We start from the raw sequence: 72,089 nt of genomic DNA on the forward strand, positions 1-72,089 counted from the left end.
TCTCCACCACAAACCCGGCATAGCCACACGTTTCGGTTGCTTTCTTAGCCATCTTACTCATTGTGCTAGCAAATTGTTTGTGATTAGGAAACTAATGAGAACAAGTACAAACTTCAGCACAAAACGTCCAGCAGGTGAGCAGGCTATAACACTATGCAACAGTTTAAACAGTCTCATTTTCCAATTGTTTGTGTTAGTAGTGTGAATCGTTCCTGTTCACACCGAGGTGAAGAGAGGAATAATTGAAGGAATTAAACCGAGCCTCATGCTTATCACCTGTGGAAGGCAGGTTCCCAGCGTGGCGTGGATTTTATTGGCCTTGTCAGGCATGATTGTAGAACCAATTCTACTTCTTTTCAATTGTACTTTACTTATATTTTCCATACTTTTTATAATGATTCGTGAAGTCTATTTGATTATTTTGAAAAGGCACATATATGGTTCTTGGATGAATCCACTATTTTTATCTACAGTACAACAAGTACACTGAGTGTACAAAACATTGAGAACACCTGCTCTTTCCATGACATAAACTGACTAGATTAATCCAGATGAAAGCTATAATCCCTTATTGATGTCACTTGAAAAATTCACTTCAATCAGAGTAGATGAAGGGGAGGAGACAGGTTAAATAAGGATTTTTAAGCCTTGAGACAATTGAGACATGGATTGTGTATGTGTGCCATTCAGAGGGTGAACGGGCAAGTCATAAGATTTATATAAGTGCCTTTGAACGAGGTATGGTAGTAGGAGCCAGATGCACCGGTTTGTGTCAAGAACTGCAACGCTGCTGGGTTCTTTACGCTCAACAGTTTCCTGAATGTATCACAAATGGTCCACCACCCAAAGAACATCCAGCCAACTTCACACAACTGTGGAAAGTATTGGAGTCAACATGCCCTGACAAATTGATGCTATTCTGAGGGCAGAAGTTTGTTTCTCGAGGTAAGGGACAAATGGAGCTAGGGTTAGGGTTATGTTTGAGGTTAGCATTAAAGCTGTAATAATAACAGCAAACCCGAACCCTAAAAGGGTATTGCAATGGCCCTACAGCTGTAATGCTAAGCACAAATCCTAACACTAACCCTAACTCTAACCCTAACCCGCCCATATGTCCCCCCAGCTCCCAATTCCACATGTTTTACTTGTTCATACAGTAGATTGACGGGATGGATGCATGTTTTCATGTATATTTGCGCCCTCTTATGGTGTTTAGTGAAACAGATTTTGGTATTGATGGCCAGATTAAACAGGTGGACAATACAGCCCTTTAATATAACGTACAGACAGACAGATAAAACATAGGCTGACACTTTCAATGCATGAGATTTATATTTGATGATCATTGCCTTTCTCATCTGATTATCTTTTCCATTATTTGTGGCATAGGGGCTGGATATACAAAACAGATGGCCTGGGACGTGGACCTTTCTTGACATTTAAATCACTTTTGATGTCTCAAAACATCTGTCAAATTTGGACTTTGAAGTGCAATAATGCCCCTTTTTACGGTCTTGCACTTTAGTCCTTCTTTACCAAGCCTATATAGCCTCCAGTAGATAGACTATTATGCAGAGGGAGATATACAGACACGGCACAGTTCTAACTTTGTCTCTAGGTGGCGATAAAGACTAAAAAAACACAACTAAATGCGGTTTGTGGTCTTTTTCAAGTCAGGCATAACAAATGTGCGATTTCATTCAAAAATCCCCCTAGCGGCGCCAGATGCAAGCATAAAGTGAGGAGGAAGTGTTTGGAATTGGGTTCTGGGTTGCCTACGGAGCCCGCTAGTCTCTGCAGCGATCGGGCTGTCTAGTTCCCTGCATCAGCATCGCTGAGCTTCGATTGCAACTCCGCCTGGTCTGCCTGCATGCATCTGCTCCTTGCATCCTGTCTTTGATATAACAAAACAGCAGACGAAGAAACGAAAAGGACTTATACAAGTGCGCCCATCGTAAGTAGATGTTTTAGTTTGAGCTCTTTTGTTTTTGGACGAAAAGAATGGCGAAGTAGTCTAGGCTAGGCTACTGCAGGTGCATCCCTATGCAGTTAGCCTATGAACGGATATAGGATTTATTTTGACGCCTGCTCTATGGCGCTGGAAAATGGGATTTTCCACCTTTTTTTTTACCACCAATATTTAATTTATCCAATATTTAGAAAATTAAAACGAGCGTTTTATTAGACTGTAAAAAAGTATAATTATAAAGTTAAAGTTCAAATCCGATGTATGTAATTTAATGTTCAAAGAAAAAACATTGATTTGCGTGCTCAGTAGATGTTTATTGTTTGATAAATTAGACATGTACAATTAACTAACCGTGTCTGTCATATTTACAGCATCTGCTTGAGAAGTGCACTATTTTTCTATTGGTAAAGATGGTTAAACTGGGGAGTAATCTACAAGACAAAGGCGCTAAACCGGTCAGTGTGGAGGATGGCTTCCAAAACGTGCCGCTCATCACCCCTCTGGATGTCGGTAATCTCCAGTATGGAGCCCCAGACAAGGTAAAATGGACTGTCTGTCTGCTGACATTTCCTCTGATTCACACACACTCCTTGATTTATGGCCAAAGCCATTACACAATAAAACAGCAAACCCATCTCTTTGTCATCTCAATTGCCCTGTTGCCTCCTTTGTTTAAAGCGCAGATTAAAGAAGCCCTTTTTGTTTATAACTGGGATGCACATCATCCATTCTAGGAAACCAGCAAACATGTCATCCCTAATTTACTTTGACAAGGGGTTTTATTTTTGAACCAGACTGCTGCATCTTATTACACAGGATGATTCATGAATTGACTAAAGCCATATAACAGTTTTGATTATTACATTTCCAGTGCTGCCTCACTGAACTGAATATGTTAATATGATTGATATGAGTGATGATATTTCTAATTGTTTAATAATGCACATAATTTAATCTTACTTTGAAGTGATTTTCAATCAAAACAGCTCCATATGATCAAAGTAGTTGAGAATGATTCTTTTTTCCATAGGTGTGAAGGACAGATCCTTTGTTGTGTTATCACAAGGCCTACAGTACCTGCTGAAGTCATTTCATGCATGTTTGACTTCAGGAGTGAATGCTGATATGCTGAAATGATGCTCCTCTGTGATTTATTTGTCAGCTCCCAGCTTATCATAAGGCTTGTGTTTGGCTTATTTGATCAGCAGCACAGAAGAACCCATGGCCCCATGCAGGCTGAACCCTCTGTAGTAAACATTAGGGGAAGAGCCCTGGCACCTTTGCAGAGTGGTGCTTCAGCCCTCGTCTTGGATTCTGCTGTGTTATTCCATGCCCGCCCGAGGAGGAATTGGAGCACCATTCAGGATTTTCAATGGGTTGATAAATGCCTCTAAATGTTTGTTTTTTTAAAGATTTACCATGCAGAGGGTCAGCTAAGTACATATTTTGTGGTTTGGAGATGGAGTTGTTGAAGTGGACTAGGTGCCATGCCAGTAGATTTCCCCAAGGTGGTTGGAGAAAGAAAAAATGTAAAGACTCTATTGGGCATACAGCCTTGGAAAATACCAAAGTTTTAGTTTTTAATGCGGAATTATTGACATTTGAAACAGTAGAGTTTAGGCTCATTTCATGACGTGTTTACAGTGGTCCTGTGTTTGCTGAACAGGGCAAATTACATGGCTCAAGAAACACAAGGAAATCAGATGGTTTGAATAGGCTACTTGGTTTGTCATCTTTGAATATATGAAGAGTAGAACTCACTAGCTCCTTTTCAACCTGGTTCTAACATGCAACCTTTGTCCTGATCTTGTCCACATTCTGATTGTGCCCACAATTTTAGACAAGTGTAGACAATCAAAAGATACATTGTGATCTGATTGTGATCAGATCATCCTGCCCACCTCGAGGTAGTCAGGCAGGCATTGTGTCTGGATATCTTACAAGTGTAGATGGATCTGGACAGTAAAAACATTTTAATCATCGTTATTCCACCCTCTAAAATCATTGACTTATGGCATCAATATGTGTCAAAATAAATATTACGAAAGAATGTCAAATAACTTGCATATAGGGAGGGATGCGGACACAATCATAATGTGAACTGGATCAGGACACATTAGAAACGGGTCTAAATGAGCCTACAGTCTCCAGATTCCACTCAAAGAACGGTCATTCTTGTATCCAGTTCATCCCTGTCAGAGATTGAGAGGTGGTCCATTGAGGCTCTCAGAGCTCTGGGGGCAGTGGTGTGAGTAGAGTGGGCACAGGGTGGTTTCGTTGGGCTATACAGATAAGCCATAGCAGTGGGAACAGTTCACATTCTGCTTTACGCAAATTCTATTTTCACCCTCATGTAAAAAGCCTCCCAAGCCTGAGGTGATGCTACAGTACCATGTTTTCTCAGAGTTTCTTGGCTGTATGAAAATAATGTCCCTGTATTACCTTTAAACGTTTCTCAGATGGATGTATAAAAAAAGATGTTTGAAATAGACGAAAAGGAAAGTCAACCATTACTCCCCCTCCGAATAATATACACATTGTACCTTCAAAAAGAACACTGTGGGTTTAAGTCCATTCTGTCATCCTGTGTGGGAGGAGTTGTCCGTGAGCTACAGATGTTTTTATCGTTCTAACCACTGCTGGCTGTGGGACCAGGGCTACACAGGGCTACTGGGCAGAAATGAGACAAATGTCTCTGATAAACACAATCCTCAGTAGGCCAGTGCTGAGGGAATGGGGAGGAATTAGCCTTGATCCCATCTGGACGGCCGGGGATGCGCCTAAAGGGGCACCAATATCTTGATTGGATGGACAGTGATTTCAGGGAAACTAGCAGAGCTTGACTAGAAATGGTTGACCTGCGGAGTGTAGTGGAGAGTGGTACATGCAGCACTTTGAATAAATCATTTTCTTAAGAATTGAGGCTCCAGGCCGGGACTTTTTATTGCACTTCTTTCAAGAACAAGCTGCTGTTTGCCAAAGTGAACTGGATGACTTATCACTTGGCCCAGAGATCTGAGAGCCTGTTGGATGAGGGATGCCATGTTGTTACTCTGTACAGTATAAATTAGTCAATATATAACTGCAGTGCTTTTTAGTAAAGTGAACACATCAAAACATCAAAAAGAATATAGCATATGTAAAGAGCATATTTGGGTGCTTTGTATCTTGGTATTCTTCCTTTCCGTTTCACCTCATTACTCCTGGTAGCAGTGATGCAGTGATTCATGTGCATTATTCAGACAGGAAGTCATGGGATATGTCCCAAATGGAAGCCTATTACTTATTTGGTGCACTACTTTTGACCAAGCCCTATCCCTAAAAGTATTGCACCATTGAGAGCATCTTGACTGGCTGCATCACCGCTTGGTATGGCAACTGCTTGGCATCTGACTGCAAGGTGCTACAGAGGGTAGTGCATACGGCCCAGTACATCACTAGGGCCAAGCTCCCTGCCATCCAGAACCTCTATACCAGGCGGTATCAGGGGATGACCCAGCCACCCAAGTCATAGACTATTCTCTCTGCTACCGCATGGCATGTGGTACCGTTGCACCAAGTCTGGAACCAACAGGTCCCTGAACAGCTTCCACCCCCAAGCCATAAGACTGCTAAATAGTTTGTTACATAGTCCGGGCAGCTATTGGTTAACTATCTGCATTGACCTTTTTTGCACTAACTTTTTTGACTCATCATCTCAATCGTTTGATACACGCCTCTAAATGTTTTCTTTAAAGATATACCATGTAGAGGGTCAGATAAGTACATATTTTGTGGTTGTTTGGAGATGGAGTTGTTGAAGTGGACTAGGTGCCATGCCAGTAGATTTCCCCAAGGTGGTTGGATAAATAGAAAAAATCGAATCAAAAATCTAATTTATTTGTCACATACACATGGTTAGCAGATGTTAATGCGAGTGTAGCGAAATGCTTGTGCTTCTAGTTCCGACCATGCATTAATATCTAACAAGTAATATAACCTAACAATTTCACAATAACTAACATACACACAAGTGTAAAGGAATGAATACGAATATGTACAGTGGGGAGAACAAGTATTTGATACACTGCCAATTTTGCAGGTTTTCCTACTTACAAAGCATTTAGAGGTCTGTAATTTTTATCATAGGTACACTTCAACGGTGAGAGACGGAATCTAAAACAAAAATCCAGAAAATCAGATTGTATGATTTTTAAGTAATTAATTAGCATTTTATTGCATGACATAAGTATTTGATACATCAGAAAAACAGAACTTAATATTTGGTACAGAAACCTTTGTTTTCATTTACAGAGATCATACATTTCCTGTAGTTCTTGACCAGGTTTGCACACACTGCAGCAGGGATTTTGGCCCACTCCTCCATACAGGCCTTCTCCAGATCCTTCAGGTTTCGGGGCTGTCACTGGGCAATACGGACTTTCAGCACACTCCAAAGATTTTCTATTGGGTTCAGGTCTGGAGACTGGCTAGGCCCCTCCAGGACCTTGAGATGCTTCTTACGGAGCCACTCCTTAGTTGCCCTGGCTGTGTGTTTCGGGTCGTTGTCATGCTGGAAGACCCAGCCACGACCCATCTTCAATGCTCTTACTGAGGGAAGGAGGTTGTTTGCCAAGATCTCGCGATACATGGCCCCATCCATCCTCCCCTCAATACGGTGCAGTCGTCCTGTCCTCTTTGCAGAAAAGCATCCCCAAAGAATGATGTTTCCACCTCCATGCTTCACGGTTGGGATGGTATTCTTGGGGTTGTACTCATCCTTCTTCTTCCTCCAAACATGGCAAGTGGAGTTTAGACCAAAAAGCTCTATTTTTGTCTTATCAGACCACATGACCTTCTCTCATTCCTCCTCTGGATCATCCAGATGGTCATTGGCAAACTTCAGACGGGCCTGGACATGCGCTGGCTTGAGCAGGGGGACCTTGCGTGCGCTGCAGAATTTTAATCCTTGACGGCATAGTGTGTTACTAATGGTTTTCTTTGAGACTGTGGTCCCAGCTCTCTTCAGGTCATTGACCAGGTCCTGCCGTGTAGTTCTGGGCTGATCCCTCACCTTCCTCATGATCATTGATGCCTCACGAGGTGAGATCTTGCATGGAGCCCCAGACTGAGGGTGATTGACCGTCATCTTGAATATTTCCATTTTCTAATAATTGCGCAAACATTTGTTGCCTTCTCACCAAGCTGCTTGCCTATTGTCCTGAAGCCCATCCCAGCCTTGTGCAGGTCTACAATTTTATCCCTGATGTTCTTACACAGCTCTTTGGTCTTGGCCATTGTGAGGGGTTGGAGACTGTTTGATTGAGTGTGTGGACAGGTGTCTTTTATACAGGTAACAAGTTCAAACAGGTGCAGTTAATACAGGTAATGAGTGGAGAACAGGAGGAATTGAGAGCCGGAATTCTTACTGGTTGGTAGGTGATCACATATTTATGTCATGCAATAAAATGCAAATTAATTACTTAAAAATCATACAATGTGATTTTCTGGATTTTTGTTTTAAATTCTGTCTCTCACAGTTGAAGTGTACCTATGATAAAAATCACAGACCTCTACATGCTTTGTAAGTAGGAAAACCTGCAAAATCGGCAGTGTATCAAATACTTGTTCTCCCCACTGTACATACAAATATATGAATGAGTGATGCCCGAACGGCATAGGCAAGATGCAGTAGATGGTACAGAGTACAGTATATACATATGAGAGGAGTAATGTAGGGTATGATAAAGACTATTGGGCATACAGCCTTGGAAAATACCAAAGATTTTGTTTTTAATGCGGAATTATTGACATTTGAAACAGTAGAGTTAAGGCTCATTTCATGACGTGTTTACAGTGGTACTGTGTTTGCTGAGCATGGCAAATTACATGGCTCAAGAAACACAAGGAAATCAGATGGTTTGAATAGGCTACTTGGTTTGTCGTCTTTGAGTATCTGAAGAGTAGAACTCACTAGCTCCTTTTCAACCTGGTTCTAACATGCAACCTTTGTCCTGATCTTGTCCACATTCTGATTGTGCCAACATTTTTAGACAAGTGTAGACAATCAAAAGATTCATTGTGATCTGATTGTGATCAGATCTTCCTGCCCACCTCCGGAGGTAGTCAGGGAGGCATTGTGTCTGGATATCACTGGGGCCAAGCTCCTTGCCATCCAGGACCTCTATACCATGGGGTATCAGAGGATGACCCAGCCACCCAAGTCATAGACTATTGTCTCTGCTACCGCATGGCAAGCGGTACCGTTGCACCAAGTCTGGAACCAACAGGACCCTGAACAGCTCCCACCCCCAAGCCATAAGACTGCTAAATAGTTTGTTTCATAGTCCGGGCAGCTATTGGTTAACTATCTGCATTGACCTTTTTTGCACTAACTTTTTTGACACGTCACATACGCATCTGCTACTGTTTATTATCTATCCCGTTGCTTAGTCACTTTATCCCTACCTACAGTGTCTTCTGGAAGTAATCAGATCCCTTGACGTTTTCCACATGTTGCTAGGTTACAGCCTTATTCTAAAATTGATTAAGTTGTTTTTCCCCCCTCATCAATCTACACACAATACCCCATTATGACTAAGCAAAAATAGTTTTTTAAGACATTTTTGCTAATGTATTAAAAATAAAAAACATAAAATAAATGTACTTAAGTATTCAGACCCTTTATTCAGTTCTTTGTTGAAGCACTTTTGGCATTGATTACAGCCTCGAGTCTTCTTGGGTATGACACCACTGTACAAGCTTGGCACACCTGCATTTCTAATGTGTCCTGAACTTGTCCACATTATGATTGTGGCCACATTTTCAGACATGCGTCTTCTCTACAGAATCTCTCAAGCTCTGTCAGGTTGGATGGGGAACATTGCTGCAAAGTTATTTTCAGGTGTCTCCAGAGATGTTCGATCGGGGTCAAGTCCGGGCTCTGGCTGGGCCACTCAAGGACATTCAGAGACTTGTCCCGAGGCCACTCCTGTGTTGTCTTGGCTGTGTGCTTAGGGTCGTTGTCCTGTTGGAAAGTGAACCTTCACCCCAGTCTGAGGTCCTGAGCGCTCTGAAGCAGGTTTTCATCAAGGATCTCTCTGTTCTTCACTCTGTTAGTCTTTGCCTCGATCCTGACTAATATACCAGTCCCTCCCTCTGAAAAACATCCACACAGCATGATGCTGCCATCACCATGCTTCACCGTAGGGATGGTGCCAGGTTTCCCCCAAACGTGAAGCTTGGCATTCAGGCCAAAGAGTTCAATCATGGTTTCTCATGGTCTGAGTCTTTAGGTGCCTTTTGGCAAACTCCAAGCGGGCTGTCATGTGCCTTTTACTGAGGAGTGGCTTCTGTCTGGCCACTCTACCATAAAGGCCTGCTTGTTGGAGTGCTGCAGAGATGGTTGTCCTTCTGGAAGGTTATCCCATCTCCACAGAGGAACTCTGAATTTCTGTCAGAGTGATCTCCCCCGATTGCTCAGTTTGTCTGGGCAGCCAGTTCTAGGAAGAGTCTTGGTGGTTTCAAAATTCTTCCATTTAAGAATGATAAAGCCACTGTGTTCTTGGGAACCTTCAATGCTGCAGACATTTTTTGATACCCTTCCCAAGATCTGTGCCTCAATACAATCTTGTCTCTGAGCTCTACGGACAATTCTTTCGACCTCATGGCTTGGTTTTTGTTCTGACATGCACTGTCAACTGTGGGACCGTATATAGACAGGTGTGTGCCTTTCCACATGATGTCCAATCATTTGTTGTAGAAACATCTCAAGGATGATCAATGGAAACAGGAGGCACCTGAGCTCAATTTGGAGTATCATAGCAAAGGGTCTGAATACTTATGTAAATAAGCTATTTTTTAATTAGTAAAACAATGGGGGGAAAAAAGGTCTGAACCTGTTTTTTGCTTTGTCATTATGGGCTGTTGTGTGTAGATTGTAGATTGTAGATTTAGAATAAGGCATCACCAGTGGTGATTTTAAAATGTAAATATTGGTGGGGCAAATTTAAGTATAAGTGGGATGCATGCCAGCAAAGCTACTACACTACACAACACAACACTAAACAATGCATTAATTGCAATATAACGGTGACAAACGGTGCCCACAAACTGTTAGGGCCTACATAAAACCGTCCCAAAAGCAGTCCAAACCTCTTACCACTGCTACATCTGGCTATCAGCGGTGCCTTGTCTGGCAGCAAAACAGTACATTCAGCCTCATATACTGCCTTAAAAAAACATAGCTGATATGGCTGACTTGCTTAAGCAAATGTGGTGTCTAATGACAATTGAGATGTACAAACTATGGCATAAGGGGACAACAAGCGGATAAGAGGCAATCTGTAATTTCAATTAAGACCTTAATGAGCGAGCTAGGACGGACGTAGTCAATATAACTATTTGTTGAGCACTTTTGAAATGTACAGCGACAGAATTCAGAACATGGGCCGTTCTTACAGTGCTCTCCCTGTACACCAAATGTACACCAAGTCAGAACCGTAGGATAACTAAAGGGGGCGTATAAGCAGACAATGAAAGCTCTTAAAATCTTTGATGATTAAATTTCTCTAAAACAGGTTATAGGCTACATGTACCACCAAGTCAGAATAGTAGGCTAAATTAAGAGGGGTAAATTGACTAAATTATTAGGGTGAGGCACATGGGCTACTAACATCTTACTACACAACATACACTTAGTATTACTTTCATAGCTAAAGTATACATATCCCCCTGGCATATTATATAATTTATGCAGCAGCATACAATACATTTTTGGACGCCTTGTTGTGCTGTGCTCACTTGAACAGGAAGGTGGTGCAGCGGTCCTTCGTGGGCAAATTTTGTCATCAAAGTCTGGCATTCTCTGGATTTATGGTGCTTTCAAAACAACTGGGAACTCTGAAAAAAACAAGGTTGAATAATGATGTCATTGATCTTTAGGTTTGGGTTGTTAGGAGTTGGGTGATCATTCAAAACATATTTTCTGGGTCGGAGCTTGTTTATTTCTGACTTTCCAGTTGTCTTGAACTCACTGAAGTGAAGTTTTCGCAGTTCCGAGTTAAAAGTTGTTTTGAGTGCGACACAAATCATGCTTCATTGACAGCATGGCCAATGTTGAACGTTTATCATTTTAAAATTGAAAAAGAGCCCCTTAATACCAAATTTGGGTCCATCACTCATTGTTGAATTTATGTCCAATGGCCGTTGAGCACCGATACGTTTTATCTATAATTTCTCTTCATATGACAAGGATAAAAAAGGATTTTCTAGTAGATTGTCGACTTGATTCATGATGATGACTGCTAGCTAAGGTTTTGAAAGTATGATGTTGACATGATCAGCCCACTCAAAGCTACTGTAGATATAATGTGATTTGACGTAATTTTATCTGTGGCCAATGACCCTGAGCCTTCTTGGATTGGCTCTTCTAATGTAACTCTATGGCAGCACCCAAGGGGCTCGAATTTTCGATGTCTCCCCTTAGACTTGGCGGTGACGTAGTATCCCTATGAGTGACAGAACACTGAGCCAATCACGGCGCAACACTCTGTATTTTCTGCTGGTTTGCCCCACCACCACAGAAAGCACTGATCTAGTCTGAAACACTTGCATTTTGGAACTGCCTTACTCAAGAAAACAAAAAAGAGACCATGCTTGAATGCGACTTTATAAACTCAATGATACAGTTGAAGTCGGAAGTTTACATCCACTTAGGTTGGAGTCATTAAAACTAGTTATTCAACCACTCCACAAATTTATTGTTAACAAATTATAGTTTTGGCAATCTACTTTGTGCATGACACAAGTAATTTTTTCAACAATTGTTTACAGACAGATTATTTCACTTATTTATAATTCACTGTAATTCACAATTCACAATTCCAGTGGGTCAGAAGTTTACATACGTTAAGTTGACTGCGCCTTTAAACAGCTTGGAAAATTCCAGAAAATAATGTCATGGCTTTAGAAGCTTCTGATAGGCTAATTGACATCATTTGAGTCAATTGGAGGTGTATTTGTGGATCTTTTTTAAGGCCTACCTTCAAACTCAGTGCCTCTTTGCTTGACATCATGGGAAATTCAAAATAAATCAGCCAAGACCTCAGAAAAAAAATTGTAGACCTCCACAAGTCTGGTTCATCCTTGGAAGCAATTTCCAATTTCTAAACACCATGGGACCTTGCAACCGTCATACCGCTCAGGAAGGAGTTGTGTTCTGTCTCCTAGAGATGAACGTACTTTAGTGCGAAAAGTGAAAATCAATCCCAGAACAGCAGCAAATGACGTTGTGAAGATGCTGGAGGAAACAGGCACAAAAGTATCAATATCCACAGTAAAACGAGTCCTACATCGACATAACCTGAAAGGCCGCTCAGCACATGGGGCACATGCTCCAAAACCGCCATAAAAAAATCAGACTACGGCAGCTGCACATGGGGACAAAGATTGTGCTTTTTGGAGAAATGTCCTCTGGTCTGATGAAACAAAAATAGAACTGTTTGGCCATAATGACCATCGTTATGTTTGGAGGAAAAACGGGGAGGTTTGCAAGCTGAAGAACACCATCCCAACCGTGAAGCACAGGGGTGGTGGTGTCATGTTGTGGCAGTGCTTTGTTGCAGGAGGGACTGGTGCACTTCACAAAATAGATGGCACCATAGATAAAGGAAAATTATGTGGATATATTGAAGCAACATCTCAAGACATCAGTCAGGAAGTTAAAGCTTGGTCGCAAATGGGTCTTCCAAATGGACAATGACCCCAAGCATACTTCCAAAGTTGTGGCAAAATTGGCTTAAGGACAACAAAGTCAAGGTATTGGAGTTGCCATCACAAACCCTGACCTCAATCCTATAGACAATTTGTGGGCAGAATTGAAAAAGCGTGTGTGAGCAAGGAGGCCTGAAAGAAATGAAAGAAATAAAAGCTGAAATAAATCATTCTCTCTACTATTATTCTGACATTTTACATTCTTAAAATAAAGTGGTGATCCTAACTGATCTAAGACAGGGAATTTTTACCAGGATTAAATGTCAGGAATTGTGAAAAAACTGAGTTTAAATGAGGTGTATGTAAACTTCTGACTTCAACTGTATATACTTGTTTTACATTGTTTGCAAACTGATATGTGACATACATTAATGCCAAAATAACATGCAAAACAGGCTCCCCCCCAAAAATATTTATACACTACTGGTCAAAAGTTTTAGGACACCTACTCACACAAGGGTTTTTCTTTATTTTTACTATTTTATACATTGTACAATAGCATCAGCATTAACTTCCGGTAGACAGGCAAAGTGCTAGTACGCTCAACTGAAAGGGATACCGTTCGTTTACAGTATGCTAAAATGAACTAATAGTATATAGAAGGTAGTATATATTCATTATGTACCGTATGTAGTATACAATTTGTTAGTATGGGTATTCGAACACAGCTCTTGTCTTTTTATGGGGCCCACGTCATAAGAACTATATTCAAAAGTTTGTTGTTTTATTGTGTGTAGCAATGTTACATAACATTATATTTAATTGAGACAATAAAGCCTTTTCATTGTTAAAATAGGTCTATGATTTTTTTCTCTTAAAAGAATGAATACTCTTGCAAGTATTCAAATACTAACGTCCGTTTGGATATTTGAATAACCGTGCCCATCCTTTATTATTAGCCATTTTGATCCATGTAAATTATAATGCAAATACAGACGCTTTTGGATTATATGACTCAGGAGAAGCTCCTAGTACTTCCATTGACTAGAATTCCCTACCTGGGAAACTGCAGGTCCTCACCCAAGGGTAGCCTAACCATTGCTTTTATCTATGAATGAGAAATGAAATGACAGTGGTAATGATAACAGGGTCTCTCAAATAATAAAGGGGAGCATGGAGAGAAAAATGGGTGCAGACAGCCTGGTAATTCGGGAGGAAAATTAAATGTCAAAGTGATCGGGAGGGAGTCGGAGAGGCTGTAATTGCAGTAGCCGAGTCTCCTCTTGGAGACTTCAGGATAATATAATGCCATTCATTCCAGATTGTGAGTTGGAGAGTGGAGGTACCAGGGGTTTGTGGAAGGCGTAATTATTTTGGAAATATATTCCTTGATCCATCATTACTGGAAGTGCTTAGCGTCACTCAGTTCCTGTGCTTTTGTCAAGTTAGAGAGGTTCAGGTGAATAGTGTCTAACAGCTGGGAGAAGCAGTCTAGTGGCCTGTAGATGTGATATGGAACCAGCAGTACAAACTGCTGAATTCATCAGTCATTTCCTGCATAGTACTTTCTGCTGACACCTTAGGTGTAACATTCATACAAGCAGCCAAATGAGGCTCACACTTGCACATTTGTATCTCTCTCTCTCCCCCACTGTATTTTGACTGCAATTCTGAGCCAATTTCAGTGAAGAATAGCAGAGTGACATTACTAGGACAGACCCCTGCTTACCCAGCTCTCTGTTCTTCTACATCATGTTAAAAGAGCGTTGATTGGTTCTGATTGGCGGGCATCATACGGGACAGTGCCTAAAATAGCCACCCCCTGACAGTTGCTTGGCAGAGGTTTTAGTTTTCCTCTCTGCCTTTGCCCTTTTGTATATGTAACACAGTGATGACGTAACAGTAAGACTTTGTGGTATGATGGCTTATGGCTTGTGTCTAACTGAAGTCCAGCCAACCCATTAGTGATAATGTGCTGTGTCACTGTAACCGACTGACTGTGTATTGTTTTCCTCTCCCTGCAGGTGGTGGTGAAGACACGGACTGAGTACCAAACGGACCAGAAGAAAACCAAGCTGAAGGTGCCCAAGGTGGAGGAGTTCACCATCAGCTTCACTGATGGAGTATCAGAGAGAATCAAGGTACTAGGAAAGTTTATTTCTTCATTCACTGAGACGTACCAACTATTCCCTCAGTGCTAAGATGTGCTAAACAGCTACGTTGCTGCCGGAGGAAGCTGATGGGAGGAGCTATAGGAGGATGGGCTCACTGTAATGTCTGGGATGGAATTCATGGAACGGCAGCCAACACATCAACCATATGGAAACCACATGTTTGACTCAATTCCATGAATTCCATTCCAGCCATTACAATGAGCCCATCCTCCTATAGCTCCTCCCACCAGCCCCCCCTGGCTGCGGCTGGCGTTTTCAGTATTATAATTCTGGTCCCTAAGCACATAACTCCTCATCAGGAACAATGGTTATCTTTGGGAAAGCATCAACTTCATTGGATCCGGATGGTAGTTTAATTTCTTAGGTGCTCTATGGGAAACAAAATGGTAATTTGGTTGTCATGGTAGCCAGAAGTCATGCATAAACTCATGAGAGTCTCTAATACTTGAGCTAGCAAGCTTGTACTGAATGCCTGTATGAATATTACAGTGTGCGATCCACAGTACCTGAGTAAATTCTGTCTGTATCATCTGAATTTATCACATTATTTACATACAAATTCGATTTCCAGGATGATATTCAAACCAAGATGCACTACTATCTTACCCAGAGCAGCTCTGTCTCGAACAGTCAGTGGAGACCCAGAGCATAGAGTGAAATGGATTGACCTCATCCATAATTAACACACCCTCTGCTTGATGAATGTCAATAGCAGTGGTCATTGTCCCCTCCACACCTCAAATCAAAGAGCTACAATTCCTTATACAGTCGATGAGAGTGAGGCTATAACCATTTGGTACTGTTACATTTTGATGGAAGAGAGAGTTCTGCAGAGTGTTTGACTATAATTAATGTGAGATGGAGAAAGGAGAGCAGAGAGAGGGGAAGTTTGGCTTTTGCCGTTAAGGTCATTTGAGGAGCCAGCAGAGAAGAAAGAGAATTAGATATTCAACACAAACAGAGGCTGTGAAGCTTGTCTGAGTGGGGTTGTGACTGAGCGAGAGGCGGATATCTTCTGCCTTGCTCCCTCCGTGGCAGAGTGGAGAGGCTTGATCGACCATGCCTGGCCTTCCCTCCCACACCGGAGGATGAGACGGAGACATATGACCCGGAAACAAGGAGGGCCCTCCCTTGCAGACTGCAAGGCGCAGTGAGCTATCAACTTCTGTTGGGTGGAAGGGAATTCAAATGAGACTTTTTTTACTCAGCCTGATTTGTGTGCTGTAGGGACTTTTGGGGTGGGCTGCCTGCCTTGCGTGACTGATGAACCTGGCCCAGCGCTGACTGAGGAGAGAGAGACGGATCTGTGTCGAAAGCTCGCACATCCCCTCTCCAAAGCTGTGCAGATTGTGTTGATGGATGAAGTTCTCTGTGCGATTGCTCCCTGATGAGCGCAGCCAAATTCCCCCGAGTTACTTTATCCGGGAAACAGGGGAGGAACGTTCTCCCTCATTAAACACACAAAACAAAAGAAGACGGAGGTCTCTTGGTATCTGATGCAGCAAAGTGGAACATATTAACATATCATGTCGAAATAAAAGGGGGAATTAGAAGGACTCAATTAAAGTGGGGAGGCGGATTGAGGGATGGATGGATGAGTGGGTGGATGGATGGATAGGTGGACGGGGTTTAAGCAGGCGGCTGGGGCTCGGAGTGCAGGTTATTGCTCTCTCTTTTCTTTCCAGGCAGGGAGGCAGGATGTTTGACACACACAACCTGCCAAGTAGAGCACACAGCAGCAGCCACGTCCAGAGTCCTGCCCACACCACACAACCAGAGAGACTCATCCAAAGCAATTATCCTATAATTATCTTCTGAGGAAATCTAAATCTGAAGATAAAAAGGCCTGTCGCAAGTAATGCTCCACTCCACCGAAGTGTTCGTGTTCTAACAGGTTGGAGGTCACGGATGTTCTGCAAACAGCATGTGACCTACACAGTCGTTTCAGTTGGATGAGTAATGCTGCCATACAGAATGTTCCGTGTGTGATTATTTTGTCATTTTTTGTTAGGCACGCACACATGTGCGCACACAGGAAAATTGGTTCATCTGCAACACTAGCTAGGCTCTCCCAATGTGCACATGAGGAGAGAGAAAATGATGTGAAAGTGCAGAGATCTGAGCTGAGATGCCTCTCTCTCTGTCAAGGGACTCGTCCTCTAGAGAAGCCGGCAGACTGCAGAATGAGAATGAAGGACAGGCGCTGGCTGGGTGTCTCGGCTTGCAGAGAAATCTCCACATATTCAACAATACTGCTAGTTTAGACCCCGATGCTGTTTTGTCTGCCATTTTATCAGTGGACACCGAGAGAGATGGAGTAGAGAGTCGGGATACAATGCGAAGCAGCGCAATTTATAAAAACTGTTTGTGCAGGTGTGGGTGTTCTCTTTATTAAGAGACAACGTACACTCACCGGTCAGTTTATTAGGTACACTCATCTAGTACTGGGTCGTACACTCCTTTGCCTCCAGAACAGCCTGAATTCTTTGGCATGTGTTCTACAAGGGGTTGGTTAACATTCGTTGCTCAATTGGTGTCAAGGGACCTAATGTGTGCCAGGAAAACATTCCCCACACTATTACACCACCAGCCTGTACCGTTGACACCAGGCAGGATGGGGCCATGGACTCATGATGCTCATGCCAAATCCTGACTCTGCCATCAGCATGACGCAACAGGAACCGGGATACGTCGGACTAGGCAATGTTTTTCCACTCCTCAATTGCCCTAGTGTTGGTGATCGCATGTCCACTGGAGCTGCTTCTTCTTGTTTTTAGTTGATAGGAGTGGAACCCGGTGTGGTCGTCTGCTGCAATATCCCATCCATGAAAAGGATTGGTGAGTTGTGCGTTCCCGAGATGCCGTTCTGCACACCACTGTTGTACTGCTCTGTTATTTGTCTGTTTGTGGCCCGCCTGTTAGCTTGCACAATTCTTGCCATTCTCCTTCGACCTCTCTCATCAACAAGCTGTTTCCGCCCACAGGACTGCTGCTGACTGGATATTTCTTGTTCATCGCACCATTCTTGGTAAACCCTAGACACTGTCGTGTGTGAAAAACCCTGAGTCACTGGATCCGGCACGCCTGACACTGACGATCATACCACGCTCAAGGTCGCTTAGGTCACTTGTTTTGCTAATTCTAACCTTCAATCGAACAGTAACTGAATGCCTTGATGCTTGTCTGCCTGCTTTATATAGCAAGTCACGGCCACCGTAACTCAACGTGGTGGTGGACCTAATTAACTGACCAGTGAGTGTATGTTTTGGATTGCGAGGCATCACATTGATTTACATGGATTCTCTGTGGAACTCTAAATATGTTACAAAGAAACGTATCATTTCCATGTAGATACGTTCCCCCCTCCAAGAGGCGTACGTAACACCCTGCTACAACTCAACTCCCTAGGGAGTGAAAAAAAGTATGTAATTGTAGGTGTGGGTAAGGATGTCAGAGAATATTACAGTTTACAGGGAATTTATTCTTCCTTCACACGGTAAGGTGGGGAAAAGGGGCTGGATGGAACCAAAGCAAAGGAAGTAAAAAATAAAGTTCCTCTCCTACCTACCCACTGGTTACCTATTCTTAGCACAACCTGGCGCGCTAACCAAAATACAGGGGGTGGTCCGCCCAGGTCTTACCTAGTGTGCATAGACATAGTAAATACTACGGGTATATGTATGCTAGCAGTCCTCTTGCCTAAACACTCCCAAGGTGCCTTCCCCGGGAATAAATTCAACAAAATAATTCACCAAACTTAGTGAACAATTTGAATAAACCAAAAACACTAGGTACTATGGTATACCTCTACAGGAGCGGCTACAAAACACAGGACATACAAAGAAGCTCTCTCTCGAAACAAAGGAACACTCGCTTTTCAAGCTGCAGAAGGAGTCGGTAATTGCAGACAGCTGTATCCCCTGACGAGAGGGTGGGGTCAGAGCTCCAATTAGTGATGGGCTGACCAATCAGCTGCTTTGGAATCCAGGAAGCCATTTCCTGAAATACGCACATACACATACACAAACTCACAACAACACAGACACTGGGGAACGTAACAGAGGCTATTCTCCCTGTATTCAGACAGCCCTTCAGACTGACAATAAGTAATGCACTAGCTCACAGCGTCCTCAACGTGCATATTTGACTAACATGCTTTCCTCAGCTCTGCCACACAACTGAGGCATGTCAATGGCCAGTATGAATCAGCCTTTGATACAGTCAGTCCTCCAGTCAGTAGCTATGTTAGGGCCTCTGGCCAGCAGCAACCACCAGTCCTCAACAATTTTGTCAGTATGTCACTTGCGCCGTAGGAGTGCTGCAGACCAGCGAGTAAATACAAACACTCACCCTCTGACCCACTCACCCTGGAGCCATGGAAACACTGCCAGGTCCTAGTGGTAGCCAATTAGAGACACCTTCATGGTGAATGCTGGCCATTGATTGGATCAACATGGCATTGCATGGGGAGGTTAAACTTTTAATGGTTATGGCATGAGTAGATAGGAGGCATTGTTTGATAGCTAAGATTGAGCATGTGGAGAACGTGTTACAATGAATTGCTTTCCCCATTATTGCCACTCACACATATACAAACAGGCTACAGATGGGAAATACGATATGCTAATTTATGACTCCTATTCACTGTTCCATTGGACCAAAAATAACAACAAAAGACGGTTAGTAGTGTGTGCGCCAAAGGGGCAATTTCTTTTTGTGATTTGTCATTTCAAAAAGGACAGCGTATTTGAGGTGCCATGGGGGACAAGGGCTTTTGTGTGAACAATGCCTGAGATGATTTATAGAGCCAGATGGCTTTTTCTCTGTTCTAACGCTGATTAATCCCACCTCTCAGCTGCCTCCAATACCTCACAATCATTACATCTGAATATAGAGCTAATATTAAATCCAATGAACTTTGTCCCTAATGATTACACATTCTGTATAAAGTTTCAGGACGAGTTCAATTTTCCGTCAACTCTACCAGGTTTACATTCTGTCATCTGTTTTTCACTCCCTGCAGAAGTGATTGGAACATTTGATCTACCATGATGTGGGAATAGAACGATGCTCACATTGAGGAGGTAGCATATAGGTATCTTATTTGTGATCCAAGCAGTCCATGTCAGGGATGCTGTGGTTTGTTTCTGGTTAGTGTGACTGACACTTTCCATAAGCACTGTGCATGTTGTGAGACCATGACGAAAACAGTGGGACTCTCATTGACTGCTGTGCTCTGTCAGAGCTCTCTCCTCCATCAGACTACGGCATTTGGGGCCCCGGGGCACCTACCTTCAGGGGGCCTCCATTCCTGGCCTGGCAAGGTGAGCTTGGGGATCAATTAGTGGCTCCAGATACAGAACAGGTTTTGTTTTTCTCTCTCTCTCGCCTCCCCAATTCTCTCTGTGTGTTATTACAGTATGACACTCGCTGGGCTCTCTATCTCTCTAGATTTATATCTGTTCGTCTTTCTCCTCTACTCTCTATCTCTTCTCTTTCTCTCTGTACTGTACATCATTACATTTCGTCCAACTGGCCTGAGGATCCCTTGGAACCGTGGCGGGGGAGCCACTGCCCAGGAGCACCAGCCTTGTTGTTGTGCCGCCGATGATGCTCTCAGACAGTAGCTCAGTGGAGTAGGCATTAGGTACAATTAACTAAGCACTTGGTAGCACACAGCCAGGCAGGCAGGGTCTACATTGGGCCATGTGGAACTCTCTTCATCAAGATGCTCCTCCTCTCCCTACATCTAGCACATACGACGTGTGTGTGTGTGTGAGACGCTGGAGACTGAGGGACCCGAAGATATTAATGTCTAAGGGATGTTAAAAGAGGAGGTTTGAGGACTGTTTAGTTGTTCTTTACCAAGCCTATGGGGTGTTGTCGGGTAGATTTCCCGAGCCCCGGACACATCAGCAACAATATCTCCTCTTTCTCCTCAGCAACGTTATGTCTCTGACATGCTTGCTTATTAGCAAATCAAATTTGTTTTGATTGCATACCCTCTGAACCTCGTTAGTGGTGTGTCTACTCAGAACAGGTAGATGGCCAGGATTCCACTCATTTAATCGCCAAAAAAAAAATAAGAAAAAATGCCATCATTCTCTTTGAATGAGTGCCATGCTGCCAGGAATAAGATGAGGCTCAGCTCCGGTCTCTGATGTTTACTCCACGTCCTCTTCTCTGTGCATGCGTATATTCATAGACCGCCACTACAGTAAGTCTTCCGAGTGTTATCCCTAATAAAAATCGAGATTGTGTCCCTAAGTTCATCATCTTGAGCCAGGGACTGTCCTTATTAGACATGGCAGTGTGTTCTTTCACACCCTTGAAGTTCTATCTCCTGAGAGACCTGTCCTAATTGGGAAACATTAACATAATGAGAAATTAACTCATACTGAACATGACACTGCTTCCCTTCTCTAATGGATAAGTGGCATTCTATTGGCATTTGTGTGTATGTGTAATTGTGTGTTGATCATCATACACGTACAGTGAGGTCCATAATTATTGGCACCCTTGATAAAGATAACCAAAAAAGACTATAATATAAATAACACAAAATACTGAGCTATATTGTATGCTCGGAAAATTGGGAAATTATATTATTTTATACTCTTAGAATAGAGAACGAGATTTAGTTTAACAAGTAATACAAAAAAATTAAAAAAAGATTGGGGCAATGTTATTGTCACCCGTTTTCAATACTCTAGCATCCTCCCCTAGCGAGGATAACGACACTGAGCCTTTTTCTAAGAATGTTTTATGACATTGGAGAACAGGACCTGTAGATGCAAGTTATGAGGTACTTTTCTGCATATTCTTCTATTTTTCAATACCAAAACACCACTGGTGTGCATTTTCATCTGATCATAGCACTGCCTTTGGATTGGAAGCGGTGCTGTGGTCAGATGACATGAAATTAGAGCTCTTTGGCCACGCACACCAGTGGTGGGTTTGCTATTGAAAAACAGAAGCGCATGCAGAAAAGTAACTCATACCTACGGTAAAATATTATGGTGGACCTTTAATGTTATGGGGCTATTTTGCTTTCCACTCATCCTGGGGCCCTTGTTTTGGTCAATGGCATCATGAACTTTACCAAGTACTCGAGCATTTTAGCCCAAAACCTGGTTGCCTCTGCCAGGAGGCTGACACTTGGACGCAAGTGGATCTTCCAGCAAGACAATAACCGCAAGCACTAATCCAATCTACAAAATTATTATTTTGCAATGACCATCTCAGTCTCCGGAGTTGAACCCCATAGAAAACCTCTGGTTTGAATTGAAGAGGGCAATCCATAAGAGCAGATGAAGTATATCGAGGATCTGGAAAGTTTCTGTATAGAGCAATGGTCTAAGATCCCTCCCAATGTGTTCTCCAACTCATAAAACAATTTAGAAAAGGCTCAGTGTCGTTATCCTCGCAAGGGGTGCGACAGTATTTAGATGTGTTTACTTGTTAAACAAAATCTTTTCTCTGAGCAATTAGTATGAAATAATAATTTCCACATTTCTTGGAGCATACATTATAGCTCAGTGTTTGTATATTTTTTTGTATACAGCCTTTTTTGCTCATCTTTATCAAGGGTGCCAATAATTATGGACCTGACTGTCGGTATCATAATTGTCATACAGATTGTACTGTACAGAAATCTGATTTTGTTGCATTGAGCTGACCCGAGAGGCAGATGACATCTCAACAAGAGAGAATATGTTTGTACTTTGTGGTTGTTCTAGACATTGTTACCTCCACCCGCATGGGACATCCATTCTCCCCTGGCACGTCTCCTGTGCGACACTCCTCCTCTTCCCTTCCTCAGCTACTACAGTACCATGCCCTAGTGGGCATTCCCCTGCAGGTTGCCATGTTGCTCACTCCTCTGAAACCATTTCATAAGAGCATTGGCAGGAAATCTAAGATGATTACATCCAAGAAAAAAGAAAAAAAAAGACAGTTGTAGTTCCCTCAGTCTTACAAAGCTCCCTCCATTTTACGAAGTCTTAGACTCGGAGATGCAGTTATCTGGTCATTGCCGTGAAAATGGCAGACGAAGATGATTTTCTTCGTGTTATTTATCTTACAATAGAAGAAAATTGTTTATTTTCTGTGCCTGGCTCATAATAAGAACATGACGCACAGACAATGGGCCTTTATTCCTCAATCAGGGAGCTACTGATTTACTTAGGACTTATCTTCCCATTGTTCTGTCAGCACCAACCTGGTGCTAGAGGAAGAAGAACAGATTCTCTCTAGCTTTCTCTCTGCCTCTCACTATCTCCCCCCCCCCCTGGAGCGACTGTAAGAGTTTTCGCTCTAACATATGGCTGGAAAAGTGGTCTTGCTGTGAGGGTGGCATTCTAACAGCATACGGGATGGAGACTGGAATTACAAGGCTGGGCGAGCGTTAGGAAGGAAAGGGTAGATAAAACTGACACTTGTATAGAAAAACCATATGTCTGATGGTGACAGAAATGGTGTTGAAGAAACATAGCAGACATATGCTGACATTTTCCCCCTGCATTCGGAACCTACAATAAATCAAGATTTGAACAGCAACCTATTACACAAAAAGCCACAGATGATTCAGTGAACTGCTGAACAACATGTGGGGGAGAGGAGATTAGGGGTGATAGACAGAAGGGAGTGAGAAAATTAAAACAAGCAGTTGTTGTGGGCGTTTAACCGAGTCATTGAGATGTCCAGCCATCCACAGTATGGACATCTGCAGTGGGGCTCAGCTCAGGGAGAGCGACACAATCACGTCTGACTCTTTAATCTGTTTGGATTGTCTTTTGTTTCCTCAACGTGTCCAGCTGAAGAACACACCCTCTCTATACTGTACCACTCTGACTGTATTGTTACTGTAGCACCATAACACATCCACCCTGCTGCACTCCAGGGATGTTTAGCCAGTGAATAAATCCCACTGCTGCTGGGGGATTATGAGCCTCCGTCTATATGGATTATACTGACGTCAGATTATGACGCCGACAACAACAACAGCAGTAGAAACACCAACCTCGAGCCTCAGCAGCAGGGCAGAGTAATAAACTAACATCCAGGCAGAGAAACAGTGCTGGCAGAGGAGAGGCGAGCAGATGGTCTAATGTCTCGCCTATGTCTGTCTGCACTAACTAGACTAGAGCTGCAATGTTCGGGGCAAATTTGACCTCATTTGATGACGTCCCTCCCTGACCTCATGGAAAAGTTAAGTGCTAAGGGAATGTTCATGTAGGCCCACAATTGGCACAAGGACAAATACACTTTGGCATTGCCACTATCCGGAAAAAGCTTTTGAAAATGAAACCGTGTGTATTTAATCAAAATACAGATCAAAACAAACGGTGTCATGGCGGTACAGATACCAGACCCCTGACTATCCCAGTGAAATAATACCAGCACTTCAAATGGGCCAATTTGATGGCACAGGGTCATCTGTCACTGCACACCAATGTAATCCCCATTACAGTCCAAGCAAGTCCAGGCAAAATAGAGGTCATCCTATTCTCAACTAACCCAGTGTCAGCGTGGAGCACACATAGGCCAATAACCACACGAAAAAATACTACAGTTTACTGAAGAATACTACAGTACTTCCTACTGAATTCTGTAGAATAATTAAGTGATGATGCCCGAGAAGCCGGTGTTTGGAGGATATATTGGCACGGGTGTTGTTAGGCCCGAGACAAAATCAACCTTTTATACAACAGGTTACCAACATATTCAAATAATGATTGACATATTTTCGTATTTCATATTCATTTATTCATACTTTTTCGTCCTTCCACAAGATATAGTCCTGACACAAATCTAGGGTTGCTACCCGTCTGGTCGTTCGTTATACCGATTCAGTTGCCAGAGAAGTGACCCAGTCGTTCAGTATTGTTCTGTATCTAGGAATGCGGCCCAGTCTTTCGTTCTAAATGTTCCATTGCCATACTGGCTGGCAACGTTCTTATCCCTTGCTTGCTAGCTAGCCAACTATGGCTAATTTACAGTCACATCAAACATTGCAGCCAGATTAACAGCAAAGTAGCTGCATTTGCGTTTGTTTAAGCTGCTTTCTAGTGACATTTATTTGAATACATCCATAACAATGAGCTAATGATGTGTGATTTTGCCTGGCGCAGAAAATGTGCTCATTCGTCAGGACACTGTTGTTCAGAGGAGCTAGCCAACAACACAGCTAACACAATCACTTCAAACTGAAGCTGGAAAGACTGCAAACTAGCTGCACTTTGTTTCGTTTACATGTTTTCTATTGATAGTTATTTGTATATATCCATAAAAATGATGCTGATTCATAATTTTGACTGGCTGAGAAAAGCTGCTTGCTTATCGGTCTCATACCGACTCCTGACTCCTGACACATTCGTTACTATGGGACAGCTGGTAATCGAATTTGAATATTGAAACATTGTTGCAAATTTCGGAGAGGTTTATAAATTTCAGCAAGGTTTATACAAATCTCCACTGTTGAAAACTAAATGTTAGTCTAAAAGAAATGTGAGATAATGTAAAGATATATATTTTTTAAGGTTCATAAATTGCCTGGCTGGGCTGATGAGACAGTGGATTGCGCAGTCAGATGGAATAGAGTAAATAAGCATTTCAACGTCATAGATTTAGCCGGTGGTAATTTCTGGAATACAAACTGACTGGAATGCGGTTTTAACAGCATTCAGGATTAGACCCTCCCCTTGTATAGTATACTACACACTGTAGTATCCCTTGATCATGTGTAGTACTTACTATAGAATGTTGTAGTGTACTCCAGAACAGTGATTCTCAACTGGGGGGTCAGTGATTTGAAGGGGTCGCAAGACTTGTGCAAGAATATATATATATATATTTTAAAAATAGATTTTATTTTGAATGGTAACTGCCGCACCTCAACATTTATTTTGAAAGGATACCGCCGTACCGCTTATTGTTGTTGACTTTGCATGTGCAGAATGTCCACAGTGATGAAATGGCTAACAACGTTCGGACTCAGAGGGTTTTCGCGCTGCACATACTCACTGACCAAAACAATAACGTTCTCGCCCCACACATACCTACTTCAAGCGGAGATTGTTATGTTTCTTTCGGAAAACATGTCACCTCGGGCTGAACATTTCGATTGAGAGGAGTAGTTCACGAAGGTTGACTACCTGGCAGATTTTTTAAATAATCTGAATTCGCTCAATGTGTCAAAGCAAGGGACGGGGGCACAATCAATTTGAACAGAGGGACAACGTGGATGCCTTCAAGATGAAGCTTACCGTTTGGGCAAATCATATTTCTAACGGGAGGATTGACATGTTTCCCCAATGCTGATTTCGAGATTGAGAATATGATCAACAAAGCGCACAGCGACACACTGAAAACAACTCTTAAACAGCATCTTGTCAAGCTGAAGGGAAAGTTTTGTGAATACTTCCTGGATGAGAACAGGAGACGACTGTATACAGGACCCCTTACGAGTGGAGATGGTAATCATCACGTTGCCAAGCAAGACGATCAGCTGGTGGAGCTGTCATTTGAACGTGGACTGAGCATGCGCTTCCCGGAAATGACACTGCAATCAGAATCATGTTACCGTTTAGCACTACCTATCTCTGAAAGTGGCTTCTCTGCTATGGCCGTGCTGAAAACGAAAAGCAGAAACAAACTGGACAGCCAGCATGACCTCCGAGTTGCCCTGTCAACCATCACCCCAGACAACAATAAACTTATCAAACTGAAGAAACACACCCAGGATTCCCACTGATAGGCCACACACATACGCAATAACTGGCCAAGATAAAAAAAAAAGCAGTTTGACACATACAACAACACAGAGTTACATGGAATAAACAAACATACAGTCAATAATACAGTAGGAAAAAAAGTCTATAGACAGTGTGTGCAAATGAGGTAAGATAAGGGAGGTAAGGCATTAAATAGGGCATGGTAGCGAAGTAATTACAATATAGCAATTAAACACTGGAATGGTAGATGTGCAGAAGATGAATGTGCAAGTAGAGATACTGGGGTGCAATGGAGCAAGATAAATAAATACAGTATGGGGATGAGGTAGTTGGATGGGCTATTTATAGATGGGCTATGTACAGGTGCAGTGATCTGTGAGCTGCTCTGACAGCTGGTGCTTAAAGCTAGTGAGGGAGACATGAGTCTCCACCTTCAGTGATTATTAAAGTTCGTTCCAATCATTGGCAGCAGAGAACTGGAAGGAAGGGCGGTCAAAGGAGGAATTGGCTTTGGGGGTGACCAGTGAGATATACCTGCTGGATCGAGTACTACGGGTGGGTGCTGCTATGGTGACCAGTGAGCTAAGATAAGGTGGGGCTTTACCTAGCAGAGACTTGTAGATGACCTGGAGCCAGTGGATTTGGCAACGAGTATGAAGCAAGGGCCAGCCAACGAGAGCGGTACAGGTGGGTAGTATATGGGGCTTTGGTGACAAAACGGATGGCACTGTGATAGACTGCATCCAATTTGTTGAGTAGAGTGTTGGAGGCTATTTTGTAAATTATATTGCCGAAGTCGAGGATCGGTAGGATGGTCAGTTATATGAGGGTATGTTTGGCAGCATGAGTGAAGGATGCTTTGTTGCGAAATAGGAAGCCAATTCTAGATTTAAGTGTGGATTAGAGATGCTTAATGTGAGTCTGGAAAGAGAGTTTACAGTCTAGCCAGACACCTAGGTATCTGTAGTTGTCCACATATTCTAAGTCAGAACCGTCCAGAATAGTAATGCTGGATGGGTGGTATGTGCGGGCAGCAATCGGTTGAAGAGCATGCATTTAGTTTTACTTGCATTTAAAAGCAGTTGGAGGCCACAGAAGGAGAGTTGTGTGGCATTGAAGCTTGTCTGGAGGTTAGTTAGCCTGTTTGGGATAGGGGGCAGCATTTTCACGTTTGGATGAAAAGCGTGCCCAGAGTAAACTGCCTGCTACTCTGTCCCAGATGCTATATATGCATATTATTTGTGGTATTTGATAGAAAACACTCTGAAGTTTCTAAAACTGTTTGAATGATGTCTGTGAGTATAACATACTCATATGGCAGGCGAAAAACTGAGACAAATCCAACCAGGAAGTGGGAAATCTGAGGTTTGTAGTTTCATTTAGGTGATTGCCTATCCTATATGCTGTGTCTATGGGGCCAGATTGCACTTCCCAAGGCTTCCAGCAGATGTCAACAGTCTTTAGAAAGTTGTTTGATGCTTCTATTATGGAAGGGGCTCAAATAACAGCTGTTTCAACAAGTGGACGAGGCTGTGTCCAATCAGTTGTTTACTGCACGGTCACGCGGGCAGTCACGCGTTCCTTCTTTTTCCTCTGTAATGAATATGCTATTGTCCGGTTGGAATATTATTGAAGATTTATTTTAAAAAGACCCTAAGGATTGATTGTAAACATTGTTTGACATGTTTCTACAAACTGTAATGCAACTCTTTTGACTTTTTGTCTGGATTTTGCGCTCGCGCATTGTGCCTTTGGAATAGAGAACTAAACGAGCGAACAAAACGGAGGTATTTGGACAGAAATATGGACGTAATCGAACAAAACAAACATTTCTTGTGGGAGTCCTGGGAGTGCATTCCGACGAAGATCAGCAAAGGTAAGTGAAGATTTATAATGCTATTTATGACTTTTGTTGACTCCACATCTTGGCGGGTAACTGTATGGTTTGCTTTTGTGGCTGAACGCTGTTCTCAGATTATTGAATATTGTGCTTTTGCCGTAAAGCTTTTTTTAAATCTGACACAGCGGTTGCATTAAGAACAAGTTTATTTTTAATTCTATGTAAAACATGTATCTTTCATCAAACTTTATGATGAGTATTTATGTTATTTGATGTGGCTCTCTGCAATTTCTCCAGATGTTTTTGGAGGCATTTCTGAACATGGCACCAATGCAAACTGAGGTTTTTGGATATAAATATGAACTTGATCGAACAAAACATACATTTATTGTGTAACATTGAGTCCTGGGAGTGTCATCTGATGAAGATCGTCAAAGGTTAGTGATTAATTGGCAGAACCGTCCAGAATAGTGGGTGGTGTTGTATTACTGTAGGACTGTAACGGTTCTTGTCTGTCGAAGGAGAAGCGGACCAAAATGCAGCGTGGTATTTTTGAGACATGTTTAAAGACGAAGAAAACGAACAATACAAAAACAACAAACGGAAGGTGAAAACTATACAGCCTATCTGGTGACAACAAACACAGTATATTTCGACCAGGTCGTGACAGAACCCCCCCTAAGGTGCGGACTCCCGGACGCACATCAAAACAATAGGGGAGGGTCCGGGTGGGTGTCTGTCTATGGTGGCGGCTCCGGCGCAGGACGTGGACCCCACTCTATCAATGTCTTAGTCCCTCCTCCTCGCGTCCTTGGATAGTCCACCCTCGCCACCGACCATGGCCTAGTAGTCCTCACCCAGAACCCCACTGGACTGAGGGGCAGCTCGGGACTGAGGGGCAGCTCGTGACTGAGGGGCAGCTCGTGACTGAGGGGCAGCTCGTGACTGAGGGGCAGCTCGTGACTGAGGGGCAGCTGGGACTGAGGGGCAGCTCGGGACTGAGGGGAAGCTCGGGACTGAGGGGAAGCCCAGCACTGAGAGGAAGCCCAGCACTGAGAGGAAGCCCAGCACTGAGAGGAAGCCCAGCACTGAGGAAGCACAGCACTGAGAGGAAGCTCAGGCAGGTAGTTGGATCCGGCAGATCCTGGCTGGCTGGCGGTTCTGGCAGATCCTGGCTGACTGGTGGATCTGGAAGAGTCTGGCTGACTGGCGGATCTGGAAGAGTCTGGCTGACTGGCGGATCCTGGCTGACTGGCAGATCTGGAAGAGTCCCCATTCACAGTCTCTGCTTCGCTCACCTCCAACACCGGCTCTGATTCTGGTCTCCTCCTTGGCTCCTCACGATAAACAGGGAGAGTTGGCTCAGGTCTGACTCCTGACTCTGCCACTCGCTCCCTGAGCCCCCCCCAAGAAATTTTTGGGGCTGACACCCGGGCTTCCATCCACGTCGCCGTGCTGCCTCCTCATACCGGCGCCTCTCCGCTTTCGCCGTCTCCAGTTCTTCTTTGGGGCGGCGATATTCTCCAGGCTGATCCCAAGGTCCATCTCTGTACAATTCGTCCTCCCATGTCCATTCCTCTCTTTGTTGCTCCTGCTGTTGCTGTTGCCTGTTACCACGCCGCTTGGTCCCGTTGTGGTGGGTGATTCTGTAACGGTTCTCGTCTGTCGAAGGAGAAGCGGACCAAAATGCAGCGTGGTATTTTTGAGACATGTTTAATGACAAAGAAAACTAACAATACAAAAACAACAAACGGAACGTGAAAACTATACAGCCTATCTGGTGACAACAAACACAGTATATTTCGACCAGGGCGTGACAAGGACATTTGATGTGGTGGAAATTGGCCAACGTATCCTCACCTAGAGGAGGAATATATTAGATTGTGTGATTCAGACTTCCCTGTTCAATAGTAGGGTTCCATTCCCTCATTATACTGTAGTGTTCTGACTAGAAGGACACAGTGACAAAACCAACCCATTGTATTGGCGATACCTGACGAGGGAGATAAACTAAATAGAAATGGATTCTAGCTGTGAGATGAGTCTTATACAGGCTTAACAAATGCTGGCCTCCGGTAATGGAAATATTATGATATACAATACCAGTCAAAAGTTTGGACACACCTACTCATTCAAGGTTTTTTATTTATTTCACTATGTTCTGCATTGTAGAATAATAGTGAAGACCTATGGAATCATGTAGTAACCAAAAAAAGGCACACTCAACTGATCTCAACCTAATTGAAACGGTTTGAGATGAGTTGGACCACAGACTGAAGGAAAAGCAGTCAACAAGTGCTCAGCATACGTGGGAACTCCTTCTAGACTGCTGGAAAAGCATTCCAGGTGAAGCTGGTTGAGAGAATGCCAAGAGTGTGCAAAGCTGTCATCAAGGCAAAGGGTGGCTACTTTGAAGAATCCTAAATATGAAATAAATGTATGAAATATACCTTCAGTCTGTGGTCCAACTCATCTCAAACCGTTTCAATTAGGTTGAGATCAGGTGATTGTGGAGGCCAGGTCATCTGATGCAGCACTCCATCACTTTCCTTCTTGGTCAAATAGCCCTAACACCGCTTGGAGGTATGTTGGGTCATTGTCCTGTTGAAAAACAAATGATAGTCCCACTAAGCGCAACCAGATGGGATGGCGTATCGCTGCAGATGGCCGCGGTAGCCATGCTTGTTAAGTGTGCCTTGAATTCTAAATAAACTGTCACCAGCAAAGCATTCCCACCCCATCACACCTCCATGCTTCATGGTGGGAACCACACATGCAGAGATCATCCGTTCACCTACTCTGCGTCTCACAAAGTCGGCGGTTGGAAACAAAAATCTTAAATTTGGACTCATCAGACTAAAGGACCGATTTTCACCAGTCTAATGTCCATTGCTCGTGTTTCTTAGCCCAAGCAAGTCTCTTCTTATTGGTGTCCTTTTGTAGTGGTTTCTTTGCAGCAATTCTACCATGAAGGCCTGATTCATGCAGTCTCCTCTGAACAGTTGATGTTGAGATGTGTCTGTAACTTGAACTCTGTGAAGCGTCTATTTAGGCTGTATTCCTGAGGCTGGTAATTCTAATGAACGTGTCCTCTGCCGAAGAGGTAACTCTGGATCTTCCTTTCCTGTGGCGGTCCTCATGAGAGCCAGTTTCATCATGATGGTTTTTGCGACTGCACATGAAGAAACTTTCAAAGTTCTTGACATTTTCCGGATTGACTGACATTCATGTCTTAAAGTAATGATGGACTGTTGTTTCTCTTTGCTTATTTGAGCTGTTCTTGCCATAATATGGACTTTTTTTTTTACCAAATAGGGCTATCTTCTGTATACTACCCCTACTTTGTCACAACACAACTGATTGGCTCAAACGCATTAAGAAGGAAAGACATTCCACAAATGAACTTTTAACAAAGCCCTCATGTTAATTGACATGCATTCCAGGTGACTACCTGCATTAAGCTGGATGAGAGAATGCCAAGATTGTGCAAATCTGTCATCAACGCAAAGGATGGCTACTTTGAAGAATCTATAATCTAAAATATATTTTGATTTGTTTAACACATTTTTTGGTTACTACATGGTTCCGTATATGTTATTTCATAGTTTTGATGTCTTCACTATTTTTCTGCAATGTAAAAAATAAAGAAAACCCATTGAATGAGTAGGTGTGTTCAAACTTTTGACTGGTACTGTAGATATGGACATATAGATAGATAAAGAAAATCCAATATCCACGCATGTCAAATTAGTGTTATGGCATTAAACCAAATCCTGTGAGATTTAGGGTTCATTGAGTTTATGAATAATGTAAAAGGTTCATCATTAATATTAATAGACCACATGCTTCTGTCAATATTATCAATACACTACAAATCTAGGTTAAAAGCTATCAATTGGGCGGCAGGGTAGCCTAGTGGTTAGAGCGTTGGACTAGTAACGGAAGGTTGCAAGTTCAAACCCCCGAGCTGGCAAGGTACAAATCTGTCGTTCTGCCCCTGAAAAGGCAGTTAACCCACTGTTCCTAGGCCGTCATTGAAAATAAGAATTTGTTCTTAACTGACTTGCCAATGAAATTAAAAAAAATAAATTGAATGCTTAAACACTCCCGTACTGGAATAATGTGTTTATACGTCATATGGAAAACTGCCGTTTAAAGCCCCAATACGCATCAAGCAGCCATTTCACATGTTCAGTGTGTGTGGTAAGCAAATGTAATTTAATGAACATTCTGACAGAACCAAACATGTGTCCTCACATTAACACCTAAGTCAATAGTCATTTAGCCTCTGTGCTCCATTCGGTCACTTGATTTGACACTGTACTAAACCAGAGTTTAACTGTACTATCACCACATATTATGGTAGAGCTTTGCCGTGTGTACACGTTCTTGCACTCCTCTCTAAAGTAATCAGATTGCAAAACCATTCTAACATCTCTCAGCTATCATTTGATACACATTTGCATAATGTTAATTAACCAATCATAGATTCAGGAGGAACAAGGGAGAAAATCGGTCCTGTTATATGTTAATCTCCCACTATAAAATCATCTTGTCTACCAGGGAAATACACATTTGAAGCACCAAATTTCTACAACAAGTATTTATATAGATGTACTTATTTGGATCACTCTATTGAAAGTAATGTATTCTGACATATTGGATTGTCTTTTTTAGGAATGTGGTTATGGAGCTATTTTTTTCCAGCGTCTATCTGCTTCAACTGCATTTTGTGACCAATTTGGCTGCTGGGTTGTGAAAAATGTAATTAGTGAAGGTGTTTATTGAATCTGTTCGTCTACACTGGGCTTAATATAGCAGGCAATGAACACGTTCTACCTCTACTCAGATGGCATTTCTGGAGACAAATGATGATAAGTTATATCCTGCAAATTGACTTGTTTTCTCTCACCTTGTCACCAGACAAATGATGGTAGTAGTTGTTTGTGTGCTCTTTTGAACATATACCGATATTATAGTGTCAAACTCCATCGAATCTATTAAATAACAGAACCTTGCTTTAAGATGTTTTAGATCTCCGCGTTGACAGGAAACCTGACTTCGCCGGCAGCTATTAAATTGAATGGTGTGTATCTCTCATTCGCAGGTCACTATCCTCATAGTCCTGGCCTTGGCCTTCCTGGCCTGCATAGTGTTCCTGGTGGTGTACAAGGCGTTTACCTACGACCACAGCTGCCCAGACGGATTCATATACAAGGTGAGTGGGCCCAAATGGCACCCTATTCCCTATATAGTGTATTCCTTTTGACTAGAGCCATATATATACCCTGGTCAAAAGTAGTGCACTGCATAGGGAATAGGGTGCTATTTGGGACAGATGTTACAACTACACTGGTTAATTGTCTGTACAGTCAGTCACCTTTGGAGGTTTTTGCTGTGGACTACAGGCATGTTAGCTGAAGTAGATCTAATTTAGACACAGCCACTTCCCTCTCCAGAGGAAAAAAAAACTCTTCACCAGAAAAAGCCCTTAGTGCTGTGCAACAGTGTAAATGAGGAGAGTATGATATTGAACCCTCCCCACTCTCTCCCCCCCCCCTGCAGCATAAGCGGTGCATCCCTGCCTCTCTGGAGGCCTACTACACTGCTCAGGATGCCAACTCCCGAGGGCGCTTCTATACGGTGATCAGCCACTACAGCATGGCCAAGCAGACCACCTCTCGCTCCGTCTCTCCCTGGCTCCCTGCTGGCGCTGCCCCGCACGACGCCAAGCCGCCCAACACAGACGGGCACTGAGTCTGCCTGCCCAACCCTCCCACCAACCCCACCTCGTCTGCCCGTCTCCATTCCAAGCTTTTAACAGGGAGTGTCTGTCTCCCCAGTGTCTTGCTCGGCTCAGAGTACTCTCACACCCGCCTTCCTGCCCGTATCTGAATCTCCCTTCTCTCCCAGCTGTCTCTGTTCTCATCCCTCTATGTATTTATTATTTATCATCACTATTTTTTTAAACTTGTTATTGCTGTTTTGTATTTGATATCAAACAACTGTTTGTACAAAGGCACGAGTCAATGTTGAAATCCACTCAGAGTCAGTTTTTCTGAGCTGCTACTAACAAGAGTCAAACTTAATTTTTCAGATGTGTGCACCTGTTATCTGCTAGGCCTCCTGTAGTGTCATGACTGTGTGTAGTGGAAGGCATGTAATGATAAACACTAGGAACATGTTTCTGATTCAAGTCCAGGCTTATCTATGTCACTCTGTGCATAATCATACTGGAATACATTCTTATGAAAAAGGTTTTCCCAAGTGAGTATCGATTTGTACGTCTATGGAAGTTGAACATGAACACCAGTATACAATAGATTTCCTGAATTATCTGAGCAAAGCTAGCTAAGTATTCTCTATCATGACGGTTTGATAACTGAACACTTTTCAAGGTACTGTATGTCATAGTTCCGTCATTGAGGCAAGCTGTATAAAGCCCAATGCATTCATGCTAGTTTCTGTGTGTGCATTGTTGTAGCTAGGTTTCATGACATTTTTAAAAATAATTCAATGGGAGAGAAAAAAATGGCCTTATTGCCAGTTATGTTTTGCTTTAGAAAACAGTCCAGATACTGTACACAACATGAATATGTGGACCTAGCTAGGGATAAATACCCAAGATGTGGAGATTATGGGGAACAGTGTGCATATCACTGTCTTTGCTAAAACTCTTGGTTCTGCAATGTTTAGATACATTTTTAGATAAGCTTCTCTGTGTAGTTTTGTTCTGTTACCATTTTTTTTTATGTTGTCAAAAAACGCTTTTTGAACTATTGTGATTTTGGTAGATAATATGTAGCAAAGCCTGGAGTAGTTTCTCAGTGTGCATCCCATAGGTTTGAGATGAAAAATAAAGCAAGCTGTGATCTGTACAAAAAGTATTTGTCCTGTTGTTTTCAATGTTCTGGACTTCAAATCTCTTCATTATCCTGGTCCACATCTGTACAGTAGTGGTTGGATTCAATCTGTAGCACCGAAGATCAGCGTTGTAGTGTGATTCAATTGAAGTCAATGTTTCACTTTTTTCCCCCTCATCAATCTACACACAATACCTCATAATGACAGCAAAAACAGTTTTTTTTAAAACATTTTTGCAAAATATAAAAAACTGAAATATCACATTTGAATAAGTATTCAGACCCTTTGCTATGAGAGCTAAGGTGCATCCTGTTTCCATTGATCATCCTTGAGATGTTTCTAGAACTTGATTGGAGTCCACCTGTGGTAAATTCAATTGATTGGAAATGATTTGTCAATATAAGGTCCCACAGTTGACAGTGCATGTCAGAGCAAAAACCAAGCCATGAGGTCGAAGGAATAGTCCATAGAACTCAGAGACAGAATTGTGGCGAGCCATAGATCTGGGGAAAGGTACCAAAAAGGTCCCCAAGAACACAGTGGCCTCCATCATTTTGAAATGGAAGAAGTTTGGAACCACCAAGACACTTCCTAGAACTGGCCTCCTGGCCAAACTGAGAAATTGGGGGAGAAGGGCCTTGGTCAGGGAGGTGACCAAGAACCCTATGGTCACTGAGCTTTTTTAATCATAGCCCAAAAGTGGTTCATTAAATTCTTCCAACTTTTCATGACTTTGTCAATCAACTTGCTCTTAATAAATCAGAATAATTGTGTTGTGTTTCAGTATCGATATGGACTTCAGTTCTTTAACCCATGGTAATGTTGGAAGATTAGTGTACATAGATACATGTGCAATTATAATAGGGAGAATAGGGTGTCTGCACTAACCATGTGATGACACAGCCCAGTATGGCACCATGTGTCGTGTTTAAACTGTTATGGCTTGGTCTGCGCTCCACTCCATAACAATTTAATTAGCTTACATGTCTTTTTTTTATATTATCAACTGTTGCTAATGATCCTCAGCAACAACCACATGGCCGTGACGGTGTTAAAGAGGACGCAAATTAAGCTAAACGAAACAATGGAATTAAATGGAATGATCATGTAGGCTATACCAACTGAAAGTAACTAACAGTAAATTGGCATTTGAATCTGTGTTGTTATTAGGTCCACTGCCAGTCGATACTGACAGTGGTTAATATTTAACAAGTTAGAAATAGGATACAGAGAATGTCGGGTAGCCTATAATTAAGACATTAAGAGAGTGCCCATCCCAAGGCCGTTGATATGTTAATATGCTTCAGTTTGTTGCCATATGTCTGGTTTCACATCTGTCTCCAGGGATTATAAGGTTAAATATATCTAAAGCAAATGTCATTTATATTTACAATTCCCTCATCCAAATGGATTATTCATTTACGTAGCTCGTATCAATAGCTGTCATCAAGTTGTAAATTACAGTGCATGGAGAATGGTGTTATTTATATCTGAAAAAATGTAGTAGATGCTTTTTCCACTTGGAACCGATAGGTTCTCTAGTCCAGGGTTTCCCAAACTCGGTCCTGGGGCCCCACCCTGGGTCCACATTTTGGTGTTTGTCCGAGCACCACACAGCTGGTTCAAATAACCAACTCATCATCAAGCTTTTATTATTTGAATCAGCGGTGTAGTGCTAGGGCATAAACCAAAATGTCGACCCAGGGTGGGGCCCCAGGACTGAGTTTAGGAAACTCTGCGCTAGACCTTCTTCATAGTTTCCTTCCGTGTAAAGGCGGTGGTATTAAGTCAAGGTCAGAATACAACCTATTTGTAGACAAAACTCCACCACACTTTCATTTAATTGCTGAAGTTCAAGGTCAGAATAGGCATAGAGAGAAATGTGTAGAAAAGGGGAATTACGTTCCATTTATGTGCTCTTAACTCGGGCCAAAATTGGGCCCGAAGTGCAACTTGTCAAGATATTTTGTTTGCTATACCAAAATGTTTTACGTGACTTTGAGGATTTGGCCATGCTTGCTGAATCATTCTGCCATAGGTACTACCAATCCCATTGTGTCACTAGCGGCAACTGTGGGGTATGCTGACTGTGGGGTAAGTAAATAAAGAAAACTAAGCCATATGTTTGGTCATTGTTTCTCAGGATCAATGGATGAAACACTTTTTGTCAATAAAATTACTTATATTTAAAATTTTGGTGTACCGCCCCTTTAAATTGCAGTCATTTTTACCACATAAATATGGCAGAGTTCATATTTGCTTCAAAATTCTAAAAACGAAATAATAATACAATGAAAATATGGTAAATCAGCTTTTTAGTACTAATGTGGACTGCATAGTCGTGGCCAAAAGTTTTGAGAAGTCTGCTGCCTCAGTTCGTATGATGGCAATTTGCATATACTCCAGAATGTTATGAAGAGTGATCAGATGAATTGCAATTAATTGCAAAGTCCCTCTTTGCCATGCAAATGAACTGAATCCCAAAAACACATTTCCACTGCATTTCAGCCCTGCCACAAAAGGACCAGCTGACATCATGTCAGTGATTCTCTCGTTAACACAGGTGTGAGTGTTGACGAGGAAAAGGCTGAAGATCACTCTGTCATGCTGATTTAGTTTGAATAACAGACTGGAAAATTCAAAAGGAAGGTGGTGCTTGGAATCATTGTTCTTCCTCTGTCAATCATGGTTACCTGCAAGGAAACACGTGCCGTCATCATTGCTTTGCACAAAAAGGGCTTTACTAGCAAGGATATTGTTGCCAGTAAGATTGCAATCAACCGTTTATCGGATCATCAAGAACTTCAAGTAGAGCGGTTCAATTGTTGTGAAGAAGGCTTCAGGGCGCCCATGAAAGTCCAGCAAGCGCCAGGACTGTCTCCTGAAGTTGATTCAGCTGCGGGATAGGGACACCAACAGTACAGAGCTTGCTCAGGAATGGCAGCAGGCAGGTGTGAGTGCATCTGCACGCATAGTGAGGCAAAGACTTTTAGAGGATGGCCTGGTGTCAGGAAGGGCAGCAAAGAAGCCACTTCTCTCCAGGAAAAACATCAGGGACAGACTGATATTTTGCAAAAGATACAGGGATTGGACTGCTGAGGACTGGGGTAAAGTTATTTTCTCTGATGAATCCCCTTTCCGATTGTTTGGGGCATCCGGAAAAAAGCTTGTCCGGATAAGACAAGGTGAGCACTACCATCAGTCCTGTGTCATGCCAACAGTAAAGCATGTGGCATCTGTCAGGATGTGGCCCTGAAGTTAATTGACAGCATGCCAGGGCAGATTGCAGAGGTCTTGAAAAAGAAGGGTCAACACTGCAAATATTGACTCTTTGCATCAACTTCATGTAATTGTCAATAAAAGCCTTTGACACTTATGAAATGCTTGTAATTATACTTCAGTATTCCATAGTAACACCTGACAAAAATATCTAAAGACACTGAAGCAAGCAAACTTTGTGGAAATTAATATTTGTGTCATTCTCAAAACTTTTGGCCACAACTGTACTTTGGAGAAAAAAAGCTGCACATTATGTAAGGGAAAAGTGTATATTTTCATTTGACAGAAAATGCAAATTAACTGTAATTGTGCTAAAATAATATTATGTACACGTCTAATTATATTTTGATAGGAATTAAATTGATATTTTGCAATGATTATTGCTTTTTCCAATAGTTTCTTCTTGTGTCAGTTTGTAACCCATGCACAGAATGTCACGACTTCCACCGAAGTTGGCTGCCCTGCCTGTTCGGGCCGTGCTCCGCGGTCATCGTCACCGGCCTACTAGCAGCCACCGATCCCTTTTTCGTTGTCTGTTTGTTTTGTCTTATTAGTTGCACCTGTCTATTTGTGTGCTTGATTGGCTTCCTTATTTATAATACGTTTACCCGCCCTTGTTTCGTGCGGGATTACTCATATGCTACGTTGCACGTGTTCGTGCTCTGGACCTGGTACCCTGGTACCCTTGTGTTGGGTTGGTCCACATTTTCCGTGCCGTTTTGTTGGGCATTATTTTCTGTGCAATATTAAAAGTGTGGAACTATATGCTCTCTGTGCCTGATTCTTCCCTCACGCACCAAGTTACCCTTGACACAGAATGTAAAATATGTTGGTAGTATGAGGGTTAAAGTGCATACAGAGAGCTCGTCGAATATGTGCATCACAGGGTCATATAAGCACATTCTACCTGGGAATACCTGAAACAGTTCAGACCAAAACGGAACAGATATCCAGAGATATACCATCAGTGGTGTAAAGTACGTAAGTAAAAATACTTTAAAGTACTATTTAAGTAGTTTTTTGGGGTATCTGTACTTTACTTTACTATTTCTATTTTTGACAACTTTTACTTTTCCTCCACTACTTTCCTAAAGAAAATAATGTACTTCCTACTCCACACATTTTCAGTGACACCCAAAAGTACTTACATTTTACATGCTTAGCAGGACAGGAACATTGTCTAATTCGCATTTAAAGAGAAAATCCCTGGTTATCCCTACTGCATCTGCATCTGATCTGTCAGACTCACTAAACACAAATGCTTTCTTTGTAAATTATGTCTGAGTGTTGGAGTGTGCCCCTGGCTATCCGTATCCGTAAATTAAAAAACAACAAAATCGTGCCGTCTGGTTTGCTTAATATAAGGAATTTGAAATTATTTATACTTTCACTTTTATTTTTGACACAAACTCTATTTTTTGACACAAATTTATTTTGATACTTAAGTATATTTAAAACCAAATACTTTTGAACTTTTACTCAAGAACGACTTTACTGGTTGACTTTCACTATTACTTGAGTCATTTTCTATTAAGGTACCTTTACTTTTACTCAAGTATGGCAATTGGGTACTTTTTCCACCACTGTATACCATGCATATCACAGGGCAGTACTATAGGTACAGATATACAGTACAGTAATACCTTACCTGTTCTTTGTTATTGCTGCCTCACAGGGAGGCAGTGTGTTTTGTCTCTGCAGAGAGTCAGTGACTGACAGGGTTATTATATCTACTGTTCTAATTAGCACTTCTTCTCTGAGCTCTCTGCTCCCCATATGCTCACAACGGGAAACCTCAGACACATCTTGAATGTCAAGATTCAGATTTCAGATCAAAACGCAACCAGGAGCTGGGAAAACACATGCAATTAGATATTCATAGGGCAGAGGCAACGTGAAACAGGAGAGATTTGTTGCACAAATATTGAACAATATCAGTAAACAGGATGATTGAATAACTCCAGGGACAATACAAGCAAGATACAGCACATTCCTTTACATGTCTTCAGAAAGTATTCATACCCCTTGACTTTATCCACATTTTGTTGTGTTACAGCCTGAATTTAAAATGGATTAAATTTAGTTTTTTTTTGTCACTGGCCTACACACAATACCCCATAATGTCGAAAATGTTTACAAATTAATAAAAAATTAAGAGCTGGAATGTCTTGAGTAAATACATACTCAATCCTTGTTATGGCAAGCCTAAATCATTTCAGGAGAAAAATATTTGCTTAACAAGTCACATTAAGTTGCATGGACTCACTGTGTGCAATAATAGTGTTTAACATGATTTTTGAATGAATACTTCCTCTCTCTACCCCACAGATATAATTATATGCAAGGTCTCTCAGTCTCTCAGTGGATTTCAAACACAGATTCAACCACAAAGAACAGGGGGGTTTTCTAATGCCTCGCAAAGAAGGGATCCTATTGGTAGATGGGTAAAAAATAAAACAAGCAGACATTGAATATCCCTTTGAGCATGGTTAAGTTATGACACTTTGAATGGTACATCAATACACCAAGTCACTATAAAGATACAGGCGTCCTTCATAACTTGTTGACGGAGAGGAAGGAAACCGTTCAGGGATTTCACTGCCAATGGTGGCATTAAAACAGTTCCAGAGTTGAATGGCTGTGATAGGAGAAAACAGGATGGATAAACAACATTGTAGTTACTCCACAATACTAACCTAATTGACAGATTGACAAGAAGGAAGCCTGTACAAAATAAAAAATATTCCAAAACATGCATCCTGTTTGCAACAAGGCACTAAAGTAATACTGCAAAAAATGTGGCAAAGCAATTAACTTCATGTCTTGATTACAAAGTGTTATAATTGAGGCAAATCCAATACAACACATTTCTGAGTACCACTCTCCATATTTTCAAGCATAGCGTTGGCTGCATCATGTTATAGATATGCTTGTATTCGATAAGGACTGGGGGGTTTCAGGATACAAAATACATGGAATGGAGTTAAGCACAGGCAAATTCCTCAAGTAAAACCTGGTTCAGTCTGCTTTCCACCAAACACTGGGAGACGAATTCACCTTTCAGCAGGGCAATAACCCAAAACACAAGGCCAAATCTACACTGGAGTTGCTGAGTTTACATGAGTGTCCAAGTGACATTTTCTTGAAAATTGATGGCAAGACTTGAAAATGGTTATCTAGCAATGATCAACAACCAATTTAGCAGATCTTTAAGAATTTCAAAAGGAATAATGGCCAAATATTGTACAATCGAGGTGTGCAAAACACTTAGAGACTTACCCAGAACAACACAGCTGTAATAATTGCTAAAGGTGATTCTAACATGTATTGACTCAGGGGTGTGAATTCTTATGTGAATGAGATATTTTTGTATTTCATTTGTTAATGTTACACCCATATACACACATTACCCCATAATGACGAAGAAAAAACATGTTTTTAGCAATTTTCGTTAATTTATTAAGAGAGGGTTGATTGTTAATATTGATCCAATATTTACCTCAATCAAAGATTTATTCCTAAATGGGGATTTTCATAATTGAAAATAGCCTCAATTGTTAGGCTGTCCAGGTTTATCAAACCCAATAAACCCTGTACTAGTCAAGTCACTGTTAGAGACGTGCCTTTTGTCTTTGTGGACAGTCTTTACTATCTGTGAAGAGAGCAGGACAGGAGATAATAGAGGGCTATGCAGCCTTAACACTGACTGACGCCCTCGTGAATTACTGTTGACACATGGAAATGAACAGCCATTTATTTTCTCACCGAAACAGCCATGTTTAAAACACCAATTTTAATACTGACGCTTTGATTGGTTATTTTCAATGCTAGCCGATAGTACCCCCACCTTCCTCGCCCTCCTTCTCTCTTTTATTTGCTTTATCTTTAATTGAACAGAGTTCATTTTCAAAGACACTCTTTCCTCGTTGCAGGATTTCTTGGTGAGTTTTTAGAGCGTATAGAGCACCATTTCCAGATTTCAATATTTCAGGCTGAACATGAAAAGTGGGTGGCATAATCTCAACAAGGTGTATTGTCAGACTGCTTGTTTGACAGAGTGGCTCCAGACTGAGATGCCAATGATTCAGCTACATTGGATGCTGCTCGTAGGCATTGCTAGAGGAGTGTAGTGTAGGACTTACCCACCGTACGCCATCTGTGGGGTTGTGTCCCAAATGGCACCCTATTTCCTATGTAGTGCACTACTTTTGACCAGTGGGAGCTGGTCAAAAGTAGTGCCCTACATAGGGAATAGGGTGCCATTTGAGATGCAAACTGTGTGTCTACACCTTCATCTCCTCCACCTGCTGTCGTGCTGTCAGAGAAAGGCTGCAGCTCAGCTGGACACCCAGGCAGGGGGACACAAGCACCAGGGGAGACATTAAGTAAACAAGGTCAAAACAGAACACATACACATAACACGCACACACTCACACACACAAAAACACAGACACACACACGCACAACACACACACACAGACATGCGCACCCCCCCCCCCTCCAGACACAGCTAATGTTTTATTAAGTTTTGACACTTTTAACAGTCCTGACCTCTGTGAGGCAGTTAATGTTGAAGCCTCATTTGTTGAGCTGACAAATGTGTGTAAAGGTCACCAGGGATCTGTTCACCACAGAGGATTCTATTCTGTTCTATTTAAGGACTTATTTGTGACAAATAAATTCATTCCATTCACTGAAAAATAGAAAACAGGGAACAGGTCTCTGAAACTGTAAGAATTGGATTACCCACAGCCCTGCTGCCTGACTCTTGTTTTAGTCTTTTTTAAATGTATTATTACTATTTTCAAGTTTCAAATTTTGTCACAGGCACAGGCTACAACAGGTGTAAAACAGTACAGTGAAATTGTTACCTTGAAAGCTCTTTCGAAAACAATTCAGTAATAACAATAATACATGGTAGATGATAATAATAGAAAATAGAATTTAAAAAAAACACACAAGAAGTACGAGACAGGTTGAAGAAACAGGAGAGTGCAGGTATATACAGGTCAATGCCCGTACCTTATTCAGTTTGAAAAGCTCACTGGCTGAATACCTTGGACGTGAGGTGGTTGGAGTGGTTGGATTCAACAAAACATCATAACAGAAATATGATGCCAAGTTATCAAACTACCGGTAGATTCTTTGAAAAGATATATCAAGTGATCTGTGCATTTGAACAACAGCATAAAAACACCTATCTCACTTTTGCATTTCAAAATCCGAATGACAACTCCTGCACATGCTGCCACTGTTTTGAACAGATTACTATTTAAGAACGAGCATCCAGCTCAAGAAAGAACGAGTGCACCAGGGAGAATGCAACAAGCATGCACATGCAATAAGTGAAAACACATGATCTAACTGGGGATAGCTAGCTAACACAATGTCACAAAGCATGATGCTCTAGTCAGTAAACGTTCATTCTGAAATAACTTAAAATGTATGACATTAGATATTAGCTTAGAAAGAGTTGAAATTGGCATGGGAGCTAACTAGTTAGCAAGTTACCAGATAGCTGTAGATAACTAGCTGTTTATCAAAGGTAGAGAGCTAACTGATTAATTTGACCAAAAAAATCAACCAAGAATGTCTCAATGTTTCTCAGGATTACTGTAGCTGGCAAATTCATTTGGTCATGCTTTGGGATACAATTCAAATCAAATCAAATTTATTTATATAGCCCTTCGTACATCAGCTGATATCTCAAAGTGCTGTACAGAAACCCAGCCTAGAGAGGAACCAGGCTATGTGGGGTGGCCAGTCCTCTTCTGGCTGTGCCGGGTGGAGATTATAACAGAACATGGCCAAGATGTTCAAATGTTCATAAATGACCAGCATGGTCCAATAATAATAAGGCAGAACAGTTGAAACTGGAGCAGCAGCACGGCCAGGTGGACTGGGGACAGCAAGGAGTCATCATGTCAGGTCGTCCTTAGGCATGGTCCTAGGGCTCAGGTCCTCCTAGAAAGAGAAAAAAAGAGAGAAATAGAGAATTAGAGAGAGCACACTTAAATTCACACAGGACACCGAATAGGACAGGAGAAGTACTCCAGATATAACAAACTGACCCTAGCCCCCCGACACATAAACTACTGCAGCATAAATACTGGAGGCTGAGACAGGAGGGGTCAGGAGACACTGTGGCCCCATCTGAGGACACCCCCAGACAGGGCCAAACAGGAAGGATGTAACCACACCCACTTTGCCAAAGCACAGCCCCCACACCACTAGAGGGATCTCTTCAACCACCAACTTACCATCCTGAGACAAGGCCGAGTATAGCCCACATAGATCTCCGCCACGGCACAACCCAAGGGTGGGGCCCAACCCAGACAAGAAGATCACATCAGTGACTCAACCCACTCAAGTGACACACCCCTCCTAGGGATGGTATGAAAGAGCCCCAGTAAGCCAGTGACTCAGCCCTTGTAATAGGGTTCGAGGCAGAGAATCCCAGTGGAAAGAGGGGAACCGGCCAGGCAGAGACAGCAAGGGCGGTTCGTTGCTCCAGAGCCTTTCCATTCACCTTCCCACTCCTGGGCCAGACTACACTCAATCATATGACCCACTGAAGAGATGAGTCTTCAGCAAAGACTTAAAGGTTGAGACCAAGTTTGCGTCTCTTACATGGGTAGGCATACCATTCCATAAAAATGGAGCTCTATATGAGAAAGCCCTGCCTCCAGCTGTTTGCTTAGAAATTCTAGGGACAATTAGGAGGCCTGCGTCTTGTGACCGTAGCGTACGTGTAGGTATGTACTGCAGGACCAAATCAGAGAGATAGATAGGAGCAAGCCCATGTAATGCTTTGTAGGTTAGCAGTAAAACCTTGAAATCAGCCCTTGCCTTGACAGGAAGCCAGTGTAGGGAGGCAAGCACTGGAGTAATATGATCAATTGTTTTGGTTCTATTCAGGATTCTAGCTGCCGTATTTAGCACTAACTGAAGTTTATTTTGTGCTTTATCCGGGTAGCCGGAAAGTAGAGCATTGCAGGATTCTAACCTAGAAGTGACAAAAGCATGGATTAATACACTCGGTTGTATGCTGTTTTAGTCCACACAACATGTTGCCCTTTCACCTACGATAGATCCTTAGAAACAACATCGGTGGTAAACAATAAATTTGGCCATGCTTTTTGCCCTACCAGATCCACAATGAAAAGGTTCTAGCCAGTATATCCCTCTGTCCCTTGACTCTTGTTGGATGTAGTCATCTGGTTTATCAGGCACAGTTTTCCATGACTGTTATGAATATGTATTTACAAGTTAATTACTTTGATTTTGGCGTTAGCTCAATCTGTACCTGATAGAGCACATATTGTTCCACGTGAGGAAGTAAGTATTTACCATATTTTATGAGCATTTAAAACAATCCATGAATTATAATTATATAATATATATAATAGAGATTTTAAATACATACAATAGCAGTTAAAAGTCTGGACACACCTGCTCATTCAAGGGTTTTTCTTTATTTGTTACTATTTTATACAATGTAGAATAATAGGAAGACATCAAAACTATGAAATAACACATATGGAATCATGTAGTAACCAAAAAAGTATTGAACAAATAAAAAAATTGAAATATATTTTATTTTTGAGATTGAGATTCTTCCAAGTAGTCACCCTTTGCCTTGATGACAGCTTTGCACACTCTTGTCATTCTCTCAACCAGCTTCATAAGGTAGTCACCTGGAATGCATTTAATTTAAAGTTCATCTGTGGAATTTCTTTCCTTCTTTCCAATCAGTTGTATTGTGACAAGGTAGCGGTGGTTTACAGAAGATATCCCTTTTTGGTAAAAGACCAAGTCCATATTATGGCAAGAACAGCTCAAATAAGCAAAGAGAAACGACAGCCCATCATTACTTTAAGACATGAAGGTCAGTTTCTTCAAGTGCAGTTGCAAAAATCATCAAGCGCTATGATAAAACTGGCTCTCATGAAGACCGCCACAGGAATGGAAGACCCAGAGTTACCTCTGCTGCAGAGGATAAGTGCATTAGAAATTGCAGCCCAAATAAATGCTTCACAGAGTTCAAGTAACAGACACGTCTCAACGTCAACTGTTCAGAGGAGACTGCTTGAAATCATGCCTTCATGGCTGAATTGCTGCAAAGAAACCACTACTAAAGGACACCAATAAGAGGAAGATACTTGCTTGGGCCAAGAAACACGAGTAATGGACATTAGACTGGTGGAATCTGTCCTTTGGTCCGATAAGTCCAAATTTGAGATTTTTGGTTCCCAACCGCCATGTCTTTGTGAGATGCATAATAGGTGAACGGATGATCTCTGCATGTGTGATTCCCACGTGAATCATGGGGGAGGAGGTGTGATGGTGTGGGGGTGCTTTGCTGGTGACAATGTTGGCGATTTATTTAGAATTCAAGGAACACTTAACAAGCATGGCTAACACAGCATTCTGCAGCGATACGCCACCCCATCTGGTTTCACTTTGTGGGAATATAATTTGTTTTTCTACAGGACAATGACCCAACACACCTCCAAGCTGTGTAAGGGCTATTTGCCCAAGAAGGAGAGTGATGGAGTTCTGCATCAGATGACCTGGCCTCCACAATCACCTGACCTCAACCCAATTGAGATGGTTTGAGAAGAGTTGGAACACAGAGTGAAGAAAAAGCAGCCAACAAGTGCTCAGTATATGTGGGAACTCCTTCAAGCCTTTTGGAAAAGCATTCCAGGTGAAGCTGGTTGAGAGAATACCAAGAGTGTGCAAAGCTGTCAAAGGGTGGCTCTTTGAAGAATCTAAAATAAATGTTTATTTGCTCAACACTCTTTTGGTTACTACATGATTTCATATGTGTTATTTCTTAGTTTTGATGTCTTCACTATTATTCTACAATGTAGAAAATAGTAAAAATATTGAATGAGTAGGTGTGTCCAAACTTTTGAGTGGTACTGTAGGTGTTAATTCAGGGCTTTTGATTGGGGAAGCAGTTAACCTTCACTGTTGGGACAATGTCAGTGATGCATTTCCTCATTAAGCTGGTGACGAAGGTGGATGCTCGTCGATGCTATTGCCAGTGTCCCGGAACAAATTCCAGTCAGGGCTAGCAAAACTGTTCTGGAGCATGTCACGGGTACTTCCTGTTTGAGCTTCTGTTTACCCCTAGTGGCGAAGGAGATGTGTTGATAGTAGTTGGGTATCACGTGCCTTAGTGATGCGAAATTAAAATCACCGGCAACAAGAAAAAGTTTTTTTGTTTTTTTGTACCTTCATTTAACTAGGCAAGTCAGTTAAGAACACATTCTCTCCTCTAGCACTGAGATGCAGTGCCTTAGAATGCTGCGCCACTTGGGAGCCCTTAAAAAGCAGCCTCCAGATGCATGGTTTCCTGCTTGTTTATAGCCTCATCCAGTTTGTTAAATCCCAGCTTGTTGTTGGTGTCCTGAGGTGGAATATATACAGCAGTTTTGATAACAGATAAAAAATCTCTCGGTAGGGTAGAAGGGTCTGCATTTGACCGTCAGATATTCCAAGATGGGTGAACAATAGGTTGAGACTTCTACTGCACTACAGTCTGCACACCATTTGTTGTTGATGAAGAGACATATTCCTGCCCCTCTGGATTTCCCTGAATACAATATCCTTCGAGTTGGATAGCCATGGGGAGTATCTTTTCCAAAAGTCTGTTTCAGAAAAACAGGGAACATTGCAGTTAAGAGAGTCCCATTGATAGCAAATCCGCGATCAGAGGTCAACCATTTTATGATAAAGTGACTAACAGTTGCCCATAGAATGGAGGGAAGTGGGGCCAGTTTTCCCTTCGCCTTAGTCTCACCAGGATGCCCGCTAAAAATTCTTCCTCACGTCGGCCTCAAGATCAATATCATCCAGTCCTCTGGGACAGCGGGGGCTTTCATGCATGGCTTGATGTTATTTCTGTCGAATAGTGCATTAAATGCATTGAGTTCGTCTGATGGAGAGGCATTGTTGGAAAGATCTCGGCTTGGTCTTCCCTTTTAATCTGTAATAGACTGTTGCCTGTTTATCTTATTCTCAAGTGACTAATAAAGTGGCCCATAGAATGGAGGGAAGTGGGGCTAGTTTTCCCTTTGCCTTAGTCTCACCAGGATGCCCACTCTCCTGAAAATGACTGAAGATGTCTGCCTTACTCATGTCATCCTTGAGAGCAAGATCATCCAGTTCTCTGGGGTGGCGGGGGCTCTCAGGCATGGCTCGGTGCTCCTGCCTCTTTTTCGCTGGCATTTCCTTTTGGTTAGCCCAAAGATTGGGTCGGAGGTACACAAAGAGCCCAGGGCAGATGTGTAGAAGTCAAAGTTGAAGCTGGAATTGAGGTTAGTAACTGCCGAACTGATGTTCAAAGGTTCTTGCCGATCATAAGAAATGTTAGCGGATACATTCTGTGCCAATGAAGTAAAGATAAATGGCAAAAGTACAGTATGCCGCCATCTTTTAGACCGTTTAATGGTGTTAGAGTAGGATACCGAACAAGAGAATGATAGTCTGTTTGTCATTGTGGACACAGAGTTTCTGACCTGTGAGTCCTCCTTCAGTCTTCTGGTCTCTCTTAATGGAGACTTGGCTGGGTCCCCTGAGGAAGCCTAAGGGTTATGTGTAATTTAGGTTTGGCCTAGTTTATTTTGAGACATTTAAATCAGGCTTTGTACAGTTCTTTACTGGTGTGCTTTGGGGACCCCCCTTCAGTTTGGTGCATGCAATATTCAAAGCATGGAGAATCATTTAATTATTTAGAAAATGTGTCTGGCGAGGACATGTAAATCCCTGTCTCGACGGCTGAAATATACTGTACCAAGTGCAGAGCCTGAGTGCAACACAAACCTGTAATGGTGATTCCATGCATTCCCTCTAGTGTCTGCCTGCCGGCCTGCCTGCTTGTGTCTGCCTGCCAACACTTTTTGCTTCTGTCAGAAACTAAATCTAAATCACACACCTCGGTTCATTATATAGGACCTTTCTTGTAATGTATTGTTAATTGGAAGCGAGTTTTATGCAAATTTTTGTTTTCAACAGAATTTAAAGGAGCAAATGTTTCAGATAGCTATTTTCCGGTTGGTAACTAAGGCTTATGTAATTACCAGTAATAGTATATATTCATAGTGGTAATTCATAATTTGATCATACTGAATTAATGGCTCATTCCCCAGCTTAATTCCATTTAGTGTATGCGCACATTCAGTTAAAACAACTTCAATGTATCTCATTGCAAACAGACAGAGTAGACTAAGTGCTAACAGTGAAACTGGGTCATGGGATAATCCCCTGGTCATGTCAATCATATTAAATAACTCCAAGTATGCTGACACACTGACTGCAGTCACTGATGACACATACTGCAAAATACACTAAGTGTTGCCTTCTGAATAATGAGTATCCAACACAGGATAAATCATATACAATGCTATGCTAAGCCAATAAACTTTGCAGTGGATTCAGAACCTCCATTCTGATTAATTGTATTCTTATGACAGCCGTCACAGGATAGCCATAGAATTGATGGGTAATTCCAATGGTAACAGAGTGATGCTGAGACTCAGAGTTTTTACTTTAAAATGTACTGTATCTAAAACAAAACAAAAATTAAGGACGACTTTTAAAAATTTACAAAACGCAATATACATGAAGAAGAACAGTGCATATGCAAAGTTTGGTAACATGATGATGGTTTGTGCTGTTGGTGCCATAATTCTGTTACCAAACTTTGCATCTGCACTGGGCTCGTGTGGTGGAGGAGATCTTCGTGGGCTATACTCCGCCTTGTCTCAGGGTAGTAAGTTGGTGGACTGTTGATATCCCTCTGGTGGTGTGGGGTCTGTGCTTTGGCATAGTGGGTGGGGTTATATCCTGCCTGACAGGGTCACAGTGTCCCTCGACCCCCTGTGTCTCAGTCCCCAGTATCTATGCTGCAATAGTCTATGTGCCGGGGGGCTAGGGCCAGTCTGTCCTATCTGGTGTAATTATCCTGCTTTAGCTGGTGTGTTGTGTGATCTTAAGTATGCTCCCTCTAATTCTCTCTCTCTCTCTCTCGATCTCTCTCCCCTCCCGGAGGACCTGAGCCCTTGGACCATGCCTCAGGCATACCTGTCCTGGCGACTCCTGTCTGTCCCTGTCTCCAGTCCACCTGGTGGTGCCGCTGATCCAGTTTCTGTTGTTCTGCCTGCGGCTATTGAACCCTGACCTATTCACTGGACCTGCTACCTTATTCCCAGACCTGCTGTTTCGACCCCCCCCTCTCTCTCTCTCACACACATTTGCTGTCTCAACCTCTGAATGCTCAACTATGAAAATCCAACTGACATTTAATCCTGAGGTGCTGACTTGTTGCACTCTCTATAACCACTGTGATTGTTATTTTACCCTGCTGGTCATCTATGATTGTTTGAACATCTTGAAGAACAATCTAACCTAAATGGTCATGTACTCTTATAATCTCTATCAGCACAGCCAGAAAAGGAATGGCCTCCCCTCAGAGCCTGGTTCCTCTCTAGGTTTCTTCATAGGTTCCTGCCTTCCTAGGGAGCTTTTCCTAGCCACTGTGCTTCTACATCTGCATTTGCTTGCTCTTTGGGGTTTTAGGCTGGGTTTCTGTGTGACATCTGCTGATGTTAAAAGGGCTTTATAAATAAATGTGACTGAAATTTGATTGATTCTTCAAGTAAATGTGTTTTTGTAAAATTTTCATGGGAAATTGTTAAATGTCATCCTTTTGTCAAACATTTTGAAGTGAAACATCAGAGTCTGAGCATTTCTCTGCTACCATGGAATTGCCCTTATATCAACAAGTAACAGAGAGACTAAGCAAACAGTGAAAGTCAAGCTAGTCGTAAGATTTCTGTCCCTTATCAGGGAATCTTCTTTCCAATTCCCCACACTAATGAAGCTTTAATTGGGCCCTCATTCACTGGCCTATCAGCCAGGTCATACCACTGCCTGGCTATTAAACCTCATCTGGAGAGGCAACATTAACCAGGCGAATAGCTTTGTCCTCCTGACTGGCTGAACCAATAAGAAACATTGGCTGTCCCACTATCTTCACAGGCCTGGCCCCTCTCAGATAAACAGTAGCCATCATTTATTATTTTAAAATGTAACCTTTATTTAACTAGGCAATTTAACTATCTCACCAAAGCAGGGGATATTTTACATTCGTAGTAGATGTTCTTACCAGAGTGACTTACAGGAGCAATTAGGGTTAAATGCCTTGCTCAAGTACATTGACAGATTGTTCACCTCATCAGCTCAGGAATCTGAACCAGCAAACCTTTCTATTACTGGCCCACCGCTCTTAGTAACTCCAAGGCTATCTGCCAGATGGCAATAATATAACTTTCTGGGAAGATTAAATGGGGAAAAAGGCTCCAGGTTTATTTGAATAGCAAGAAAACCCCTGAAAGAGAAGATGTCCTCTGACTGCAACGTACTGTCTCATCTACTGACTGGTTCCTTTGAGTCTCTAGCCTAAAGGGGAGAAAAACACTACTAAAGTGGACGAATCTCCCAAAGGACACTGTTATATGTTCTTGAGCAAACTATCCTGCATTACTTGAGTATCCATGTAAATGCATCATTTTTATGCTGCATAAGGTAAAGTAAAAAGCTGAACTGCATATGTAAACAGGATCTATGTTTGAGAGGTTGGTGCAATTGTACAGTATATGCACTTTCTGTATGATCCAACATGTCAGATGAGTGACTGACTGGGCTGCTTTGCTCATGGATTGAGATAGTCAAGGACGGGTGACTCTCTCCCTGCTCACCATCAATGGTCCATCTGTTTCCCACACACTGCATGACTAGACTGCTTCATCAGCCACAGGACATATACTGACAGCCACAAATATGTAGGCTAGATAGAGATAGGTAGATAGGACACAGAAACACTCACATGCAGAAACATAGACACGCGCACACACACACACACACACACACACACACACACACACACACACACACACACACACACACACACACACACACACACACACACACACACACACACACACACACACACACACACACACACACACACACACACACACACACACACACACACAGTGGGGACTGGGTTTTCTGGCGTTTCATCTTGAAGCTGCGATGACTGACAGTGCGTGAGGTGGACTGGTGCATTCAAGGGGAAAGTGGTCAGCAGATAATTTGCAGACACTGTTAACACGACACCAAATGCCCAGTCCTCTGAATGGGACCGTGGGACTAGACCACTGTAGCAGGAGAAATCAATACCATAAGAATTGTAATTTTAAACTCATACAATGCAGAGATGCTAGTTGTGGGTCCCAAGTAGGGTTGCAAAGCTACCGGTAATTTACCAAAGTTACTGGAATCTTCCAAAATGTTGGTAATTAACAGGTAATCTATGGCACTGTATGGTAACTTTGGTAATTTATACTTGAATACATTGCTTATTTGAATTAAATAATCTAATTCTTATTTTGTATATACAGTACATGTCCATATTGTCCATGTGTTTTAGTGGATAGGCCATATGGTTCAAGAGAAAATAGCAGAATTAATGAAAAAAAAGGATCTAATCAACAATGGCATTATTTTCAATTAACTCTGCAACTCTTCCAGCTATTGACTTTTTCCACCAACAAAGACATATTGACATAGTAAAATAATTGATTGAGTGCCTGTCTCACCAGGACACCTGCCCATCTATGCCTGCAGTTTTGGTAGCCCATGAAACAAAGGAATAGGGTCCGGTGTGAACAAGGAAACAGCTGAGTCAGAGTTGGATTTGAAATCGAGAGGTTAGTAACTGTCGATCTGATTTCAAAAAGTGGCGGTCATATGTGATAAAAGTATGAACTTTCTGTACAAAAACATGGAATTAAAATAAATGACATTTTATTGGTCATATACACATATTTAGCAGATGTTATTGCGGGTGTAGAAAAATGCTTGTGTTCCTAGCTTCAACAGTACAGAAGAATCTAACAATACAAACAAAACTAAAAGTAAAATAATAAAATTGGGAAATATATAAATACAGTGGCTTGCGAAAGTATTCAGCCCCCATTTACAGTCTCTTGGGTATGTCTCTATAGGCTTGGCACATCTAGCCACTGGGATTTTTGCCGATTCTTCAATGCAAAACTGCTCCAGTTCCTTCATGTTGGATGGGTTCCGCTGGTGTACAGCAATATTTAAGTCATACCATAGATTCTCAATTGGATTAAGGTCTGGGCTTTGACTAGGCCATTCCAAGACATTTAAATGTTTCCCCTTAAACCACTCAGGTGTTGCTTTAGGAGTATGCTTAGGGTCATTGTCCTGCTGGAAGGTGAACCTCCATCCCAGTCTCAAATCTCTGGAAGACTGAAAAAGGTTTCCCTCAAGAATTTCCCTGTATTTAGCGCCATCCACCATTCGTTCAATTCTGACCTGTTTCCCAGTCCCTGCCGATGAAAAACATCCCCACAGCATGTGGGCCCATTCCGATTCAGATCCCCAGTGGATCTGGGCCGATTCTGACTAAGTCAGACTCGGCCGACGTCATGTGGCCTGAGTCTGGGCTGCCTTAGGCAGTATTACTTATGGCTAGGATGCGGCGATTGAGCTCGGGCCGATTCCGGTGTGAGTTATCTGTCCCAAATGTATTACTTGGGTCTCTGGCCGATTCTGGTGTGAGTTATCTGGCCCAAATATGTTACTTGGGGCTCGGGTCGATTGGGGCTACTCTCTGCCAGATAATTACATGGGCTGCTTTGTATAATTACCATTTCATTATTTATTTATTTCCCCGTATTTTCTCATTGTTTCTGTGATCACAAAATACAATTAACATTTTAAATAAATTATTTTAGAGTGCTGTTTAAGTAGTATTTTAGTATTTTGATCATTTGTGCAAGGCAATTGATAAGCATTAAAAACTTTGCGGATGGAGCCTCCCGAGTGGCTCTGCGGTCTAAGACACTACATTGCAGTGCGAACTACGTTGCTACAGATGCTTGTTTGATACCTGTGTCGGCTGCGACCGGGAGACCAATGAGGCAACGCACAATTTACGCATTGTGATCTGAGTTAGGGGAGGGTTTGGCCGGCTGGGATGTCTTTGTCCCATCTCGCTGTAGCGACTACTGTGGTGGGCCAGGCCATGCACACTGACATGGTCACTAGGTGTATGGTGTTTCCTCCGACACAATTTTTTGGGGGGTGGATGGGTATAATTTGCATGCATAAAATATCAGGCCCTTCTGGGGGATTCTGGTAAGATGCCGGCAAAGTCGACCAAATTCCAGGTAGACGGAAACGACCTGATGTACTTGGGCCGATTCTTGGCAGTCATTCATTTTGATTCCGGGCTGAGTCCAACACCTGATTCAATCAGTTCCGGCCCCCTGGAAGAGGGCCTCTTCTCAGTGCTAGCTGGTTAATGATGACAGAAGTGAGTGATAAAGGGCAATAGTCATTTAGTTCAGTTACCTTTGAGCTCTTGGGTACAGGAAAAATGGTGGACATCTTGAAGCAAGTGGGGACAGCAAACGGGATAGGGAGAGTATGTCCGTAAACACTCCAGCCAGCTGTTATGCCCATGCTCTGAGGATAGGGCTAGGAATGCTATCTAGACCAGCAGCCCTGCGAGGGTTAACACGCTTAAATGTCTCACTCACGTCGGCCACGGTGGCACTGTGTTATCCTCAAAGCAGGCAAAGATGGTGTTTAGCTTGTCAGGGTGCAAGACGTCGGTGTCCGCGATGTCGCAGGTTTTCCCTTTGTACTGACGTTTTGCCTATTTGATTGCCTTCTGGAGGGAATAACTACATTGTTTAAAAAAAGTGTTATTTGGATTATTATTTATTTTCTGATGGGTAGATCAGCTTTACAGTGCAGTTAGATTGTAGATTCCATAAATGTAATTGTCTGCATCATTTCCAACCCCCCATACTGTTGAAGTCAGAGGTTTACATACACTTAGGTTAGAGTCATTAACACTCGTTTTTCAACGACTCCACAAATTTCTTGTTAACAAACTATAGTTTTGGCAAGTCGGTTAGGACATCTACTTTGTGCATGACACAAGTCATTTTTCCAACAATTGTTTACAGACAGAATATTTTACTTATAATTCACTGTATCACAATTCCAGTGGGTCAGAGGTTTACATACACTAAGTTGACTGTGCCTTTAAACAGCTTGGAACATTCCATAAAATTATGTCATGGCTTTAGAAGCTTCTGATAGGCTAATTTACAAAATTTAAGTCAATTGGAGGTGTACCTGTGGATGGATTTAAAGGCCTACCTTCAAATTCAGTGCCTCTTTGCTTGACATCATGAGAAAATGAAAAGAAATCAGCGAAGATCTCAGAAAAAAAATTGTTGACCTCCAATTTTGGTTCATCCTTGGGAGCATATTCCAAATGCCTGAAGGTACCACGTTCTTCTGTACAAACAATAGTACGCAAGTATAAACACCATGGGACCACGCAGCCTTCTTACATCTCAGGAAGGAGACATGTTCTGTCTCCTAGAGATGAACGTACTTGGGTGCAAAAAGTGAAAATCAATCCCAGAACAACAGCAAAGGACCTTGTGAAGAGGAAACAGGTACAAAAGTATCTATATCCATAGCAAAACTAGTCCTATATCGACATAACCTGAAAGGCCGCTCAGCAAGGAAAAAGCCACTGCTCCAAAACCGGCATAAAAAAACAGACTACGGTTTGCAACTGCACATGGGGACAAAGTTCATACTTTTTGGAGAAATGTTCTCTGATCTGATGAAACAAAAATAGAACTGTTTGGCCATAATGACCATCGTTATGTTTGGAGGAAAAGGGGGAGGCTTGCAAGCCGAAGAACACCATTCCAACCGTGAAGCACGGGGGTGGCAGCATCATGTTGTGGGGGTGCTTTGCTGCAGGAGGGACAGGTGCACTTCACAAAATAGATGGCATCATGAGGAAAGAAAATTATGTGGATATATTGAAGCAACATCTCAAGACATCAGTCAGGAAGTTAAAACTTGGTCCCAAGCATACTTCCAAAGTTGTGACAAAATGACTTAAGGACAACAGAGTCAAGGTATTGGAGTGGCCATCACAAAGCCCTGACTTCAATCCTATAGAAAATGTGTGGGCAGAACTGAAAAAGTGTGTGCAAGCAAGGCGGCCTACAAACCTGACTCAGTTACACCATCTCTGTCAGGAGAAATGGGCCAAAATTCAAACTTATTGTGGGAAGCTTGTGGAAGGCTACCCGAAACATTTGACCCAAGTTAAACTATTTAAAGGCAATGCTACCAAATACTAATTGAGTGTATGTACATTTATGACCCACTGGGAATGTGATGAAATAAATAAAAGCTCAAATAAATCATTCTCTCTACTATTATTCTGACATTTCACATTCTTAAAATAAAGTGGTGATCCAAACTGACCTAAGACAGGGAATGTTTACTAGGATTAAATGTCAGGAATTGTAAAAAAAAAAAAAAAAAAAAAAAAAAAAAAAAACTGAGTCTAAATGTATTTGGCTAAGGTGTATGTAAACTTCTGACTTCAACTGTATATTTTTTTGTAAATATATACAGTACCAGTCAAAAGTTTGGACACACTCACTCATTCAAGGGTTTTTCTTTATTTTTTACTATTTTCTATATTATAGAATAATAGTGAAGACATCAAAACTATGAAACACATATGGAATGATGTAGTAACCAAAAAGGTGTTAAACATATCAAAATATATTTTATATTTGAGATTCTTCAAAGTAACCACCCTTTGCCTTGATGACAGCTTTGGCATTCTCTCTTGGCATTATCTCAACCAGCTTCACCTGGAATGCTTTTCCAACAGTCTTGAAGGAGTTCCCACATATGCTGAGCTTTTGTTGGCACTTTTCCTTCACTCAGTCCGACTCATTCCAAACCGTCTCAGTTGGGTTGAGGTCGGGTGATTGTGGAGGCCAGGTCATCTGATGCAGCACTCCATCACTCTCCTTCTTGGTCAAATAGCCATTACACAGCCTGGGGATGTGTGGGTCACTGTCTTGTTGAAAAACAAATGATAGTCCCACTAAGCCCAAACCAGATAGGATGAGTAGGTGTTCTAAACTTTTTGACCGGTAGTCTATTTGCCATATATTTTTCAACTGTGCTGTGATGTTTCACAAACGTTCTGAACCTTTCTATTCTCATAGTTTCTACAGATTGTAAATTAAAGATAACATTTTTTTCCCAAAAGTTTTCGCTTGTTATGTTACCTTACTACAGCTACACTTATGTGACCGTTTGAGAGTCAACTCCCGTGGCTGTCGTTTCTCTTATTAGTAATTTGTTTGGAATGACTTCCTGTGGAAGTCTTGTTATCTCATTCCTGTTTACCACAGATACTACAGTAACTCCACTGCTGAGGTAAACAAGACCAAAACAAACCAACTACTGCTTCACAAGATGTTGTTTAAGTGCACAAGCTACCGAGTAGTCATTGCAGTATAACGCTGTTACAGCATACTGTACCATTAACTGACAAGGACAGCAGCTGCAGGCAGGACAAATTGCAGGGAGGCAGTGATAACAATCTGGATACTGCCAAGGTAATAAGCTGTATACTATACAGCGACGGCCAAGGTAGACAGAATCCCATGCACATAGAATTTCCAGAAATTAAAGTAGTAAAGGTGCAGCAATAAAATGACCAAATGTGCCATTTCAGATAATCTACATTTCAGAGATAAAAAATCTAAATGATTGCATTGTACAACAATCATGGTTTTATTTCTAAGGCTGCTGGTTTAAAGACATCGCCTACTATAGTGTTTCATGTTGATGAAAAGCTCTGCTGCAAAAAGGCCATGTTCTATCCTCATTTTTGGCCTTGTACAGCAAAGCCTCTGTGGGCTCCTGTTCATTTTACTTCTCACTGCTCAGGTCAATTATGCCCAAAATGGAGCTTGTAAAAGAGCCAGCTGTCCTGCTCTTTGTCATTATAATTTTGAACCAAGGCCATGTTGAGATTTGCATGGACATTAGGTTGGGGATGAAGCCCTGTGTGCTGTGCTGTCAGTGCCAAGACATCCTGTGGCCCACTGACCAGGCTTCACCTCAGCAGCAGCAGCAGCAGCAGGAGGAGCCATCAGTACTGACGGATGACTGGCAAGAAGGCCTTGGAGAAAAATACTGCACAGTGCTATTACCAGCCTCTGTCAAGGTGTTGTATTAGGGGGCTGAGAATGGCAATGTGATGTACAGCTCCAGAAAGGGCATCTCGGGAAAACGGCACCATTTGTCAAAACAATAACAGGACACCTACCCAGCAATTAGGTTTCTAACTGTACTTGTTTGTTTTAGAGTGGGACGAGGGGCAAGAAACTGTATGTGAAACACACCACTACTATTCTAGTGTGTTTCATATTCTAAAGGGAAGGGTTGTCGCTTTTGATCTTATAAAAGAGGACAGATTTAGCAGCTTGCATCTGCTATGGATCATTTGATGTTCCAGCTAGCGGGGGGATTGTGCTCTTGGGTCGGCTAAGTATGTTTATACATGAGTCACAGAATGTTCTATAGACTGTAAACTGTGGTAGCTTACAATATAAATGATTAATGCCTCCATTTTTTTCTATTGTATAACAACACATACAGAGAGTTGTCCATAAAAACAACAATTAAGGCATGACTTTGCCCCTAAGCTCCCCACTCCACATAAACTTGTTTGTTTCCTGCATACATTTTCTTATAGCTATTCAAAATCCTCACTGTCATGTTTATCACCACTATAACTGTACAATAGTACAAGAGTTCCTGGTGTAGCATTTTTATCACACAGGGCCATAGGGAAAGGCTAGCCGTCAACTGCTTAAACAACCAAGATAAAAATGAACTCTGGAGTCAGCGAGATCAGAAAGCCCAGCGTGTCGGCAATGATGTCTGTTGAGATGAGATCAGGATTACCAAATCTCCTGTCTGACACTTCGCACTTCTGTCTGTTGCTGTCCTGCTGGGTCCAGTCATGAATAGAATAGGACAGGGCGGGGCGGGCGGACGGACGGACGGACGGACGGACGGACGGACGGACGGACGGACGGACGGACGGACGGACGGACAGACAGACAGACAGACAGACAGACAGACAGACAGACAGACAGACATACAGACAGACAGACAGACAGACAGACAGACAGACAGAACAGGACACGACAGAAGAGGACGCTTGGTAGGGCCATGTGTTCCTGTAGGGATTTGATGGCATCCACTAGGGGAGTTATTGCCTGGTGAATCCAGGCCCGAGGCCATTCTGCTCTCTGTAGCCTTCTCTCTCTCTCTTGCCCTCTCTCTATCCCTCTCCAGAAGCCATGACCTGCCTTTCAAGGTCAATTTCAACCATATGCTACACAGACCCAGACTGCAACAGACAGACACACTGGGGACATATGTGCCAGACTGCACTGGAAGGTGACGAGATTGCTGAAGACATATGCACTAAGAATGTGATCCCTATAACAATGTTTTTGTAATGTCTATCTTAAAATAAGACAATTGAGACAATCAAGCGAGAGCTAAGGTATACTGTACAGTGCGTTCAGAAAATATCCACACCCCTTGACTTTTTCCATAAAATGTGTTAAATTGAGATGTTTTGTCACTGGCCTGGAATTATATTTTTGGAAATTCTTACAAATGAATAAAACATGAAACCTGAAATGTTGTGAATCAATAAGTATTCAAACCCTTTGCTATGGCAAGCCTAAATAAGTTCAGGGGTAACAATGTAATGAACAAGTTACACAATAAGTTGCATGGACTCCCTCTGTGTGTAATAATAGGGTTTAACATGATTTTTGAATGACTACCTCATCTTTGTACCCCACATCTACAATTATCTATAAGGTCCCTCAGTCGAGCAATGCATTTCAAACAAAGATTCAAGCACAAAGACCAGGGAGGTTTTCCAATGCCTCACAAAGGGCACCTATTGGTAGATGGTTAAAAAAAAAGACAAGCAGACATTGCATATCCCTTTGAGCATGGTGAAGTTATTAATTTCACTCACTTGCCAAAGAGGAAGGAAACTGCTCAGGGATTTCACCATAAGGCTAATGGTGACTTTAAAACATTTACAGCGTTTAATGGCTGTGATAGGAGAAAAACTGATGATGGATCAACAACATTGTAGTTACTCCACGTTACTAACCTAATTAACAGAATGAAATTGAAACACGTACAGAATATTATTTTCCCCAAAACAGGCATCCCGTTTGCAATAAGGTACTTAAGTAAAACTGCAAAGAATGTGGTAAAGAAGTAAAAAAAATCCACCTGTTCGTCAATCAAAGTAACATAATAAAAACATACAAAGCATTATGTTTGCGGAAAATCCAACACACATGGTGGTGAATGCATCATGTTATGTGTATAAATGTCATCAACAAGGACTAGGGAGTTTTTTTTAGGGTAAAAAGAAACGGAACAGAGCTAAGCACAGGTAAAATCCTAGAGGAAAACCTGGTTCAGTCTGCTTTCCAGCAGACACTGGGAGACAAACTGTAAACCGTTTCAATAAGCTAGGCATATGTCGCACATCACTACTTCACAGGAGAGGCATTTATGTTTATTTAAATAAATAAAAATGGTAACCTTTACTTAATTAGGCAAATCAGTTAAGAACAAATTCTTATTTACAATGACGGCCTACACCGGTCAAACCTGGGCCGACGCTGGTCCAATTGTGCACCGCCCTCCCTATGGGACTCCCAATCATGGCCGGTTGTGATACAGCCTGGAATCAAAACAGGCTGTCTGTAGTTGTCACGACTTCCACCGAAGTCGGTTCCTCTCCTTGTTCGGGCGGTGTTCATCGGTCGGCGTCACCGGTCTTCAAGCCATCGTCGATCCACTTTTCATTTTCCATTTGTTTTGTCTTGTTTTCCTGCACACCTGGTTTTCATTTCCCTCATTAATTGTTGTGTATTTAACCCCCTGTTCCCCCCATGTCTTTGTGTGGAATTGTTTGTTGTAAGGGCTTGTGCACATGTTGACTGGTGCGCGACGGGTTATGTACCCATGTGTTGTTATTTTTATGTGGTTGGTTCTGCCATTAAACTGCTCCGGCTACTACCTAGTTCTGCTCTCCTGTGTCTGACTTCGATGCCAACAGTTACGCACCCCTTTACAGTAGTGACGCCTCAAGCACTGAGATGCAGTGCCTTAGACCGCTGTGCCAATCAGGAGCTTTTGAACGTAAACATTTACATTTCTTTAATCAAAATGAATTTTTGGGAAGAAATGCATTCTGGAACATGTGAACTTTCATGTGCCTTAATAACAAGTGTGTATGCCATCTGTAATTACAAATAAAATTGTTACATTACAAGCCTAGTTGGTTTAGCCATGGAAAAAGTCAAGAACCTTCCCGCGAGCCATGATTGGCTGAGATAATGGATGGGCTGGACATGCTGAGAGATGAGTTCGGATTTGTCTGCAACGTAGCATGCTTCTGTCTATAATATGAGCTGCTCAGTATGTGTCGATAATCCCTGCTACCACTAACAACAAAGATCAGTGGGAAAAAGTTCTGCAGGACTACTTTCTGGAGGATGATCATGTCATGCTGACTCTCTTTAAGTCTGAAAATGAATGAGACAATGAGGAAATCCCTGATTTAGGTAAAAACATTTTCATTGTACCAGAAATTGTAGCAATCAACAGTGTTTTTGTCATGGAGGAAGTTGACTGAGTTTTGAAATCAATGGAATTCCCAGTGGAAGCAGAGTATGATAGCTAAGGAGATGGAGAAAATTCTGCTGTTTGATTTCAAATGCGGAAGGAGATGAAAAGAGAACACAGAAAGCTGTTGTGTAAAACACCTGTCTCCAGGTTTACATCATGGCATTTGTGATAGAGAGGGAGAAGCGTTCATCCATGTATACCGGTAAGAGTCTAGCTCTTAGTTAAAGTGTACTGTTAGCTAGCTAGCTAACGTTAACTGGCTGGCTCGCTTGCTAACATTACGTGTATGATCTGTGTAGTAATATTATTCGTATCTCAGAAAGCAATTTGTATTGCTAGTTATAGTCTAATTTTAGCTAGCTAGCTAACATTGAACCTAGTTGGTTAGCTTTAGCTACCTGCAGATCCATACTACAGCATTTCATGCATGGTGACTAGCTATAACAATCCGTTTGTGCTGTATGGGTTGGGATTATGGTTACATGTTCAAGCAAAAGACTCCACTTTGCCAGAGGATTACATGACCCATTCAGTTAGCCAGGTGTGTCTGGGGGTGATGGCAGACATCTATTGTATTTCATGAACATGTGTACATGTCTAGATAATAGTGACCCATCCACTTAGCTAAATGTGGCTGGGGTGGTTATAGCATTTCTTTCACATAACCCATCAATTTAGACAAGTGTGTCTGGGTAACCATCGTCTAATAATGATCAAATATTTAAACAATATTTTGATCTGGACACTTCCTATTTTTTTACATTTATACTATGCAAATATGCAAGTAACCACTGTAGTGTTTACACCTTCTATATCCTGTGCATGTGAAAAATGTATTTAGATTTGATTTGACATAGTGTGTGTTTACCATAGACTGCACCAAAGTCAGATTAGGATATAGGCCAAGGTGTAGATAAAGTGTGTTTTTACCTGGAGTTTTTCCTTATTGGGGTGGCAGTGGTTAGAGTGTTGGACTAATAACCGGAAGGTTGCAAGTTCAAACCCCCGAGCTGACAAGGTACAAATCTGTCATTCTGCCCCTGAACAGGCAGTTAACCCACTGTTCCTAGGCCGTCATTGAAAATAAGAATTTGTTCTTAACTGACTTGCCTAGTTAAATAAAGGTAAAATAATAAATAAATTATTGTGGGCTACTACTTTCACCACTTTTAGTCTTGAAGTCTTTGGTTGTTTACTACACTACTTTATACACTCTGTTTAGCACATGGCCTCACATGTGAATCCTTAAGAGATGGGTGGGGCTAAGGCGTAAGAGGATGTGAACAATGCTGAATGGGTATAGTACAAAGAAGAGCTCTCCCGTAGGTGTACCAAAACATTCAAGGGCCATTTTCGCAAAGTGGGGTTAGAGTTTATCAACTTACAAAGAATAATTACTTTCCAATTGTTCCTCAACAGTAGTGTAACATATAAACACTTTTTTTTGCTCTGAGTCTCTACTTTTATCCAATGTAAAAAAAATAATAATAATAATAATTATGCTACATAAGACCGCATTGAGGTGGTCAATCACCTTCCAGCAGGACAATAACTTAAAAAACAAGGCCAAATATATTATATACTGGTGTTTCTACCAAGACGACATTGAACGTTCTTGATTGGCCTAGTTACAGTTTTGACTTAAATCTTCTTGAAAATCTATGGCAAGACTTAAAAACTCTTCAGGTGTACCATATTACATATTGGATCGTTAAAAGACACAATGTTTACACTACCTTGTAGTTTACCAATACAATGCGTGGATGGTGAAGTAGACATCCTTGCTATTCATATACCAAAAAATATAAATGAACTTACCACAACCGATTTCAATATAAAGTTTTTTTTAAGCTAAGATTCTGCAACCATTGACAGATAAGTACTTGTCTATTTATCGAAAAAATGCCCTTTCTTACAGTGCATTGGGAAAGTACTCAGACCAGTTCCCTTTTACCACATTTTGTTACGTTACAGTGTTATTCTAAAATTATTAAATTAAAAGTGTTTCTCATCTATCTACACACAATACCCCAAAATGAAAAAGTGAAAACAGTTTTTTTTAAATAAAAACAGAAACACCGTATTTATTCAAACATTGCTATGAGACTCGAAATTGAGCTCAGGTGCATCCTGTTTCCATTGAGATGTTTCCGCAACTTGATTGGAGTCCACCTGTGGTAAATTCAATTGATTGGACATGATTTGGAAAGGCACACACATGTCTATATAATGTCCCACGGTTGACAGTGCATGTCAGAGCAAAAACCAATCCATGAGGTCGAAGGAATTGTCCGTAGAGCTCCGAGACATGATTGTGTCGAGGCACAAGGGGAAAAGGGTAAAACAAAAACTCTGCAGCATTGAAGGTCCCCAAGAACACAGTGGCCTCCATCATTCTTAAATAGAAGACGTTTGGAACCACCACGACTTCCTAGAGCTGGCTGCCCGGCCAAACTGAGCAATCTGGGCAGAAGGGCCTTGGTCAGGGAGGTGACCAAGAACCTGATGGTCACTCTGACAGAGCTCCAGAGTTCCTCAGTGGAGATGGGAGAACCTTTCAGAAGGACAACCATCTCTCCAGAACCTCACCAATCAGGCCTTTATGGTAGAGTGGCCGGACGGAAGCCACTCCTCAATAAAAGGCACATGACAGCCCGCTTGGAGTTTGCCAAAAGGCACCCAGAGGACACTCAGACCATGAGAAACAATATTCTCTGGTCTGATGTAACCAAGATTGAACTCTTTGGCTTGAATGCCAAGTGTCACATCTGGAGGAAACCAGGCACTGCTCATCACCTGGCCAATACCATCCCTATGGTGAAGGATGGTGGTGGCAGCATCTTGCTGTGGTGATGTTTTTCTGCGGGAGGGACTGGGAGACTAGTCAGGATCAAGGGAAAGATGAACAGAGCAAAGTACAGAGAGATCCTTGATGAAAACCTGTTCCAGAGCAATTCAACAAAGTACAGGGGAAAGGGTCTGAATAGTTACACTACCGTTCAGAAGTTTGGGGTCTCTTTGAAATGTCATTGTTTTTGAAAGAAAAACACATTTTTGTCCGTTTTAAAATAAATCAAATTGATCAGAAATACAGTGTAGACATTGTTAATGTTGTAAATTACTATTGTAGCTGGAAATGGCTGATTTTTTAATGGACTATCTACAGAGGCCCATTATCAGCAACCATCACTCCTGTGTTCCAATGGCACGTTGTGTTAGCTTATCCAAGTTTATAATTTTAAAAGGCAAATGGATCATTAGAAAACCCTTTTTCAATTATTTTAGCACAGCTCAAAACTGTTGTCTGATTAAAAAAGCAATAAAACGGGCCTTCTTTAGACTAGTTGAGTATCTGGAGCATCAGCATTTGTGGGTTCGATTACAGGCTCAAAGTGGCCAGAAACAAAGACCTTTCTTCTGAAACTCGTCAGCCTATTATTGTTCTGAGAAATGAAGGGTATTCCATGCGAGAAATTGCCAAGAAACTGAAGATCTCGTACAACGCTGTGTACTACTCCCTTCACAGAACAGCACAAACAGAATAGAAAGAGGAGTGGGAGGCCCCAGTGCACAACTGAGCAAGAGGACAAGCACATTAGAGTGTCTAGTTTGAGAAACAGATGCCTCACAAGTCCTCAACTGGCAGCCTCATTAAATAGTACCCTCAAAACACCAGTCTCAACGTCAACAGTGAAGAGGAAAGTCCGTGATGCTGGCCTTCTAGGCAGAGTTGCAAAGAAAAGCCATCTCAGTCTAGCCAATAAAAATAAAAGATTAAGATGATCAAAAGAACACATATAAGGGGAACTCTGCCTAGAAGGCCAGCATCCCGGAGTCGCCTCTTCGCTGTTGACGTTGAGACTGGGGGTTTGCGGATACTATTTAATGAAGCTGCCAAGGTCCGTCCAGATTGACTAACCTTCATGTCTTAATGTAATGATGGACTGTCATTTCTCTTTGCTTATTTGAGCTGTTCTTGCCATAATATGGACTTGTTCTTTTACCAAGTAGAGCAATCTTCTGTATACCACCCCTACCTTCTCGCAACACAAATGATTGGCTCAAATGCATTAAGAAGGAAAGAAATCCCACAAATTAACTTTTAACAAGGCACGCCTGTTATTTGGCATGCATTCCAGGTGACTACCTCATAAAGCTGGTTAAGAGAATGCCAAGAGTGTGCAAAGCTGTCATCAAGGCAAAGGGTGGCTACTTTGAAGAATCTCAAACTGAAAATATATTTTGATTTGTTGAACACATAGTTTTGATGTCTTCACTATTATTCTACAATGTAGAAAATAATAAAAAATAAAGAAAACCCCCGGAATGAGTAGGTGTGTCCAAACCTTTGACTGGTACCATATGTAAAATGAGATATTTCTATAATTAGTTTTTAATAAATGTGCAAACATTTCTAAAAACATGATTTCACTTGGGGTATTGTGATGTGTGAGAAAAAAATAAATGTCATGAATTTTGAATTCAGGCTGTAACACAACAAAATATGGAATAAGTCAAGGGGTATGAATACTTTCTGAAAGCATTGTACATACTGGTATAAAATCTTAAAGCACCAAATGTCCTTGATGTCACAAACACCGCCTATAAGCCCTGCCGTTTCACTACCAACTCATCAGTCCCAATACCCCACAATTAGGTCCATCGGATACCCATAAAAGCAACCTTGGTAATATGCTTATTATTTTGTTCACCCTTTAATGTCCATCTTTAAACCAACAAACTTCTGTGACTTTAAAAAAAATGCATAGTGGCATGCCATTAACCTAAAGACTAGCGGCAAAACACTAGAAATGCCAAGGATGATTGAAAGATTCCAGGGGAGAAAAGTATTTCTCTATTGAATGCAGCCTCTGTATGGTATGATTGTGAGGGCTTTTGGAGAACTGAATGGAGAACCGAATGCGCTATAAATCCTTTAATCTGGTTGTTTACTCGCTGACTGAAATTAATTCAGGTTAAGCTTTTGCATTTGAAGATTTCATATGTTTCATTGTCCTTTAAAGATAAATATGGCTGTTGCTAGACAACATTGTTCTGTAGCTAGGTCCTGAAAATTCAAATTCTGCCTTCCATTCTGCAAATTCTCACTATAAATGTTTTGTCTGATGTACAGCTTCCAGCTAACATTTTAATTGGAAAAATAATATCTAAGCATGGATGTGATGTAAAAGGTGTTTTTATATCAATAATTTTTTTGCACGTTACATCAAAAGACATTCACCTCTATCACCGCCTCTGCAGGAACATTACTGTTGAGCTAGTTTGCAGCTTGAGGTACGTCACTATTCAAATGATTGGATCTTTTTGAATGAGGGAACCTTTCCACTTCTCATTCTCATCATACTGAATTGACCGACTCAGTGCTGAAATCACTGCATTCACTGTACAGTATTCCCTTTCCAAGTTATTATAGTTTTGTGTTTTTAGATTAGTTTGAAATTCAATTGAGATTCAATTAGCTTTCAGATCTGATTTACAATTTCTTATTTAGTTTAAGTTGATATACTGTATATATATATATATTGCAAATAAATTCAGAAAAAATCCTACAATGTGATTTTCTGGATTTTTTTTCTCATTTTGTCTGTCATAGTTGAAGTGTACATATGATGAAAATTACAGGCCTCTCATCTTTTTAAGTTGGAGAACTTGCACAATTGGTGGCTGACTAAATACTTTTTTGCCCCACTGTATATATATATATATATACATATATTTCTGTTTTGTTTATATATTATTTAGTTTCAGTTTTAGTTTTGGTGTTTTAGTTTTTAGTTTTGGTGTTAGGGACAACAAGTAACATATGCGTGGGAGGTTTGGAGCTATTTATGTGTGTTATAATTTTTTTGTTTTTTAGGAGGACACTTCATACCACTAGCAGTATAATGCATAAGGTGATCGGTCATAGGTTAGGTTTAAAGGTATACTCAGCAAGATGAGGTAGATGCACAAAGTTAACAGTAGTAGTGGGTCAATTTTCACAACAACCAGGAGCTTTGAAGCACTAGGCTAATCTTCTCCGATGTTTTGGTCCACAACATTGAAGCAGCGTGAAGCACAACTGTGCACATGCGCAAATACTCTGTGCGACCGTGTGAGAGCAAAGTCTTGCATTGGGCTCATCTCAATGGGTGCGATCCTCTGCTCAGACATTGCCGATGCCTGCCAGATCTTACAACACCTACAGTAGATTAACTACTCAGTTAACTACATCATGGTCACATTCCACTGCTAAGACGTTGCATGCATCAACCAATGGTTTCGTGCCACGTCATCGACTGTGCAGTCACTGACACATAAAATACTTATCCAGGCGTTGTAAGATCTGGCATACGTCAGCAGAGGAACACGACTGACACGTAATAGCAATCTGGTGCCGAACTGCACAGTAGATGAAGTGGCACACAACCATTGGTTGATGCACGCAACACCTAAGCAGGGGAACGAGACTAATATCTGTGGTGCTGTCCTTGGCGTTGGAGGGCCTTGAGGGCCCGGAGTGAGGACAGATAAAAACTGAGTGACTTTAGAAGACACTAATTCACCCCTTATGAATAGTGTTGATGATATTAGGCTAGAAGCGATAGGTGGATAGCAGTCGGGACTCCTTGACTCGCAGAGAAGAGGTGTTACTGTGAATAATTTATTTATTATATTGAGTTATATACAGCACATAGAGTGTATACAGAAAGTATTCAGACCCTGTGACTCTTTCCCCATTTTGATAAGTTACAGCATTATTCTAAAATGGATTAAATCATTTCCCCACTCATCAACGTACACACAATACTCCAGAATGACCAAGTAAAAACAGGTTTGTAGACATTTTTGCATATTTATTAAACATGAAAAGCTGAATTATAACATTTACATAAGTATTCAGACGCTTTATTCAGTACCTTTTTGAAGCACCTTTGGCAGCGATTACAGCCTCATGTCTTCTTGGGTATGACGCTACAAGATTGGCACACCTGTAATTAGGGAGTTGCTCCAATTCTTCTCCACAGATCCTCTCAAGCTCTGTCAGGTTGGATGGGGAGTATCGCTGTACAAGCTATTTTCTGGTCTCTCCAGAGATGTTCGATCGGGTTCAAGTCTGGGCTCTGGCTGGGCCACTCAAGGACATTTAGAATCTTGTCCTGAAGCCACTCCTGTGTTGTCTTGGCTGTATGCTTAGGGTCATTGTTGGAAGGTGAACCTTTGCCACAGTCTAAGGTCCTGAGCGCTCTGGATCAGGTTATCATCAAGGATCTCTCTGTACTTTGCTCCATTCATCTTTCCCTTGATCCTGACTAGTCTCCCAGTCCCTGCTGCTGAAAAACATCCTCACAGCATGATGCTGCCACCACCATGTTTCACCATAGGGATGGTGCCAGGTTTCCTCCAGACATGACACTTGGCATTCACTTGGCCAAAGAGTTCAATCTTGGTTTCATCAGACCAGAGAAATATTGTTTCTCATGGTCTGAAAGTCCTTTAGGTGCCTTTAGGAAAACTCAAAGCCGGCAGTCATGTGCCTTTTAAAGAGGAGTGGCCTCCGTCTGGCCACTCTACCATAAAGGCCTGATTGGTGCTGCAGAGATGGTTGTCCTTCTGGAAGGTTCTCCCAGGTTCTCCCATCTCCACAGAGGAACTCTGGAGCTCTGTCAGAGTGACCATCGGGTTCTTGGTCACCTCCCTGACCAAGGCCCTTCTCCCCTGATTGCTCAGTTTGGCCAGCCGGCCAGCTCTAGGAAGCATCTTGGTGGTTCCAAACTTCTTCCATTTATGAATAATGGAGGCCACTGTATTCTTGAGGACCTTCAATGCTGCTGACATTTTTTGGTACCCTTCCCCAGATCTGTGCCTCGACACAATCATGTCTCGGAGCTCTATGGACAATTCCTTCGACCTCATGGCTTGGTTTTTGCTCTGACAAGGAGCAAAGAAATGGAGAGGTACAGTCTATAATCAGTGCAGAGTTTAACATCTCTATTAATTCAGTGTGGACATGTGTGTGCCTTCATGACCAATCAATTGAATTTACCACAGGTGGACTCCAATCAAGTTGTGGAAACATCTCAAGGATGATCAATGGAAACAGGATGCACCTGAGCTCAATTTCGAGTTGCATAGCAAAGGGTCTAAATAGTTATGTAAATAAGGTATTTCAGTTTTTTTTTTTTGAATAAATTTGCAAACATTTCTAAAACCCTTTTCACTTCATCATTATGGGGTATTTTGTGTAGATTGATGAGGAACACTTTTAATTTAATCATTTTTAGAATAATGCTGTAACGTAACAATGTGGAAAAAGGGAACGAACTGGTCTGAATACTTTCCCGAATGCACTGTGTACTTGATGGATAGGTGAATTCCTTTGCAATGGTTTGGAACCTGTTTGGTTTGGTTTTAAATGATGCTGCAACTTATAGCTAAGACTCCCTGTGGGATATGTTGGAGATTGAAGATGCCTGAGGTTGGCCTTGCCATTTCTTACATTTGTGGTCACACTCTAGTTGCGTCTCAAATGGTACCCTATTCCTTAAATAGCGTAGCCCTGGTAAAAAGTAACACACTATTTAGGTGCCATTTGGGATGCACACTCTAACTCTCACTGCAGTGCCAGCTTCTATCTCACCACAGTCCAGTCGATAGCTGTTAAACACAACCTCAGTGTAATGCCGAGCCAATCCCTGTTTATTCAGCTCAATGCAAACACATCATACATTCATGAACAGAGATATAGACTGACTAACGGTAAGGCGTTAGAATTACTGCCAGAGACCGTGGAAAGACTGGAATTGACTGTAACTGTTAGTGTATCTATCTGTGGCCATCATACATTTTTTACTCGGCCGCAGGGCCGTTCAAGTAGACTTTGAATTATTCAAGTGGCAGTTAACTTTTCCCTCTCAGATCGCCTCGACTACCCCTGCTGCTATGGGTGGAGTTGGAGCTGTGAACAAATTAATAGTCAGCAACAGCAACATAATAACCAACAGGAACTTGTACAGCTCAGCATGTTCCTAAATATTTATGACTGTAGTTTTCTCAGCAGAATCGTCTCAGAACAAGCAGGTTCTGGCATTCGATTCAACTCCCCAATCTGGTGTGAATGTTTGAAGAGCAGCACAGGGAGTGTCGGTTGATTGAAAAGCCAGTCAACCAAACTCTGGCCAGCTGTGTTTAGGTCGACTGTCCTGCTGTCCCAAGCCAAAGAAACAGAGAGGTACAGTCTATAATCAGTGCAGAGTGAAACATCTCTATTAATTCAGTGTGGACTTTGTGTGTTGTTAAGTGTTCAGAGGCTGCTTATGTCTCATGAAAATGTTGTGTAGAGTTTATGTAGCAGATCATTATTATATGATAGCATTTTACCAGTGTGGAAATGACCACTGATTTTTAAAGCCTGCCAGCAACAGAATCGATGTTGCTACACTAACATCTGACTCGAGACAAACTAACACTTGAAATGTGTCCCATTATGAACTGAAGTACATTGTGGGGAGACAAGCTTTTGTAAGGATCCCGCACAGACACTGTCATTTCGCTACTGGCCTTCACAGAAGCTAGCAGTGCGCATGCCCCGCCCACCTAAGGATCTGTCTTTTCAGCCGTCTAGACTGTCTGTGTTTGAGGGGTGCAAAATCCACTTTTCACTTAAATATCGCTGGATTGATTGCTTTTATTTTACTCCTGCGACTATTTCATACTCTTGCTTGTGCTTGTCGTCTTTAACCGTTAACGTTACGACAGCGGAAACTTTGTAACGACCTGTCAAACACACTCCGGTAATGGCTTAAATGGGCTCAACAGAATACATTGTGTTT

General features: G+C 41.9%; 1 protein-coding gene across 1 annotated transcript; it reads left to right on the plus strand.

The window, feature by feature from the left end:
* The first annotated feature begins 1,748 nt into the window (after window positions 1–1,748).
* LOC135548794 (neuronal vesicle trafficking-associated protein 2-like) lies at window positions 1,749–35,294 on the plus strand. Its single transcript, XM_064978718.1, has 5 exons — window positions 1,749–1,954; window positions 2,341–2,508; window positions 14,686–14,802; window positions 33,518–33,628; window positions 33,976–35,294. Exons 2-5 carry the CDS (start codon window positions 2,380–2,382, stop codon window positions 34,165–34,167), a joined length of 549 nt encoding a protein of 182 aa, XP_064834790.1. The 5' UTR covers window positions 1,749–1,954; window positions 2,341–2,379; the 3' UTR covers window positions 34,168–35,294.
* The last annotated feature ends 36,795 nt before the right edge of the window (window positions 35,295–72,089 follow it).

The sequence above is a fragment of the Oncorhynchus masou genome, chromosome 11 (genome assembly GCF_036934945.1).
Source record: "Oncorhynchus masou masou isolate Uvic2021 chromosome 11, UVic_Omas_1.1, whole genome shotgun sequence".
Lineage (NCBI taxonomy): Eukaryota > Metazoa > Chordata > Actinopteri > Salmoniformes > Salmonidae > Oncorhynchus > Oncorhynchus masou.

Coding starts and splice junctions, on each gene's coding strand:
- LOC135548794 (XM_064978718.1), top strand. CDS start 2,380: ATGGTTAAACTGGGGAGTAATCTACAAGACAAAGGCGCTAAACCGGTC. Junction 14,803..33,517: donor GAGTATCAGAGAGAATCAAG/GTACTAGGAAAG, acceptor TCTCATTCGCAG/GTCACTATCCTCATAGTCCT. Junction 33,629..33,975: donor CAGACGGATTCATATACAAG/GTGAGTGGGCCC, acceptor CCCCCCCTGCAG/CATAAGCGGTGCATCCCTGC.